Below are 71,216 nucleotides of genomic sequence, written 5' to 3' on the forward strand. Positions count from 1 at the left end.
ATTCATCTAATCTAGGTTGTGGTGATGAAGAATCTTGAAATTTAGTGTATCTTAGGTTGTTGATAAGGACAGCACGTATAGGAATAACTCACACTGACCAGAGGGAAACATTCAGAGTTGATTTCTTCTTATGATACTGCTTTTTCTCTTATCCTTTATAAATTTTGATCCATTTTTAAGATACTTGTTTAGAAAGAGAAGAGTAGAGAGCAGTTGCCAAATTCAAGTCCCAAATTTTATTCAAGTTATTCCTTAGGTATCTTTGGGTAGGTTTTTGTTGTTAATTATTTGCTTGAAATAATGGTTAGCTTATATTTGGTGTTCATATTATTAATAAGTACCATTAAGTATCATGGAATTGTAACCCAAGTATTTTTTTGTTAAGGATTTTTTAATAATTTCAGACTTAACAGAAAAATCACAAGAATAGTACCAGCACTTACATATACTCATATTCCACCACCGCTAACATTTTACCACATTTATACTTTTTATGAAACATTTAAGAGTAAGTTGCAGATAGCTGTTCTTTTACCTCTAATTACTTCAGTGTCTGTTTCCCAATTGTACAAAGTAAAAATCACCAAATCTTGCTTTTTGATAAACTTTTGAAATAAAATGTTTTCCAATTTACAAATAGGAAAATTAACAAAATGAGCTTTTTACTAGTTAAACAATACATAAACAGTATTTCTTCCTGAATAAGTGACTCTGGTTATTTTACAAATAATTGTAATGGTGAAGATAAGCAATTAATGGAGGTTTCTGATTCTATCATTACAGCTATTGTGCAGGGAGATACGCTGGAAGACATTTACAACCAAGTGAAGCAGATCATAGAAGAACAGTCTGGTCCTTACATTTGGGTTCCAGCAAAAGAAAAGTTATGAGGACTGATGTTTCTGTGTTTCTCTTTTCCACAGTCTCATTTTCTGCAACACTTCTTTGCCCTTTCCTTCCCGAATCTGTCTTCATTACTTCTTCCTTGTTGAATCATATCCCACTCATCATGGTCTGCAGTTGCACTTATTTTTGATGTCTTAGTGTCTCCCTCAAGTTGTACTGTCGGTATTATTTCATGTCACTATTGGTTTGTGGCCATTTTTCACAGCTGAAGATGGAATGGCCTGACCAGCTATTAATAGGATTTTAGGAGACGGGGTAATTGTGGTAAAATTCCTTAATGTTTAAGGGAAAGTAACTTTAAGAGATTTTCAGAAAAGCTTTATATACATTCTTTCCAAATTTCAATATAAATGAAAGAAAAGTGGTTTTAATCAATGATGTAGTGAATTTTGAGCAACAATGCACGCTTAACTTGAATAGCATGGTTTGGCCAATATGTTAACTCTCAAGTCCTTTTCTCAATTGACTCTGTTATCAAAGCAAATATTTCATACAGACAAATAACAAAAATATATGTTTCTTAATTTCAAAATTAATATCTGAGTTAACTAATAATTTAACAAGGGATATTCATTTTTCATAAGCGTTCTTCTTAAAGTCTTTTATTATTTGAAGTTTGTTTTTTTTTTCTCCCAGTAGATTTGCTAGGAATAACAGTGTTTAAATGTTTTTAATCTACTTGTGCAACACTATTTATAGTGTCTTACAAAAGTTGTTCATACATAATGATCATCACATTTTCTGAATTAAGGCCACGTTTAGGTGCTTGGGAAGCTCACCTTTTACACATAAGGTTGAGAAGACTTCATGGACATAAATACAAAACAGACATTACAGTGGCGATGTAGTGTTCATTATGGCAGTGGGAAAGAAGCCCAGTACGTAGTCTAAAACTTTAAATGCATTCTTAGAGGCCAGATTTTAATGAATATTTTACCCACAATAACTGACTATTTTGTTATAATAAAATATATATATATAAATATATATAAAACTTTCTTTAAACTCTGTAACTATGGGAATATTTTCTTTACATAGTTGCACACACACACAAACATATATATGTATATTTAAAATATATTTTTTTCTTTTGCCACCTACTCTTTTTGTTTGGTTTTTAAATTAAATATTAATTGATTAGACTTTATCTTCCTTAATCATGTGAAGTGAAAATGAGAGTATGGTGGTGTGGAAAGAAACCTTTAGGGAAATTAGGTTATAAGTAAAAACATGGGCATGTTCTCCTCTTTTCTATAAAAGTTTTCAGATGGTTCCTGGTTGGTTTTTTGTGGGGGGTGTTTTTTCAGGGGGGTGGTTTTTCGTTGTTACTGTTGTTCTTGTCATTGGGTTTGGATTTGGTCTCCACCTCTTTCCAGTTCTTTATTAATAGGCAAAAGCCTCATGTGTATGAGTGTTTTCCCCTCAGACTACACCTTTCATCTCTTGTAGCTGCTCTGCCGTAGAGTTGCACAGATCTTCATGGTGAGCAATTAAGAAATTTTAGTGAAAAGTAGATAACAATTTCAGAAATCAGTTTCTCTGGTCTTTTGTAATACTGTTTGGCTTCCCATGGCTTTTTTTTGGAGTTGTTTATTGAATAGGTGTTTTTGACAGCCTCCTCATTACAGTTTCTTAAACAAATGCATACTGGTTTGTAAAGAATTATTGACGTTATCCATTCCATTTATGAGAAAGAGGAGAACAGCTAATAAACTTTATTGTAAAATCTGTATGTTAAATGTGTCTTATATTCCAAAAGAAAAAGTTATTTTACAAGCTAGCATTCTGGGGGACACTTTGGGGCATCACATAATTTGTGAACAGAATTCAAGAATTGTTAGGTAGTTAGGCAGATCAAGACTGCTGCTGCCACATGATCTCCAGAGCCCAGGAATCACCTTACAGCAAGACCCAGCCGGGGCCACTTCGCAGCATTTACTGGTCAAATATAAAATATCAGGAGGTTATAAAATGATGCCATTTATGTGTTTACATGTATTGCTTTCTGAATCTCCTTGTTAAGTGATTTTTTTTGAGGGGAAGAGGATACTAACTTGTGTGCACCTTTCTAGATTGTATAGAATTATGAATAAAAAGTACCAGTTTCTTAGTACTACTATGCAACAGCCACTTTAGTATAGTATCATTTAATTTTTTAAAAGAAGATACAAGTTACTGGCCCCACTCTAAGGCTTAAGCAGAATCACTTTGCCAAGCTTACTTAGCTAGTAAACGGCAGTGCTGGGTATCCATATCAAAGTTTCTCTGCTGCAGGTTTTTTCCTGATACACTAGGCTGCCTCATTTTTCAGCCCCTACTGTGTAAGGCACTATAACTTAAATTATGTGATGTTATTGTCTCTTTAAAGATAAAGATAGACTTCGATGAAGGTCCTTGCCCAGAGTCACACAGTAAATAAGGACAGACACATAGAATAAGTCATTCCCATCACGGCTGAAAGGACTATTTCTGGCAAACAAGCCTAGCACTGTCATATTGGCAAAGAACCTCTTTATGATTAAAAATGGAACACTATTCATTAGAGGGAAAGTCCACTATTCTAATACACAGGGAATACTACTATTTTGAATGTTTTATGAAATATTCCATATTTACATTATGTTCCTTATGCTGTTCTCAGTTGCTCAGTCATGTCTGACTCTTTGTGACCCCAGCAACTGCAACCCACCAGGCTCCTCTGTCCATGGGATTTCCCAGGAAAGAATACTGGAGCGGGTTGCCATTTCCTATTCCAGGGGATCTTCCCGACCCCAGGATCGAATTCAAGTCTCTTGTGTCTCCTGCACTGGCAGGCAGATTCTTTAACCACTGCACCACTTGGGTAGCCCAGTATGCACCTTAATACCCTTAATTTGGCAAAAATAAAAGTACCTCTTAAATATGACTACACGTCTCTGGTTGCTTTGCTGTTCCATATCTCTGCAGGGCTCTTCAAAAAATGATGGAGCGAGCTTCAGGCAGAAAACACTGGTCAGCACACACCTGCTGAACCACTGCAGTCTTAACCTCCAAATACGGCAATTTGGGGACTTTCCTGGTGTGGAAATTTTGTTTTCCAAAGTACTAAACAGTTACATTCTGAGATTCTGCCTTGAATACTCTTGATTTACAGGTAGTGAAACAGAAGCCAGAGATCCCTGTGTCTTAATCAAAGTTGTGCTGCAGCCAGGGACAGAGCCAGGATTAGAGCCTGTAACTCCTGGCTCCTGGAACAGTTGTTTTTCTCCTATTCCAGGTCCTTTTCTTCCCCTTGCTGTGAGCTTAATTAAGTAGGCTATTCAGTCCCTCAGATTTTGAATTACTGATTAGAAGAAAGTATCCGTGAGCTTGAGATCTTATTGAGGTGGATGAATTTAAAAGATATCAGAACACAAATGTCACTTTTCTGACTCAAGTTTAGATAGTTTAGTCCAATATTGAAGACTCTGTTTATCTCACTCCAGAATTGCACAGTATAGCTCTCATTGGCCTTGGCAGCAGAAGACTATAATGTGAAGAATGTGGGCTATGGAATCAGAGCTTGACTTGAAAGACAGCTTTGCCACTTACTGGTTATATAACATTAGTTGGGCAAGTCATCTCATCCCTCTCTCTGTTTACTTATTGGTAAAATGGAGCTATTTTGATAATCAGTAAGATTACAAATAAAGGGGGCCCTTTAAAATTAATTCCCTTTTCCTTGGAATTAGAAGCCTGGATTTGTTCCAATTCCCTTTGTATAAAGACTAACTTGAGCCTTCATTTTGCTATATTTTAAGTGAAATTTGATTGACTGCTTTGCAGGGTTGTTAATAAGGGTTAAATAAAGCAATGTGTAAAAACCACTAATTACAGCATCTGATATTTGACTCTCAGTGTCTGTTCTTTCCCTTGCTCTGGAGTGTGTTTATGGTGCAGAAGACTGAGAAAGAAGAACATGGTACCCCATTCTACCTCCCTATAAATTCTGACAGACTTTCAGTTACAAAATTATTTTCATTTTAGTCAGTCTCTATGACAGACTTTATTTTCTTGGGCTCCAAAATCACTGCAGATTGGTGACTGCTGCCATGAAATTAAAAAATGCTTGTACCTTGGAAGAAAAGCTATGACCAACCTAGACAGCATATTAAAAAACAGACATTATTTTGCCAAAAAAGGTCCGTCACATCAAAGCTATAGTTTTTCCAGTAGTCACACATGGATGTGAGAGTCAGACCATAAAGAAGGGTGAGCGCCAAAGAATTGATACTTTTGAACTGTGGTGTTGGAGAAGACTCTTGAGAGCCGTTTGGACTGCAAGGAGATCAAACCAGTCCATCCTAAAGGAAATCAATCCTTAATATTCATTGGAAGGACCAATGCTGAAGTTGAAACTCTAATACTTTGGCCACCTGATGTGAAGAGCCGACTCATTAGAAAAGACCCTGATGCTGGGCAAGATTGAAGGCGGGAGGAGTAGGGGACGACAGAGGATGAGATGGTTGGATGGCATCACTGACTTGATGGACATGAGTTTGAGCAAGCTCTGGGAGATGGTGAAGGACAGGGAGGCCTGTTATGCTGCAGTCCATGGGGTCACAAAGAGACTTGACCGAGCAGCTGAACAACAACATAATCATGTTTACTTATCTTCTAAGGATTCCCACCATTTTGTCAGAGATGCTGTGACTGTGACCTTTCGTAACTCAAACATGGAACTGGAAGGCCTCAAGATTTCATAACCCATTCTCAGATGTCTCTGCAGCATTAGACCCTACAGTTATAGCAAAATATCTAAAAAATATTAATTTTTGAGATACATGTCTGGAAAGCCTTAAATTGCCCTGATAAGATACATTTTCTTTCAATTTAACAATAAAACAATCACTACTACTCACTGACTAGTTTCTCATTCACCTCCTACTACTACCAGCTCTTTCTGCATTCCACCCCCAAATACAGTTACCTGAGAACTGGCAAAACAAACCTTGGTCTGCCAAACAGCACTGTGAACAGAATTGGTTGTCCAGTAACTTGGTATTATTGTTCGAGACTTTTAGGAACGAGTACCAAACCTTACCAGGGAGAATTTCACACTAGGGTTTTCCTAGTGGCTTCTTTTACCTAAAGTAGTAGTAAATAGATAATGGGAAGAATTAGGGGGAGGAGACCAGGGGACAGTGAAGGTTGGAATTCTCTCTCACCATCTCTTGTTTACTTTTTATTGAAGTATAATATATAAAAACATATGCCTCATTGAATTATTACAAACCAACATCTCCCATGTAACCAGCTTGAAGCTCAGAAAACAACATGACCAGCACCCCAGGCACTGCCACCCCCTCAGCTCACTCCCAGTCACTACTTCTTACTGCAAAAGAAGCCATTATCCTAACTTTCTTATTGTATTTATCTTTCAGTTACGCACAGTAGAATGGTGTTCAGTTCTGTGAGTGTAGATATGTGCATAGAGTCATGTAACCACTCTGCCAATCAGAAATACAAAACATCCATTATCCCCAAAGTTCTTCATTCTTGCTCCTATGCAGTCAATACTTCCTCCAGACCCCAACTTATGATAACCACCGATCTTTTCTTAGTACCTGTTTAGTTTTACCTTCCTCAGAATGTCATATAAATGGAATCATCATATATGTAGCATTTAGGGTGTGGCTTCATTCACTTAAAATGCATCCAAGGTTCATCCCTGTTGCAGCAGGTACCAAGTTTGCTAATTTTCATTACTGAATCGTGGTCCATTTATGGATGTACTACAGTTCATTTATCCAGTCACTGAAGAGATCTGGGATTGTTTCCAGTTTTCCCCGCTATGCTTCTGTACTTCATTACCACCGTAAGCCTGCAGGAACAAGAAGCAAAGCCAGAAATGGGTCTGATCTGACGGACATGGCAGGCCCTCCCCAGGCCCACCTTTATCTCTCCTGTGAGCGTCATGCATTTTGGCAGTTGCACAGGGGCCTTTCATCCTAAAACAAACTTTAAATGCAGAGTAATAGATCCCAAGAGCCTGTTTACAGAATAAAATTGTGCCTAAAGTAGGAGATGCTAGAATAAGCAATTTAGGATTTGTAGAATTTCAGGTTCCCAGGAATAACACTCAGATGATCCAGTAGCTAGAGGTGCCAGTTCCTGGTGCCAGATTCTCATTGTTAGTTTCCTAAGGAAACTATAGTTTGTTTAGGACAGTAGTAAATAAGGAGAGAGTCATCTGAGCAACAAAAGAAAACAACTATTTGTCAGACGTGAAACTGATAGCCTTTAATTTAGCAAACAGTCTGTGAAGAGATAGCCCTACCTAACCTTTTAAGAAAATCTAGTTTGGTGAACACCCACAGACTGCTTTGTTTTTTCTTTTTAATTATTAACTACCAATTTTCTTTAGATGTAACCTCTCTGAATCTTAAATACTACTACTATTATGTGATGAACAAAAATTAATTTTAGTGCCATGTACTCAAGGAATCTGAACCAGAGCTGGCCCCTTGGTTGATTGGTTTGACTCTCAACCATTTTGCATGTAGATAGAACACTCATCTTGTGGCCTTTTCTATTCTTATCACAACATGGCTTGATTTCTTGTGTGTTTTCGGAAAAAAAAAAAGTCATGCCTTTAAACTGGTTCTAGACTACCTGGTCTTCACTCAAAAGTACTTGAGTAACCACCCCTACTTCTGCTAATAAGCTATTAATGACAAATTTCATTTGGACAGTTTTTAACTACAGTAGAATCATCTTTTTTAACTATACAGAAGTCAGTGCACAAAGCAATTAGCATGTGAAACAAGGTACAGTGAATTTTCTGGTGGAAGTAAAGACTAGAACAAGTGATGTAATCTTTCTTTAGGATGTCTAAAATTAGGTTCATTTACCTCACAGATGGGAGGGCTAAAAACAAGAGGAAGGTCCATATGTTCCACACTATAAATCTCTACCAAAAGGTTTTCTAAATCTTGTGAGAGTCATTTAATCAAAAATATCTACTTCCCTAGTGGTATTTAAGACTAAAGATACCTCCCGATGATAGACCCATTTCTTTCTCTGAAAGTTCAGTGCTTGGTTCAGATTTAGTTTATCTGACATTCCTCACTGCTTCCTTACAAGGAAAAAAGCTATACTAATCTTTTAACTTTTTCTACCTTTGGCTAATCATAGTTGTACTTAATGGAATATTCTGTCCATCACATTCTCTTCCTCAAATATCTAGTCACTAGATACTACTGATTATTCCTAAACATATTTTCCTTCCTGCTCTAATCCAGGATCTTAACCCAGTCTCACCCCCAGGCCTGGATTATTGCAGTGGCCCCTTAAATCCTTGCCCAACTTCTGTTCGCTACCTTGCTAATCCACCAGATGCGTTTTCTTAAAATGCAACTTGGATCGTGCATCTCTTCAATGACATTCATGGGGACTAAATACACACGAATCCATGTACCTGTATAGTTCCTGGAACGTAATTTGTGGTCGATAAATCACCTACCTCCCCAGTCACCCTTAGTCACACACCCTCTGCAAGTGCTTGAGACTGGTGATCATGCAGATTCCTGCTATGCTAATTGCTAAATCCTCCCTACCCAGGTCCCCTCACCAAGGCTCCACCTTTCTTCGAGGACCCCCTGAGTCCCTCCTGCAGAAGCCTTCCCAGTTACAGTCCTCGATGCCCGAAATCCTGCAGTACTTCCTGGGTGGCCACTTAATACTGAGCATGCGCTCTCTGCTGCCTTTACAGATGAGCTGGGTTGTATTCCTCTGTCCCAGCTAAGTGTCTGGGGCAGGTGGTCAGGGCGCACAGCTCCTCTACTTGTCCAGAGCCTGCAGGCCTCTCAACAGCATGGTCATCTTCACTGCTATGGTTTTTAATGGGCTAAAAATAGCTTTGTATAAAGTGCTAGCTGTGTCTTTATTTGCAAATTGATAGGAGTTGGGAACATAGAGAATAGATGAGAGTGGATAAAAAGGTCTGACAAATCTCTAAATTAGCTAAATGTTTTTCGTTTAATTATAGCCCTTTCCTTTTCTGTTCCCGGAATAACAGTCTCCCTTCCTGAACATCCTTTGTGACTTTTCTCTTTTTGTATCAATTTTATCTTCCTGTGCATACGTTTTCATAATAAGTCATCTGAAACATCGTTAAGTAGCTGGGTATGAATTTTTCTGAAAGTCTTAGTGACAGAGCCAAATACAATATTGCTGGATTTTACTTCTTTGCTCTTTAGCTTCCTTTTATACGGGTTTCCATTCAGATTAAATCTTCTATTCAATGAAATAGAGATTTGTTAATAGGTTTTAAAGCTGTATCTCCACAGAGTTAATCCTGGAGCATTTTAATCTTCTAAATTTTCAAGTCTGGACTGCAAGGAGAATTTTCAGGGGGAAACAAACTTGTGGTTTGATAACTGAGCTCCAGGATGAGAGACTTACCCTTGAGTGCAGGTCGGACTCAGGTGGAGTCTCCCACCCCTAATTTTACCCATCTTTTCCCTTCAAGATCACTCTGCTTGTCTTCCTAATCTTATTCCTTCCATCTTCTTCCATCATCCTCTTTTTCTGTATCATTATTCTCCTTCCTGCTTGGGCTACTTGTGCTCTGACTATATGATCAACTCTCTCCTATCCTATGAAACTTTCCCTTGACCCTGAATCTCCTGAAAACAACCTCTCTTCTCTTCCTTTCTTAGCCAAATATCTTGAGACACACTGTCCACTTTTCACTTAAATAATGTTTATTGAATGCCTGCTTATCCCAGGCACGGTGCTGGACATTGGGAATGGCGGCAGACAAGATGACACTCAGGCCCTTGTGGAGTTCAGCCTCCTGGTCAAGCCTCAGCCCTTGCCATGCCACTGAAATGGCTCAGACAAAACTTCTGGGGATCTACTCCCAGTTTCTGTGGCTCTTCTCAGCCTCCTCCCTCCAGCAGCAAAAGAGACCTTAACAATGGTAGTAATATCCTCAAACCTAATAGCTGACACTTAGAAATCATCCTCCCATTCAAGGCCCTGTGATGAGAGAATCTGCCTTTGAAAAGGTTACACATAAGGTATCATGTAGCCCAAATACAGTCAGTTCAGTTGCTCAGTTGTGTCCAACTCTCTGTGACCCTATGGACTGCAGAATGCCAGCCTTCCCTGTCCATTACCAACTCCAGGAGCTTGCTCAAACTCATGTCCATCAAGTCAGTGATGCCATCTAACCATCTCATCCTCTATCATCCCCTTCTCCTCTCGCCTTCAATCTTGCCCAGCATCAGGGTCTTTTCCAATGAGTCGGCTCTTCACATCAGGTGGCCAAAGTATTAGAGATTCAACTTCAGCATCAGTCCTTCCAATGAATATTCAGGACTGATTTCCTTTAGGATTGACTGGTTTGATCTCCTTGCAGTCCAAGGGACTCTCAAGAGTCTTCTCCAACACCACAGTTCAAAACCATCAATTCTTCAGCACTCAGCTTTCTTTATAGTCCAACTCTCACATCCATATGTGACTACTGGAAAAACCATAGCTTTGACTAGATGGACCTTGTTGGCAAAGTAATGCTGCGTTTTAATATGCTGTCTAGGTTGGTCATAGCTTTTCTTCCAAGGGGCTTCTTCTAAAGTCCAATTTCATAGGGTAAATACTTTTAGAGAAGCAAAAGCTTTTATTCACAAAATTTGCTTAACATGCCTACCATTGATCTCAATATACAAATCCAGATGTGTTAAACAGCAATTGCTAGGGAGTGATATAAGAAGTAAGAATGTAATGTCCTTTGATGACACATTTACCTCTGTAAGTGTTTACCATGCCTGATTTCTCTGTGCATACTAGCCCTTTCAACTATCCAGAATAAAGTGGACTTTTTCCTAGTCATAAACATGAAAACTCTTAGAAAAATACAAATTATGGTTTGTTTAAAAATTTTTTTTAAATTTTCCTAAGATTCTGGGTAAAAGAATTGTTCACATTTTGCTGTCTCATTAGCCCCCATCTGCCCATACAGGTAGGTTCTCTACTCCCTGTCAAAGGCCCTCTCTTCTGGGTCCCAAGAGCCTATCTTTGGTGTGTTCCATCCAGCAGCATTGGCTCCTTGCAAGCAAGCTCCTGAATCCTTAGAGAACCAGAGCTGTGTCTTTGGTAGAAAAGGGCCCTCTGTATTTCATGTTATGAAATAAGGTCAGGAAGCCCCAAAGCACTGTTGCTTTGGCCCCAACATCTTACACAAGTGTTAGTAAAACCAGTTCTTGTCATTTTTATCCTCTCTCTCTAACCCCAGTGTGAGTCCAGAGTGGGGACCAGCTATGCCCAGTGCCTCTGCTCCTCCATAAGGCTATTCCTGGGTTACATTACTCTCATCGCATCCCACCCATTCCTCTGATTCACCCAGATATGTCTGCACCCCAGAAATAGCATCCAGGTTCAAGCCCTGGCAGAGTTCCCCATTACACAGCAGCATCAATGCTAAGCAATGTCCATGCTAAGGTCAGGCAAGTGGGCCTGAGGTACAAGGCCCGGGAGCCCATCAACAACTAGTTCCCTGATGCACCCCAGTTGAGGAATGACTCCTAAGAGACAGGAAAAGAACTCATTATGAAAGAGCTCACCCAACCTCTTAGCTTATAGATGTTTGACACCTTACCAATGTCACCTGGAGTTTTACTAAAGGAATAATGTAATGAACACAAATCCTGTCAGTACCTTCTGGTTGCTCCTGGAGTGTGATAAAGTGAGCCTTTTCATCCTCACGGAGTGAGGCTTGCTAAGAACACCTATTCCATCCCCTAGGACAAGCCAGAGCCCCTCTTCCAGGGTCACCTGCCATCTCTCTGTGCAAATTAGAGGTACCCATTCTCCTGATGGATCCAGCTGGGGATGAAAAAGCAGCTCCTACCAAACGTTCTCCCCTCAGATTCTCCAGAGCAGACAGCTATCGGGGGAAACAGGAATGGCATGTCAGGGTCATCATGACCTGCCTTTTACAGGGGAAGCAAGCCCAGAGAGAATGAACTTGCCGAGGTCACACCGTGAGTCAGTGATAACAAGAGATGACAAGGTCTCCTGAAGCCCGGCCCATGTGACTTCCACTGATCATCTCGGGTTGTGATAAGCAACACCTTCATGATCCAATCAGAAAAGCCAAGGCTCCCTTCCCCAGGGAGCAGAGCAAATTTGAGGACTGACAAACTTGGACACAAGGTTCCTTCTCTCTCACAGAGTATTCTTGTCCTCGACCCAAGACAGGGAGAGTCTCATTCCTGGGTACGCATGGGGGTGGGGGAGCGGTGGTGATGACCAAAGATGAGGATATAAATGGAGGTAGATCACTGAGTAACCATTTCTGCAGTCCGTTCCCCACGCCCTCAGTATACACGGAGAACTACAATTCCAGTCTACTGAGAGCAGTGCTTCATAAGCCCTGCTGTGCACCAGAATCTAAAACATAGGCTGTTGATTGTCTACCCCTAGAGTGTTTGATTCAGTGAGTTGGATGTGGGCCTGAGAATCTGCAGAGCTAACAGGTTCCCAAGTGATGCTGCTGCTGTTGATTTGGGGACCACACTTTGAGAATCACTGGCCTAGACAAACAGACAACTCACTCTTTTGTCCCTCACCTTCTTCACCCTCTCCCTCCTCTCATCCCCCTCTTTGTCTTTTCTGCTTCCTCTTCTTCCCCATTTTTACTCTTCTTCCCATCCACCAAAGCATGATGGAATGAGCCAGGCTCTGCCGGAGACCTGGATTCCAGTTCCAGCCCTGACACTGTGTGAATGTGTGACCCAGGGCAAGTCACTTACCCCCTGCAGGTCCAAGAAGAGGCAGTGAGGTCCCCCACTGCCAGTTTCTCCCCAGCCAGGACCGCATCAACCTGAGGTCATCTCTGTAGCCCTACATTCTCTGTACAAACCTGTGTTTGAAGAGACGCTGGTGAATGAATTCTATTGCTTTTGAGCTTCCTTCCTTCCAACTCATGCCCTACGATTCTGACCTCTTTGTCTTTTCAAACCTGAATTTTTCCCTCTCCCATGGAACAAGCTATTGGGGATCTTTCTAGGACAAGAGAGGGATCTTCTGGAATGAGGGGCAGGCTATTAAAGGGAGAGAGCCCTGAAACACCGGTCAGCTGGGGGAATCAGGCCCTAGACAGCAGTTACCTGACTCTCAGGAACAGCTGTGTGTGCTTGTCCAGGCCCAGGAGCACGAGGATCAAGAGACTTGAGAGACTACTCCACCACCCGCTGCGCGCCTGCAGAGGCTCCAGCAGGGGGCACCAGAGGGAAGGGCAGGGCCACCCAGGTCAGCCCAGGTGTCCAGTCGAGGGTGGGCGGGTGCACGCTAGAGGCGTGGACGCCGCCAAAGCCCGCCCCGGCCGCTCTTAAGGAGCTGAAGGCCAGTGCCAGAGAGGAAGGAGTAAGAAAGCCCCGCGGCTGCTGACCCTCTGGGACCCAGAAGTAGACAAAACCCGCGCCCAGCCCGGCCCTAGCTAGCTGCGCCATGCGGGGTTCCAGCGTGGCTCTGTGGCTCTTCCTGACTCTGCGCGCTGGTGAGACCCCGCTGCCCGGCCTTGGGAGACGGAGCTGGGGCGGGGGTCCTGGGTTCTCCAGCCACAACCCCCACCCCCAGCCACAGGAGGGTCTCGCGGGCTGAAAAGTGTGTCCTGAACCTTGTTTCCCAGGAAAGAGGGGAGATTAGGAAAGGCGCGAAGGACGACAGGGGAGGGTACTAGCACTGACTCGAGCAGACCGGGATGTCTGGAGGGCTTCTTGGAGGAAGCGGCGTTGAGCTGGGCATCTAAAAAGCGAAGGTAGCCAAGGAGATGCGCCGGCAGACGCATGGAGGCGAGAGAGGAATGCGGGGAGGAGGTCCGGAGAGTGAATGTTCTTGATGCCTAGGAAGCCCAGGGAGGCTCTAGGAACCAGAGAGGCTCTACTTTTTCCGGAGGGAGGCGGGAGAAGACTCTGAGGGACTGGAGGGGAGGAGGCGAGAGATACTGCCCTGGAGACCGCTCCAGGGTGCCCAGCATGGACAGAGGAGGGGGTGCAGGCAGGGTCTTCTCTTTCGGCAGGCCACTCTCAAGGGAGTCAGAATCCCTGACGCTGAGACTTGAGGTGGGACCTCCAGGGGAGCTGCCCGGCTGCCCACAGGGATCGCGGGCGGAGGCAGGTGAAAGGATGGCTTCAAGACACTGCTCTGACCATCAGTACAGAAAATGGGCCTGGCACTCCTGTCAGGGCCAGCAGTTGCCAGATCTACCAGGGTGCAGCTTTGGAGCACTGGAGAGAGGAGAGCAGTTCTACATCCCTGGGGCGGAGCTGGGGGAGGCCAAGAGGGGCGGAAGGGAGACTGGAGGAATCTACAGTCTTGACCCTTGGAGTAAGGATGGGAAGCACAGACTGCCTTGGGAGGGTCCTTGCCTGGTGGAAATGGACCCAAAGCCTCAGGGCAGGTCTGGCTGGGAGGGTGGTTAGTGAAGGAGGCTCCCTGCTGGGCCCCTAGACTGGAGGCTCTCTGAAACTCTGACCTGGTCAGATCCCAGGACCCAAGAGGGTCCCCACCAGAGGAGGGGCCTAAGTGGAAGTCAACTGAGGACCCTGTATCCTGACTCTCTACAGAGGTTTACTTCTAGCGCAGAAGGTATTGCCCTCATCTGCTTTCTCAGACAATAAAACAGGCTCAGAGAGGTCAAATAAGTTGCCCGAAGTCACCAGCTGGAGAAAGAGGAACTTGAGGCCAACCTGCTGACTCCCTTCCCTCCCTTTGTCAGGAGCCTGGAGCTTTGCCCACAGAGGGTGGGTCTGCAGTAGATGTAACCACCAATGCTCCAAGGGGCGCAAGTCTCCTCAGGGGGCAGCCAGGACCATTTCCTGGTTTCATGTCCCAGTTTATGATGGGGGCCCAGGGACACTGCTGAGGGTGAGGACCCAGTCCAGCACTCTCTTGCTAGAGGACACAAAGACTCAAGAGGGGCAGGAACCAACCAGTGTTCCTCCCATCCGCCAGGCTGTGCTGCAGGCCAGGGAGGGGTGGGGGAGGAAAACCCAGCTGCTTCACTGGGAGACCTTCCCTGGCCAATGCAAAGGGCCCGATGTCTGCCCCCGGGCAAGTGCAGGGAATGCATGGCCCACACCTGGCTTTACAGGTTCCCAGGCGGCAACACCTCTTTGTGCCCTAGTACCCCACAGTGGGAGGGCAGAGCTGTGGCGAGGACTGGCTATTTGTGCTGAAGGGCCCCAGAGTGGGCTGGGGCTGCAGGAGCCCGGCCTCACTGTCCCCTGCACATCCCCAGTGCTTGGCCGGATGGAGGTGCGGTGGTGCACCATCTCAGACCCGGAGCAGCAGAAGTGCAGTGACATGAGCAAGGCCTTCCAGCAAGCAGGCATCCAGCCCTCTGTCCTGTGTGTCCAGGGCACCTCCGCTGACCACTGCGTCCAGCTCATCACGGTGAGTCCTCTCCCTTCCGTTCTGCCCAGACGAGAGGGCTGTGACTCAGGAGGGAGCACACAACAGCCTCATTCACCGGGAAATGTTCCCAAGTTCCCCTGCCAGGGCCAGGCGATAGGATCGCCTGAGTTTCCCTGGTAACAAGGGCCAGCCTGTTTCCTGCCAAGGAGGTGCAGGCCAGGCGCTGGGAGGCCCCGAGAGGGCACTGGTGGGGAAAGGTGTCTGAGAGGCAGAGTTTCCTTACACAGAGCCCTTCTACATGGGGGACATGACCTGCCCCACCCAGGGGAGCCCATACAACAGACCACTCAGTGGCCCACAGCAGTTTCTCCCTCCTCCCTGGAGTTTTCTAGAACAGGGCTTGTGTCTTTTCTGGAGCAGTCCTGGGTGGGTGAGTGGAGAGTGGGAGAGATTTCCTGAGTGGCGGGAGGTCTGCTAACTAGCGCTGACAGTTAAGAGGCAGGACTTTAGTGCAGGACAAGGTGTGGAGGGAAGCACTGGGGCAAGGAACAGGGCACCTGGGTCTTCCTTCCAGTTCAACCCTGGATATGCCCCCAGAGCGAATCCGGTCAGAGTCCATGTGGCCAGGGCCTGGATCCACCGTAAGGGTGGAAAGCAATTATGTTGAACCATCATTCTATCATGACCCCATTTGTGTTTTTTAAAATGAAAAGGAATAAACTGAACTGAAGCGAGCATCTGTAGGATTCAACCTGCATCTTAGAGAGAAAACCCAGGAAACAGGTTAGCGGTAGAGACAAGGGCTGGAGAAACAAGAAAGTGAGGGACACTCACTTGTCACTGATTTTCATTTTGTGCTTATTTTTAGCTATGTGTATCTATTATAGTGCTTAGTCGCTCAGTCGTGTCTGACTCTTTGCGACCCCATATACTGCAGCCTGCCAGGCTTCTCCGTCCATGAGACTCTCCAGGCAAGAATACTGGAGCAGGTTGCCATGCCCTTCTCTAGGGGATCTTCCCAACCCAGGGATCGAACCCAGGTCTTCCCCATTGCAGGCGGCTTCTTTACCATCTGAGCCACCAGTGTCCAATAAAATTAAAGATAATATAATTAGAAAAATAAGGCGAGCCCTTGGTCCTGATGAGGGGAGACCCCTGGGCCCTGGCAGGGAGGGGCCTGAAAGGCTGAGCCAGGATGGGGCTCCTGGGCTAGATGGAAGGACTGTGTGCACCCCCAGGGCTATTCGAGGGCAGGCTGGTGGGCATCCCCGAGCTCCTGGCTGAGCGGCCCTGGGGCCAGGCTGCACTGACCCACGTGTTCCCAGCAGGCCCAGGAGGCTGATGCCATCACTCTGGATGGAGGAGCCATTTACCAGGCGGGGAAGGAGCACAGCCTGAAGCCTGTGGTGGGCGAGGTGTACGATCAAGGTCAGAGGGCAAGTGGGAAGGGTGGCAGGAGAGAGGAGGTTGCTCAGCGGTGTGTCATTGCTGGACTTGGCCCGACTCCGCAGCCCCCGAGCTGGTCAGTGGTCCTGTTCCCAGAGTGTCCCGCCCCTGAGACCTGGGGGTGCCGGAAACACGCAGGGCTGACCTGAGTTTGTTCTTCCTCATGGGGAGCCCAGCAGCCCCCTGTCACCCATCAGCTCTTACTGAGGGGCTTCCCCACACCTGGTGTAAGGCTGGGCATGATGGCCAGGTGAAGAGGGAGTCAGTGAGGCCCAGCTGCCTGCATCCCAGTGGCATTCAGCGGGGAGTGGGGACGGGCCGGACAGGAGTGGTGACCAGGAGCTGCAGAGCCAACAGACCATGAAGGAACCCTGGTTCTGTCCTTGCCGTCATCTTCTGTGACCCCTAATGCCCCCCACACGCCCTCCTCCGGACCATAACATCGGGACGGTGATCCCTGCCCTGTTACGTGGACTCAGTGAGCGGCTCTGTGTGCCCCTGACACGTGGGTGCAGTCAGGAATGTGGGTCCTGCACTCACCCCACACCTGCCTCTGGCTCAGCCGCTGGGTGGCTCCCCTCCCCACCTGTCCAGTGCCTCTAGTCTCTCCAAGCCCAGCTCAGCTCTCCCCACCAAAGAGCTCTCCTGGGCCCTCCCACCGCTGCAAAGGCCTCTCCTCCTTGTTTTTCAGAGCACTCGCTCACTCCACACGGTCCTGTCGCCTCTGTCTGTCTTCTCTGCCCTCAGCACAGCGAGTCCCCTGCGGCGGACCTGGTCCGCATCCTTGTATGGCCCCGGTGCCTGGTACACAGCACAGGGTCTCACTTGGACACTTGATAACTGTCAGAGGATCCAGGACATGGTCCAGCCCTGTAACCCAGCCAGCCTTTCCACTCAATGGCCAGAAACGGCCCTACCTCGTGGGCACCTCCATGCCAGTCATGAGCATAGACTAGTAAACAAGAGAGCCCGTTCCTGCCCTCACAGAGCGGGAGTCACATGGTGAATAAACACCAAACGCTTCAGTTACAGATGTGCTGGGTGCTGTGAACGCAGTAACGGCCACACAGGAGAAGATAAGGGCGATGGGAGGCCTGCTGACATAGAGCAGCAGGAGGGCTTGTCTGGAGCCATGAGCTCTGAGAAAGGCCCCGGGAGGAAAGAGCTCGGTGCGTTCAAGGAGCTAGAAAGGATGGGCACACCGGGGAGTCAGAGGGTGAGACCCGATGGGGCTACTTAGATTGGCAGAGGCCAGGCTCAGGTGTGCAGGAAATTACGCCAGCTTGGTTTTCTCGAACTTAACTTCATTCTGATCCTGGGCATCTCGCCACCCCGGGCAGTCATGTGCCTGTCTGTGCGTGTGTGCTGGGATGCTCCCTGGTCGTCAGAGCCCGTGGAGGAGTCATCCCTGTCTCGTCTGAATAGCCTCTTCCAGGCAACATTGGGTCCCAGGGACTCTTTACAAGGCTTAGACCCTTGCCTGCCCACATGCACCCCATTCATCTGACAGTCATCAGGTGAGCAAGTGAGACCGTGTGCTGGGACGGGGGCTACACAAGGACGCAGACCAGGCCCGTCTTAGGCGACTCGCTGTGGCTGTTTGGGATAGCTCACTTGAGTGATTTGGGACCACATGGCTAGTGCTTCTCTTCCAGTCTTTCTATCCTCCCACCCCTGGCCCAGCACTGAGGAATCAGATTTTCTAATCTGAGGGAAGCCCCCGCCCCGCTCCCTCTGCTCCTCCCAACCACCTTATTCCCAAAACAGGACACCATTCCCTCCATTCCCTTAGGTTCTCCTAAGGGCCTATACTTTTGGAAAACAAAAGGCTTACAGGCTACTTCTGCTTTCGGTCTGGCTGCAGAGCTCCCATGATGTGTGCAAATGTAGTGCCAGGTGGCTTGGGAAGGAAAGGGGGAAATTAATGCATGAATTACCATCTCAGGATAATAGCCTCCACCTGAGGCTGGCGGGGGTGGGGTCTTGTGACGACATGTGCATTGCACCCACTTGCTATCTCAGTACTAGAACACCGCACACGTACGCGTGAGCACAGCCACACGCACCCTTCTCCCTCCGCCCTCCCGGGCAGGGTCCCAGCCTCTCTTGCAGCTTCTCCCTTGCCACCCTCACTACTCTCCTCTCCCCTCCTTCTAGAGATTGGTACCTCCTATTATGCCGTAGCTGTGGTCAAGAGGGGCTCCCAGGTGACCATCAACACCCTGAAAGGCATGAAGTCCTGCCACACGGGCATCAACCGGACGGTGGGCTGGAACATGCCTGTGGGCTACCTGGTAGAGAGCGGCCGCCTCTCGGTGATGGGCTGTGATGTGCTCAGAGGTGAGGGCTTGGCCGCCAGAGGCTTCTCCTGCAAGGGCTCTGCATTTCCCCTCATAGGACACCCTCTCCCCAGGCTCACCTTCACGGCACCCTTTAAGGAGCAGCACAGTCCCCACTCCCCTAGGCCTTCGGGACACCTGGTCAGTGACATCACTCCCTCCTCTCCTATTGGCCAGCCTGGTGTTGCACCACTTACATTCCTGGTTGGTCAGCTCGTCCCAGCTTCCACGGCACAGCCAAGCACAGGGCCCACAAAAGGCCCACAAAGCCCACCCCACAGGAGACGGTGAATCGCCCAGGAGTGCCTCACACCTGCGGTAGACATGGTTGCTATTTCCATAAATGTACCATCAGCTTCACAGGGTCAGAAGCTGTATTTTTTCAGGACTCAGATGAGGCTTGTACCCACGAAGCTCACAAGTGGCTAATCAGAGGCCCACATTGATTCACAGGTGGTGAGAATAGGGTTGTCCTGCAGACAAAATGTGTCCCTGAGAGTTGGGTGAGGGCAGGGGGTCCCGGGGGGCCTGGCCGGGAGCCCAGAGCCCTGGTTCTCATGCTTTGGGCTTCTTTTCCCAGTCAGCCACTGGCCATTGTGCTGTGTCAATCTGAGGCCTCCGACACATCACAGCTACATTATTATCAATCTTCCTTCTTGGGACTATAGCTCATCTTAGAGTTTCGGGCATCCCCAAACCCTGTATCCCTGAGTAGGCTGCCTCCTGCTTTGTCTGCGCCTGGGAGAGCACGTCATCTTTCAAAGCCCAGACTTTTCTGTGGGGACACATGAGTGAAAACCTTGGCTCAGCATGGCCTGCCCTCAGAAAGATTACACAATGAACTTCACTCTTCTCCCCTGCAAAATGGAGAGGTTAAGACTTACTACAGTGCTGTGGTTTGGAGGGCTGCGATCGCTCACACAGTGCCCCTGCAGAATGCACAGGGTGTGCGCTCGCTGCTGGGAGCTGCTGTCACTATGAGCTCAACTTCTCACAGTGGTGCACACACACACGCACACACACACCCACATACTACACACATGCGTGCTACCTCCGCCAGCAACACACATACACAGATACTCTGCCCCACAGAGTGTCATGCATAAGAACCTGGAAGCCATGTCCTCTCAAACAGTGACCAGGGGTGGGAGGTTTACCAGCCACGTGGCCCATTTATTAAATATCTACTGCCCTGTGAGGATGCAGAAAGACTGAGAAAGGAACCCACCTTGGAAGAGCTTGGTTTAGCCGAGCACAATGCAACTGCCCAGTGAAGTACCAGCATTTGCTCACCCTACACGGCACTAGGGTGTAACTAGACACAGGATAAATATTTGCCAAGAGGGTGGACTTGGGGCCCAGCTGGTTGAAGAGGCCCCCAAATCCTGCAGATCCCGACCCTCTTCACCAACCAGGCCTCCTTCTGAACGGATCCAGTTCCCCAGGTCTGCTCAGACTGGAGAGTCCAGCCCTCCTGACTACAGCTTGAGTGGCCCGAGCCCTCCCTGGAGGATGGGGTGGGGGTCTGATGCTGTGCGAATGACCCCCCTCTGTCTCCTCCCACAGCTGTCAGTGACTATTTTGGGGGCAGTTGTGTCCCGGGGGCAGGAGAGACCAGTTACTCAGAGTCCCTCTGTCGCCTCTGCCGAGGCGACTCCACTGGGGAAGGAGTGTGTGACAAGAGCCCCCTGGAGAGATACTACGACTACAGCGGGGCCTTCCGGTGAGAGGGGCTGGGGCGGGGCCACAAGCTGGGGGAACACACCTCGTCATTGAATGGGCCCCTAGGGGGGTGGTGATGTCAGCTGCATCTCATCAAAGCACCCTTTATATAGTTCATGTGCCTGGTTAGTTTAAAAACCTCAAACCAGAATATGCCAGACAGGATTTACTCATAAAATCAACATGTTTGGTATATTTAGAGAAGTAAGGGCTCAGAGAGAAGAAAACGGCAAAAATGGCCCTTTGCTTCTCCCAGGTCCCCATTCTGGTGTCTGAGACCAGCAGGGAGGATGCTGGAGTAGGACAGTGTGGCAGGGACCCCCAAGGCATGAACTCAGGGCTGGCCTCTCTCTGCTCCTATTCAGGCTGGCCCTTTAAATCAGTGCTCCATGGAGACAGGAGTCTCTTAACTGCTTGTAGGGCCCTTCCATCTGTCCACAAAGGAGGAAATATCCCCGGTGGGGGCTGGCATGGAAGCCTTCTGGTTCCCTCTCTCCACTCTGGTTACAGTGTTTCCACCCGGAACTCGAGTGTTTACACCCCAGGGTGTAACGGGAAATGAAGTTTGGGGCACAGAGGAAGAAATGGTTCTTGGTCCTCCAAGTCAGAGACTCACCCACCCTGCCTCTCCTGGAGACATGCCCCAGTCCAGTCCAGGCTTGTTTGCTGACTGTAGGGACCTGGGCAGCCCCTTTGCCCAGTGGCCCTGAACTGCCTCCTTCACTGGGCAGCAACAGATGGAGGATCCATAAAGTCCTGGGCCCTTCCACACAGGGTTGTTTATGTGGCTTGAGAAGGTCTACCCCAATCCCCTGCCTTAGGACAGAGTCATCTTCAAAACATCCTGAGTGTTAAGGCTGACGATCAAGCCGCTGCCCTATGAGCACCCGCTCCTTTCAGGCCCCAAGCTCAGCTGCACAGAATCTACATGGATTATAAAGGATCTCTCTAGGGGAGCTGCTTTCTCATCCCTACTTTAGAGGCAATAGAGGTTAGGAAGGTTCTACAATTTGCCAAAGCCACACAGCCACACAGACTGGGGAACTGGAACCCAGGCTGCATGACTGTGAAACCCATGCCCGCCGAGACCCCACCCAGCACAGCCCAGGCCAGACCTCCCGAGGCGGAGGATGGCAGCTGGACCCCAGCCTGCCTCATTGCTTCCACCTGCGCAGGTGCCTGGCTGAAGGAGCCGGGGACGTGGCCTTTGTGAAGCACAGCACTGTGCTGGAGAACACAGATGGTGAGTGGAGGGGCTGGCCCCCAGCGGCAGGTTTCAGGCCCCATAAGCCTCCCTGACAGAAAAGAAGAACTGGGTCTTACCAGTGGAGCTTAAACTGCTCTGCGCACAAGGGGGCTGGGGAGCCGCTCTGCCCTGCTCCGATACATATCTGGCCGTGGGTTCATTTTCCTTGTGAAGATTGGGTTCTGCTTTTGAAAAAAAAAGTTTGTAAACCTCTGCACTAGCTGTCATCTACTGTCCCCTTCCAGCCTTTGCTCCTTGTCCTGAAGAGCCATCCCTTTACCCCAGATGAGGACTTACCAAAGATGGGTTGGTGTTATGGGTTGACCCATTACACCACTGTCATTTAAGAATTTTTAGATTTTGGAGTAACTGATCTTTAGAAGAATTGCAAGAATAATTCAAAAAACTTCCATTTATTCTTTATCCAGATTCCAGCTCTGAGCATTTGCCACATGGAATTGGTCATTCTTTCTGTATATGTGTGTGTTTCTGAACCATTTTAGAGTATGTTTGCTCGCATCACACCCTTTAATACTTTAGTACATATCTCCTAAGAACAAGGTGTTGTGGACCTCACCACAGTGCAGTTATCAATTCAGGAAATGTAGCATGGACATAATATCTAAGTTATAATCCAGATTCCAGATTCACTAACTGTCGATTCTGTCCTTTGCCACAATTTTTTCAGGCCAGGACCTGATCTAGGATCATGCATGGTATTTAGTTGTTAGGTTGCTTTAGTTTTCCTTAAGTTCAAATAGTTTCTCAGTCTTTCTTTGTTTTTAGTGACGCTGATATTTTTGAAGAGTCAGGTCAGTTATTTTATAGAATGTGCTCTAATTTGGATTTGCCTAAGAATCTTTTATTTTTTTTAATTGAACTATAATTATGTACAGCAAAATGCACCCTTTTTGAAGTACTGTTCTATGAGTTTTGCTAAAAATACACTGTTGTATAACCACCACCACAATCAAGATAGTGACTGTGGGGACTTCCCTGGTGACCCAGTGGATAAGACTACACTCTTAACGCAGGGGGCATAGGTTCGATCCCTAGTCAGGGAACCACATACCACATGCCACAACTGAGAGCTGGCTCAGTCTAAATAAATAAATAAAGTAGCTTAAATAAATAAATAAAATATATGTTAAAAAAAAGATAGTGACTGTGGCAGACCTTTCACCCCAAAGTTCCATCATACCGCTTTCTGCAGTCCCTCCCAGCCCCCTCCCTGATGGCTGTCAATCAACCTTTGGCCTCTACAGTTTTTCCTGTTCCATCATGCCTAATCATTGTCTTCTTTTTAAAAAAATTATTGTTTCCCTTTAAATTAGAAGGGCCATAATGTAGTCTGACATTCGTGGAGGCAAAGAGCATGAACCAGATTCAAGAGAAAAATAATCTGAAAAAAAGGCATACGATTGTCCCCAGAGCATGACAATCCTATAATGAATCAAGCAAACAAGAACTTGGAAGGTGGAGAAAGAATTAGGGATGTTCAGTTCAGTTCAGTCACTCAGTCATGTCTGACTCTTTGCAACCCCATGAACTGCAGCATGCCAGGCCTCCCTGTCCATCACCAACTCCCGGAGTTCACTAAAACCCATGTCCATGGAGTCAGTGTTGCCATCCAACCATCTCATCCTCTGTCGTCCCCTTCTCCTCCTGCCCTCAATCTTTCCCAGCATCAGAGTCTTTTCAAATGAGTCAGCTCTTCGCATCAAGTGGCCAAAGTATTGGAGTTTCAGCTTCAGCATCAGTCCTACCAGTGAACACCCAGGACTGATCTCCTTTAGGATGGACTGGTTGGATCTCCTTGCAGTCCAAGGGACTCTCAAGAGTCTTCTCCAACACCGCAGTTCAAAACCATCAATTCTTCCACGCTCAACTTTCTCTATAGTCCAACTCTCACATCCATACATGACCACTGGCAAAACCATAGCCTTGACTAGACAGACCTTTGTTGGCAAAGTAATGTCTCTGCTTTTGAATATACTATCTAGGTTGGTCATAACTTTCCTTCCAAGGAGTAAGCGTCTTTTAATTTCATGGCTGCAATCACCATCTGCAGTGATTTTGGAACCCAGAAAAATAAAGTCAGCCACTGTTTCCACTGTTTCCCCATCTATTTCCCACAAAGTGATGGAACCGGATGCCATGATCTTTGTTTTCTGAATGTTGAGCTTTAAGCCAACTTTTTCACTCTCCTCTTTCACTTTCATCAAGAGGCTCTTTAGTTCCTCTTCACTTTCTGCCATAAGGGTGGTGTCATCTGCATATCTGAGGTGAATTGATATTTCTCTCGGCAATCTTGATTCCAGCTTGTGCTTCATCCAGCCCAGCGTTTCTCATGATGTACTCTGCATATAAATTAAATAAGCAGGGTGACAATATACAGCCTTGACGTACTCCTTTCCCTATTTGGAACCAGTCTGTTGTTCCAAGTCCACTTCTAACTGTTGCTTCCTGACCTGCATACAGATTTCTCAAGAGGCAGGTCAGGTGGTCTTGTATTCCCATCTCTTTCAGAATTTTCCACAGCTTATTGTGATCTACACAGTCAAAGGCTTTGGCATAGTCAATAAAGCAGAAATAGATGTTTTTCTGGAACTCTCTTGCTTTTTCGATGATCCAGCGGATGTTGGCAATTTGATCTTTGGTTCCTCTGCCTTTTCTAAAACCAGCTTGAACATCTGGAAGTTCATGGTTCACGTATTGCTGGAGCTTGGCATTAGGGATGTATTGGGTTATAATCATTTAAAATTTTGATGATAATCTAAGGAAATCTAAGAAAGTAATTATTTAAACAGTTGTCTTTAAATCTTGCAACAAGACTTATGAGAGCAAAAGAGTGGTATTGACATAAATGTGCAAAGTAGTGAAGTAATATGGCTTTAATTGTCCCTAGTGAAGGAAGACAGGAGTGGCAGATTGAAATACCTAAATGATGCATTTGTCTCAGGGGAAGGCCAAGTGATCCCCCAGAATTCTATTACAAAGGTTTTGTAGCAGTTTAAAAATAGAGGAAAGTTGAGGATTGGAGAGAGAATGACACTGAGTAATTGTTGAGAGTGCTATAAATTATCATGCAGTCATTAAAAGTGACCTTTATGGAGTTTTCCAAACTATTACTTTCTTGGTTTTTTGGTTTGTTTTTAAATAGCTTTGGAGTGAATAGAGTGTTCATAATCACACAAATTATCTTTTTCCCTCCTATTATCTAGCAACGGTTTATCCTCGTCATTTTAAAATTTAAAAGTCATTAAAATATTGTTATGTAGGGCCATCTGTGGTATATTTTATTGCATGAGTTACAATCCTTAAAATTAGTTTTATTAATATTCCTGTTTGGTGTTGATATTCAGTCTTTCAGTCTTATGGAAAGCTTCCAGTAATGTGAAAAAATATTTTTAAATAAGTGAAAAAAATATAGGATGTAAAATTGCTTACCATGTATGGCTTTAACCATATTTAAAATGGTTAGAGGATAGAATGGAAAAAAGAACATGGAGGAAAAATACCAAAATATTAATAGTTAGAGTGGGGGGTGAATCTTTGAGAATTTGCCCTCTTCTATCTGGGCCATGGTTCTGGAAAATTTTGTCAGGGTTTGTTTCCACCATTGCCCTATGCTCGGAACTAAATTTAGTGCCAGATGGCAGTGGTTAACTCCTTATATATTTCTCTCTTATCCTCAGTTTCTCTTACTTTCTTATTCTTTTTGTCTTTAATAAGCAGTTCTGTTTATATGTGTTATTTTATTGTCAGATATCTCAAATCCATTTTATTAGAAATTGGTGACAAATTTAAAATGTAAGTAAATAGACACAGTCTATAGAGACACCTGATTTTATACAGTGCGGCCACCAAGCTCCTCTTCATTCTGAGTTCTGGTTCTCACCGCCTGGTATGATTCTGGGTTCTCAATTCTTGGTGTGGTTCTGGTTCTCACTTCCTGTAAGGGTCGCTTTTCACTGTGTGTCTGTGGTCCATGACACCCTAGGCTCTCCCCAGGCCCCCTCCCAAGGGTCCTTCCCAAGAACCTCCAGGATCCTCACCAAGCCCCACCCAGGACAGGAGTTGGCTCATGACAGGATTCCCATCTTCCCAGGGAAAACCCTGCCCTCCTGGGGCCAGGCACTGCTTTCACAGGACTTTGAGCTGCTATGCCGGGATGGCACCAGGGCTGATGTCACCGAATGGAGGCAATGCCACTTGGCTCGGGTACCAGCTCACGCCGTGGTGGTCCGGGCCGACACAGATGGAGGCCTCATCTTCCGACTGCTCAACGAAGGCCAGGTGAGTTCAGAGCACCCCACACATCTTCTTGGGGTGGCAGGACCTTCTCGTCTTTCACCAGGGTGGGAGCTCAGAGCCAACCCCGGGGCTGCACCAGCCAGAGCAGGGGCAGGACCCAGAGGCAGAACATACAAGCAAATGAAATGACAAAACAAATAAATGTCAAAGTACACCATTAATTAAATGTGGTAAATAATGTTTTACTGATACTGCTGCATAGAAGAGCAGCAAGTTTCTGCCCACAGGCCACACCAGCTTTGGTTAGTTTTGTTCTTCCATGCCCCTGAATTCGGCCCCACTGCTTGTGCTCAGTGCCATTGCACACCTGAGCCTTGAGCCATGTGTTCAGTCAGCTGAGTATGAAAAGGCAGAATGCACTGGGGAGCACAAGGGAAGGAGAGAGCTCATGCGGTCCTCAGAGTGGGTGCCTGGCCTGCAGGCTCAGGAAGAAGGAAGCGGGAGCTGAACTAGGAAGAAAGGATTCTCCCCACAGTACATCATCAGCCCCTACCCCTGCCCCTTGACACACAGCGTCTGTTCAGCCATGAGGGTAGCAGCTTCCACATGTTCAGCTCTGAGGCCTATGGCCAGAAGAACCTGCTATTCAAAGACGCCACCTCCGAGCTGGTGCCCATCGCCACGCAGACCTATGAGGCATGGCTGGGCCGCGAATACCTGCATGCCATGAGGGGTCTCCTCTGTGACCCCAACCGTAAGTCTACCTTTCTCTTCTCCTGCTGGCCCCAGCCTGACTATGGGTGTGGTCAGGCTTGCTGGAGAGGTGACCAGAGGAGGACACACACCCCAGGAGGTGTGTGTGCTTCTTGGCCCCAATGGGAACCTGTTTCTTCCACCTCCCTGCCTCTCATGGTTGGGGAAGAAGCATCTCTGGAGTCAAATGGCAGCACTGTACCCTGGAAACCCTACCTGCTCTGGGGGGTGGGATCCAGAACCCCAGGGTCTGTCTTGGGAAGGGTCTCTTTGCCCCTCCACCCAGTATTTGTCAAGTCCTGTCTTTCTCCCTCCACAGTGCCTCACTCCTCCCACAATGCCCCCGTTTCCCCACAATGCCCCCATCCTCCCACAGTGCCTCACTCCCCCCACAATGCCCCCATCCTCCCACGGTGCCTCACTCCTCCCACAATACCCCCATCCTCCCACAATGCCCCTATCCTCCCACAGTGCCTCACTCCTCCACCTCACCATGTGGCCATGGCCCTGGTTCTGGCACTGTTTCTCATCTGGACCCTTACAGTAGTCTACCATGACTTTATGCCTCTAGCCCCCACCCCCATGTATCCACCACCTACAGCCAGAGAGATGCTGTGCCTCAAGCCTTCTCACAGCCCCATGAAAGGGATTCTGTCCTCTACTTTCTGGGTAAGGAAACAGGATCAGATGGAGAAATAACTTACCTTTATAGCTAACCATGGAAAGAAAGGGCCAGAATTTCTCTTGGGTCTGATTCTAGGCTCTTCCTGCTGAGGGCCAGCTCCTGATGCAGGCTAGTGTGATCACATGCTCACACCCACACAGGACTGCCCCACTACCTGCGCTGGTGCGTGCTGTCCACCCCCGAGATCCAGAAGTGTGGAGACATGGCTGTGGCCTTCAGCCGGCAGAGGCTCAAGCCAGAGATCCAGTGTGTATCAGCCGAGTCCCCCCAGCAGTGCATGGAACAAATCCAGGTGGGAGCTGCATCCAGAGGGCAGAGAGGGCCAGGTGGGCAGGCAGTGGCAGTGTCTGGGATGGTCCTTACTGGCCCTCTCTCTGCCTATCTGGTCTGGAGGATACAGGGCAGCCTGAGTAGAAGAAAGTCTCCTATGACAATTCCACAGAGAACGGGGAGGAGGAAGTTGCCACAGGAAGCAGCCACCACCCCTTGGCGAGGGGTAGGGGGAAGGCAGGGAAAAGGGGGCTGTTTCCCTTGGGGGAGCCCAGGGATTCCTCCCTGCTGAGCAGGTGGGCCAGGAGCAGAAAGACCATGGGACTGGCCCAGCTTGGCACCGATGACCCTGTGGCCTTGGGCAAGTCCTTTTCCCTTTCTGAGTCTCAGTTTCCTCTTGTGCACGTCGAGGGCTGGCATTGGGTCATCATTTATTAAACTGCAATGCAATCAGAAATACATTTTACATCACAGTCTAGCACACAAAAAAAGTTTTCTTTCAGAAATAAACCTGTAAAAATATATATCCCCTATAGAGAGGTATGAAACCAAACAGTGCTTACCTTTACTAAGTACGATGTGTGCTAATAGTTTCTGTGTATTCTATCCTAGTCTTATTTTTTTAAGCTTATCATGGCCCATTAAATTGATTAAGCATTCATTAATATTCCTGCCACCTGACCCTGGTCTTGAGACCCATTCAGCTCTGTCCTGCTTTGCTTCTCTGACTATAGACTGCGGCCAGGAGTGGGAAGCAGTCCTACGGCCCTGCAGTCAGGGCTGAGGTCCTACTGCGGTCACAGGGGTCTCCTCTGCTCCTGGACTGCTTCCTTCCTGTTTTTTAAGATCACCTAGGGTGGGGCCTGATTGAGGATTCTTTTTAAGGTGGTCCCCAAGTGCAGGCCAAGTCACATGCCCTGGGGTGTCAACCCTGCCCCAGCCAGGCAGCACATTGACTTGAAAAGAGGCAAGCGGGCAGGAATGACATGGGGCCAGCATCATGATTCTCACAGTCTCATAAGCCTCACTTCCCACATACCCGGCACTGTGCTAAGCCTTCATGTGGGTGATCTCAGTTAATCCTCAGACGACACTTGTGGGGTGGGTATGATTACTATCAGAGGTGGAGACTGAGGCTAGGGGAGACTGAGGAAGTAACTTGCTCCAGGACACCCAGGTCAAGGGTTGGGGAGCCTCTCTCCCCAGAGGTTGCCTGGAACCTGATATGGCACTGAGGGAGGGGAGGCCAGCTGGAATCGAGGAAGGGAGATTCAGGGGTTGGGACTCTTCTGAGTCGTGGACAGGCTGTCCTGTGGAGGAGTGGCTGGTTGCAGGGGCCCCAGACCAGGCAGAGCTGCACGGAGATGTAGCTCTCTCCAGGCACAATTCCTCTCTTCATCTGAGCTCACAGAGGGCCACGGGAGGAAAGGGCTGGCATTGGGGAGGGTCCTGAGAACCCCAGCAAAAGGCTCAGAGATCCTCAGTTCTAACTTCTAAGGCTCTCAGAGATGATGTCCAGTGTAGCTCTAATATCCATTTCCTGCCTGATCACAGTGACCCAGGCAAGCAGGGGTCAGCTGGCCCAGCCCCGGGGCTGTGGCTTAGGGTCTGGGTTCCTCCTCAGCATCAAGATGTGTAGAAGGTCTAAATGGGAGGGAAGGGGTCCCCCAGAGAGGCCCCCATAGGCTCAGAATATCAACATCACTGCCTTTATTCTGTCGTCATAACTTCATGCCTCAGCCCTGGACCGTGGGGGGCACCTTCCTGGGGTGCTGGTGTCCCCTCTCTCCCTGGGCCACCTCCTTCCTTGGGGTATGGCTTGATTATCAGTTAATCTCTTTGCAGGGTCTGAGGAGCCACCAGTCCAGAGGCTTCAGAATGGAAAAGTGGGGATGGGGCACAGGTGACCAGAGGGCTCTAGAGGCTTCTGAGGGGGGACGGGCCTGGGCTACTCCTGAGGCAGGGCTCTATCCCTCCGCCCTGGAGCCTCCTCCCGTAGACCCTGAGACTGTCTTCTTTGCAGACCTGGCTCGTTCACCCATTCACGCACACATTTGAGAAGCGTGTAATGCACTCCTGCTGTGTGCCAGTCCTTGGCCAGGTTCTGGGGGTGTAGTGCAATGCCCAGGTCCCTGAGGCTGGTGAGCCATGGGGAGACCCACATGGAGCACGAGAGCAGACGCTGTGCTAGGTTCTGCTCAGAACAGGGTCTGGCAACAGGAGACCCTCAGAAAACACGCGCTGCAAGACTGAAAGACACCCGTGAACAGGAGCGCTGATGCTGGATGGTTTCAGGCCTCTGTCCTCCAGCATCCTTACAAGGACAGGAAGGGGCAGATGGGGCAGGATAGGGTTCCCAGGGGAAGGGAGCCTGAGCCCAGAGTTCCTGAGAGACCCAGCTTTGGCACCTCTGTCAGATCCCGACACCCAGAGCTGTCTGGGGACCCGCCTCAGCTTGACCACTCTTTCTGTCCCCTCTGCAGGCTGGGCAGATTGACGCTGTGACCCTGAAGGGCGAGGACATTTACATGGCAGGGAAGACGTATGGCCTGCTTCCAGCAGCCGGCGAGCACTATGCCTGTGAGTGCAGGTGCCAGCCCACTGGCCTCGGCAGGGAGGTGGTTGATTTTTTTGTTTTGTTTTTTATAATAACTTCTCTAAAAGAGTCTCTCCCAGTTGCTGTCTGTCATGGGCAAACCACTCTGGCCCCAGGCAAACAGTGCACCCACCCAGTCACTGGAAGTCTGGCAGGCTTTAGCGAACTTTCTGTGAAGGGTCAGAGAGTAAACACTGCAGGCTCTGCAGGCCACATACAGACTCTGCTGCATGTTCTTTTTTTAAACAATGCTTTAAAAATATAAAAATTATTTTTAGCTTGCATCCCAGGCTGTACAAAAACAGGCTGAGTAATTTGCCAGGGTCTGAACTAGAAAGCCTCCTCGGCCTCTTCCATCCAGACCATGTAGCTCACGGCAGGTGGCCCTGGGACCCACCTTCCTGTCCGCTCATGAACACCTTTTCAACAGCCGGGCCCAGGTGCTCTGTCCCTAGGTTTACTGACCTCAGGTCCATTCTACTTGGACGTGCAAACTGTCTCATCTGAGGGAAAGTGCGTCTGCAAGCTCAGCTATGCCTCCACCTTTCTCCCAGAAGGTGAGAAAAATACCACCTGAGTGTAACAAAAGGAAGAAATTCTTCTGGAATTTCAGCAGTTGGAGCTGCTGAAAAGTGGAGCCGCACAGGCTGCTCCTCAGCAATGAGGGGACACGCAGAGGGCTCGCTGCCAGATACGCTCTCTGAACACCCACCTGGCTCTTGGCCTGGGCGCTCTTGAGCCCGGGCAGCCAGGATCTGATAGCAGCGCGGGGGATGGTGTGGGGCCAGAGCCACTGCTCTGAGGTCAAAGCAACTGGAGGGAACAGATTGCAGGCTCTGGCCTGGCTCTTGCTCAGCCGAGGCCAGTAAGCACAGATGAAGGGCCTCACTGGTGTCCCTTCCCCCAGCGGAGGACAGGAGTAACTCCTACTTCGTGGTGGCCGTGGTGAAGCGGAACAGCTCCTATGCCTTCACCCTGGATGAGCTGCGGGGCAAGCGCTCCTGCCACCCGGGCTTTGGCAGCCCCGCGGGCTGGGACATCCCTGTGGGTGCTCTCGTGCAGAGGGGCTTCATCCGGCCCAGGGACTGCGACGTCCTCACAGGTACTGCCCCCGCAGACACACACACATGCAAGCTCTTCTTGGGGGTTCACAGGGGTCAGGGCCAGTTCTGAGGGTTGAGGTCCTCTCCCAGCAGGACCCCAGAGAAGGCAGCCCCAGAGAGATTTCCTCTTCCTCCTTGATGTGCCCCTTGCTCTCAGGAAGGTTAGGGAATATTCTTGGCCACACCCAGGACAATGGTGTCTGGTTCTGTGGAGGGTACCAGGGCCCCTACCCACTTACTCAGAGTGGAATGTTTCCAGGGGGGCGGGGAACAGGCCAAGTGCATTGGCTCTAGGCCTGGCTCACACCGTCCTGGCTCACAGGCTGTCTAGTCCAGTCACTGGGCATCTGGGGGGCCTTGTTGGGAAGTGGCCAGCCATCTGTGTAAGTGCTGAAGAAGACACGTTTACCCAGCACCTACCATATGCCATAGGCGGGGCCCTCCCTGGGTGTTAAATCATGCACATTCATGGTGCGAGGAAGGCAGGAGGAAGCTGGCTGCACACACACCTCTGTCCCGGCTGGCACGTTGGAGGAAAATAACACATCTTTTTTCTAACCACCCACACAAGCACATGTAAGGTGTTAGGACTGGCTGCTCCCACTCCCAGACAGCTGGGCAGTTGCTCTGACTGGAACAGAAGAGTTTATGAGGTAGTGAGTTCCCTGTCCCCGAGGGAGTTCAAGGGAAAGTGGGTTCTTCTACCAGAGGTTGTCAGTAAAGGTTCTCACATCTAGACAGTCTCTGCATTCCCCCAGCCCCGTGATCTTCACAGGAGGGGACGTGCCGCTCTGAGCTGGATGGGCGGGAGCAAATGGGTGGCCTTGAGCCATAGCACCAGGCAAGGGGGGCAGATCTGTGGGGGAGCAGTCGCCCTCTCTGCCATGGCCCTCAACACAGCCCTCTCCCTCTGCCCCAGCGGTGAGTGAGTTCTTCAGTGCCAGCTGTGTGCCTGTGAACAACCCCCAAAACTACCCCTCCTCACTGTGTGCACTCTGCGTGGGGGATGAGCAAGGCCGCAACAAGTGTGTGGGCAACAGCCAGGAGAGGTACTACGGCTACAGCGGCGCCTTCAGGTACCCGGTGGGCTGGGGCCGGGCGGCAGGGGAGGGGGTCCTGGGCCAGGGGCCAGGATGGGACCTCCTGCCAATACCTGTCTTGACTTCTTGTGTGGCAGGTGCCTGGTTGAGAATGCAGGGGACGTTGCCTTCGTCAAGCACACGACGGTCTTTGACAACACAAACGGTACGTCAGCCCCGGGACATGGCAGAGCCAGACTGGTAGGGCTCTTCCCCATCTCCAGCAGAATCTAGCCCCTGACGCTGCTGGGATTGCAGGCCAAGTGGCAGCAGGGAAAGACTGAGTCTAGAAGGCTCTGCCCCTGGGGAGCCCAGGAGCCCAAGGGCCAAACAGTAAGAACAGGCCTCGGGCTACATATCCAAGTGCACAGGCCACCTGACAGTCTGTTTCTCTGAAAGCCAAATTCCCATTCTACCAAAATGGTAGCCACTCAGCCAGTTTGGAGAAACCCCTTCCAGGGTGTTTACATGGCACCAAGGTGTGTGGGTCGGGTGGCAGGGACCGCTCGCCCCGGTGTCCTCAGTTCACATTGGCATACCATGTTTGTTCCTGAGCACATCAGTGCCACATGCAGGGAAGTCACTCTGCAGCGCCAAGGTGTGTGAGGAAAGGCACGCCCCCCATTCACATCATGAGGTGGTATTTTTCTCTGGAGTCACCCTCCTGAGCTCCACTGGGGAGAAGAGGCCAGAAACTCTGCTCCGGGGCCCCAGGCCCCCACCTGAAGTTCTACTGGGTTGCAGGCTTGTACCTGACTCCCCTGCCCCATTCTGTTCTCCCTCCTTGGGGAAAAAGAGAGAAGTGGATTTTGCATTTTGAAGACTGGAAACTATTTCCCTTCAACATTTTTTGTTTGCATTTTCTGTATACTCTGCCTACACCCCAGGCTTTGCAACCCCAAACACTGGAAGCTAAGTCTTCTCCACACTCTCCTAACACATCTCTTCCCAGGAACTCAGGGCAGAAAGGCAGAAGGCCTGAAGGGGAGGTGGAGATTGGTAAAGGGAAATCAAGACATGCAGGGAAAAAACATCAATCAGTATTTCAAAACTCAGATCCCACCATACCTATGAAAGTCACTAAGGCTAAAAACCAGTTGCCTCAACAGAGCTGGAAGGGTTCCAGGCCCTGTTTTCATAACCCCCTCACCTGCCAACTACCCACTAACAGCACTGGGGGTCATCCCCCAGAAGGAGGGAGCAGTGAGCCCTGCCTGGGCCCAGCCTGTGCCCTCTGTGTCCTGGGCTGGGGGTTCAGGGAGGAGATGGGGCCCTTGCGAGGTTCACTTGCAGAGAGGCACCCACTTCCCAAAGCCACTCATATTTGTTTATCTCTACTAAAGAACCCACCTGGAGTCCCTCCTGGAGATAGAAAGGCAGAGTATACTAAGTGAATATACGAAGGCACAAAATAATATGATTCCTAAAAGTAGTGTTTGTCAGGAAGCCTTTGGACCAGCCACTTGCATCAGAATTACTGAGTTACTGGCTTAAAATGCAGATTCCTGGATCCCATTCTAGCCTACCTGATGAGGTTCTTTGCAAGAAGGGACATTTGAAATTGCCCCTTATAGATCAACAACACATGATGTTTTATTCCGTCTGGCTTGAGAATTTCAGCTGTTAGGGGAGAGTCCATCGTACCCTCAGGCCTGAGACCTGTGACACCAAGATGGAGTTCTAATCACTCTTTGCCTAAGAGTGATTAAGAGCCTGTTCCTCCACCTGTAAAATGGGAGCAATTATATAGTTCATTGCTACATAGTACATGCTTCTTATTCCCTACAAATAACATTATAAGCCCAGCTGGGTTCTCTCATTCTGGTAATAGAGCAGAGCAGTTGAAGAGTGGAGATGGTTGGGGAGCTGGCCAGATATCACCACCTCTCCCCAGTCAAGGACTTGGGGTCCCTGAGGAGAGCAGTCTCTCTCTATCCTCTCTCCTCCTCTGTGTCATCCCTTCAGGCCACAGTTCTGAGCCCTGGGCTGCTGAGCTCATGTCGGAGGACTACGAGCTGCTGTGTCCCAATGGGGCCCGGGCCGAGGTGACCCAGTTTGCAGCCTGCAACCTGGCACAGATACCATCCCATGCTGTCATGGTCCGTCCGGACACCAACATCTTCACTGTGTATGGACTGCTGGACAAGGCCCAGGTGAGCGAGGGCAGGAGCTGCCCCACTGGGTGGTTTGCGGGGTGGGGATGGTGACAGAGGTGAGCCAAGCCCCTCAGTCACCTCAGTCTACCTGGAGCAGACTTCAGGAGAAACTGAGGAAATTCTAGGGAATTTCTCAGAAATTCTGTGAACGTCACTTAGTCAAGGCCATCCCTCCAACCACTGTCCCCTCTGTCTCCTGCATCATTAATTTTCCCTTCTCAGCCAGACCATTCCCACCAACATACAAACCTGCTATTATTTCTACCTTCCTGTAAAAACAAGTGAACCTTCCCGTGGTCTCACATCCCCTTATAACCATAACCCCACTCCCTTTTATAACAGAATTCCTTCAAAGAGCCATCTCTAGTCTGGAGTCATCAATTCCTCCTTTCCTGGTCTCTCTTAAGGATGGAGACTATTCCAGACAGGCCCCACCAGGTGCTGAGACTGCCTTGGCCGAGGTCTCACTGGCCCTTGCTGCTAAATCCTGTGGCTGTTTCTCAGTCCACGTCTCCCTGGCCTCGCAGCAACACTGGCTGCAGCTCCCTCTTCCTGAAGTTCTCTGCCCTCCTGGATGCAGTTTCCCCCTTGGTGCCCCAGGGTCCATGCCCCATGCCTGCCTGGCTCTCCCGCCACCTCTCCAGCCTCTCCTCCATCCCCTTTGCTGGTTCTTCCTCATTTCCCTAGCTGGTAACCACTGGAATGCCCCGAGCTTCATCCTAAGCCCTCTTCTCTGTCGGCACCTATACCCTTATTGATCTCATCCAGCCCCATCATTAACTACCATCCGTATACTGATGACTGCTAAGTGTACATCCTCAACCCTGCTTCAGTCTCACCCTTTAATCTCAAACATGCATCTTTGGCAGCTGCCTATTTGACATTTCCATTTCTAACAGCCTTTTTGACCTGAACAAGTCAAAGTCGGACTCCTCTTTTTCCCTCCATCTTCCCCACTTCAATGAATAAGCAGCCTCAGACTTCCCATTTCCTCAGGAGTCAGGTCAGACTCCTGTCTTCCTCTCATGCCCTACTTCCAGTCAATCAACAAATCCTATTGGCCACACTTTCAAAACACATCTGAAATTTGAACCCAGGCTGTCTGACAAGACTGCCCCAGGTTCCAAACCTTCCCCTCTACACACTCCCAACCTGATATAGACTGAAATTGACCTCATTTCCCTCTGTCCATAAGCACCACAGACTTGCAAAGCCAGCTGACCCTCCAGGCCAGTTCCTAACTTTGGAAATGATGTTTAATCTCATCTTTCCTATGGAATCCTTCCGTCTCAGGAGTTCTTAACTCTGGGTCTGTGGCCTTCCCCAAGGGTCCCGAAAGCCTCTGAAGTGACGTGTGGGAAGAGCCCTGTATGGATGTGCACTTTTCTGGGGAGAAGGTGGAGAGCTTTCATCAGATCCTCACGAGGATCCATGAGTCCCCCCAAAAGATCAATAGCCACGTTACTCTTTCTTTCCCCCTGACCAGTATTTGAAGGCTGAAGTGGGCATTTGTCCATGTCTTCTGATCTGGTACGTATTCCTCATTTCTCACATCCCTTCTGGCCTTTTTACTGACTGTCTCAGGGCAGGAGCCACAGCACACTCACCCTGAGAACCCTCAACAGGGAAGAGAACAGCTCCTCAAGAAAATCTTGGGTGTGAGAAGGGTGGGTTAGTAAAGGATATTCAACTTACCTAGTACTTTCTTAGTACTGGTATCAGAATGAATGGCTCTTTTATGAAATCATTTTGGTTGGGGATAAAGCATACCCATAAAAAAGCGTGCGGAAGCCTGGTAGAAAAGGATGAGGAATGTTGAGCAGACTTAGCAGACCCCTCAGTAATCTCATCCACATCCTCTCTCATTTCTGAGTCTTTCTTCCTGTGAAGGCTCAGGCTTCAATATCCAAGAGCTGGTTTGGTGTGATGTTTCTGGATGGCTGTCTTACTGTGGTGGCTCTGGTCATCTCTTACTCCACGTCGGCTTTGGTGGCAGAGGTCAATGAGTCGATGTTTTTAAAGCAGAGTCTTGGCACCTGACTTTCCTTGCTCCTTGGTGCATAAAGCAATTAATGGCAAGTGGTACCCAGGTGACCATTTGTGAGCCCAGATGCAAAGCTGATCTGCTGTGTGCTTCCAGGACCTCTTTGGAGATGACCACAATAAGAATGGGTTCAAAATGTTCGACTCCTCCAGCTATCATGGCCAAGACCTGCTTTTCAAGGATGCTGCTGTCCGGGTGGTACCTGTGGGAGAAAAGACGACCTATCGTAGCTGGCTGGGCCCCGACTATGTGGTGGCTCTGGAAGGGATGCTGTCTCAGCAGTGCTCAGGCACAGGTAGGGCAGGCCGGCAGGCTCACACCCCACAGAAGATTGGGCACAATCCCTGGGCATCCTCCCAAGCCTTTCTCCCCAAACCTTGAGTGAACCGAAGGGCACTCTGCATCTTTGCAAATGATCAAGATGAAGTGCCCTGAGAGGGTCTGAACAGTTATAGCAGAAACACTGGCTGTAGAATCCAGACAGACCTGGATAATGAATATAAATGTTAAAAATAATCATCCAAAGAGGATTCAGGCAACTGCATAAATATACATGTAGTGTAATTTTGAAAGAAATGAATATGTAAAGAAACCAAGGGAAAGAAAAATTGTAATAGGGTAGGAAGAGGGAGCCTGGAGTGAATTTAGTACACAAAAATACGCTCCATCTAGTCCTGCACAGGAGTGGCAGTGGGCCACAAACACAGCTCCTGGCACTTCAAGGCCCTTACTGTCTGTGTTTAATCCCTCAGCGACCGCGGCCTCCAGGGTCTCCCTACTGCTGCTGCTGCTCCCGCTGGCCCTCACGGCCAGCCTCCTCCAGCCCTGCCTCTGAAGCCTCTCCGGGCCAGCCTTGCCCTCCTTTGGAATGGAAAGCTATTCAGAAGTCTCTCTAAATAAGGCTGTTCTCCTCAGTAAATTCGGTTAACACTGCTCAGAGAAAAAAATGTGTGATGGGAAAGGAAGCGTGAAAAACCATAGAGCTCCTCAGGGCTGCGATTCCGACACTGAAGTTTCTGTGATTGCTTCAAAGTGGAATAAAGATGAATGTTAAAACAAAGTGCCCCCAGCTGGACTGAGCGGGTCCCTCCTGCTGGAACCCAGCCTCTGCCTCCCAGGCACCACCTGGCCCTCCGCTACCTGAGGTGGCGCGCTGGCCCGCCTCCAGTCACGGCCCACCCACAGGCTGGCACGGCCGCTTCCCTGCAGGTCTGCAGGCTCCCACCACACGGATCCTCACCAGCCTCAGGTTTGGAAAAGACCGGTTGCCAAGGAAACGGGCTGAACCCGAGCTTCCCACATGGCCCTCTCTGCTGGAACTCGCCCTGCTGAGCCGCCCAGGGGGGCCTGGTGAGATGACAGGCCTGCCGGCCCCTCCCTGCCAGTTCCCACCTCCTCCTCTGAGGAATGGACACCGCACCCAGCAACTCCCATCAGCCCCCGCTCCGTCTGTCCCTGGACTCCCTGTTCCAGGCTCCCTCATGAGGATACTGTGTGTCTGTCCACTGAGGCAGTACCTGATGAGGCTGGAGCCAGGCCCTCCAAGGAGGCAAAGCTTTTGGGCACTCACAGCCCTTTGTCCTTGCCTTCTGCGGCTTGGCATGGCCAGGACCACCGGACCCCTAATTGTGCTGGGCTGGGGAGGCCAGGGCTGGACCCTAGGGATGAAGTCCTCAAGGGTCCTGGGGCAACGGAAATGATTCTCAGAATTTTTACTAGGTAGGGGGCTTGATGCAGGGTTGGACGTCTAAAATCTTGCCTAAATACCTGTCTGTGGTAAGAAGGGCAGGCCTCAGAACAAGGCGTGATCTGTGTGCCCTGCCCTTTGGTGGTTCAGCTGCACCAGGCTCTATCCTGAGGCTCAGCCCCGTCAGCAGGAATCCCCACTCCTGAGTTTCCTCCTCTTAGGCTCCATCACAGTTTACCGCCTCCTGCCCTGCTGTGATGTCCACCGCTCTGGAGCTGCTCCTGTACCTCTGGCAGGAGTGGTTTCCTCCAAATTAAAGGGTTCAGCCTCGGGGCTTCCCAGTGATCTCCAGGCACTCAAGTGTGTTGGGGGGTGCCTCTGAAGAGCTGGGGATGGGGAGTGCCATTCTGTTTGTCAGAGGAGCCTCAGGCCAGCGAGGGGCTGAGGGGAGTCCCGGCTCCTCAGGTGTGAACATGGGGTCTCTTCCTCCCCTCTGTCCTCTGACTGGGCCCGAGGGCCACTCATTTCAGAGGAAGGCTCCCCCCTCCCCATCCCCTTCAAATCAGTGGAAAGTGCTGAGAGAGGGTCTCCATTATCATCATGGTTGTTTGGAAAGCAGGGAAAAGTTCCCCGAACTGCCAGCTCTTACTCTGAAATCTGTTCCCTTAAAAAAAGTGAAAAGAAGAAAAGGAGAGCAAGCCACCTTCGTCAGCAGGCTGGGAGCCGCGTGGGCCTGGAGCTATTTGCATCTCCGTCTGCGGGGGCCTCGGGGATGCTGATGACAGGCTGGGCTCCCAGTGCCTCGCCCCCACCTGTGGGCGGTGGGCTGGATCCCTTCCATCCTCAGCAGAGAAGGAGGCCACTGGCAGTGTCCTGGCCCCCACCCCACTGTGAGAGGCCAGAAGAAGCTGGCCTCAGCTACCAAGCTTGTACCCTCTTATCTGAAGGAACAAAATAATTCTTCTCTGACTTGATTGTTTGATTTCTTTTTCTTTTTTTCAAAGGGAGATTTGTGCAGTGAGGAGTGTATTATCATGTGGCCATCCTGGGCCAGTGTGCTGCCCAGGGTATGCCACTGTACTGTAAGCCCCTCAAGGGTGTGACCTGCCTGAGTGCTGGGTGACTTCTGACTGTCAGGTGACAGCAAGGAGCCACCGCTGTGTCAGCGCTCATGAAAGACATTGGTTTGTTCTTTTAAATAAAGCCAAACAACCCTGCACTGGCTGAGGCTTGGATTCTGATAGAAAACTGCTGATGATGGTTCACTTTTTTCTTCTTAGGTGGTCAGAGGTCTGCAAGCCCCAGCTCACCCCTCTGCCTCCCAGAATGACAGATTCCACTCAGAACCTCAGTCAGGAACCAGTCCGAGCCTCCATCTAGCGAGGCCCACAACTCCCTTCTCCAGTACGGACTGGTTCTCTGGCCTCAGCCATCCCAGCACATCCCAGCTGCCTCTGTCCTCTCGGCCTCTTAGGCGTCTGTTCCTCTGGGGACCAGGTGCAGAGCAGTGCAGTCTTCTCCACCACCCCCTGCCTTTTGTCTCCAAAATAAATCACCCACACCATTCCTTTGGCAAGCTGGCTGCTAACTCACTGGAAGAAGGGAAGGAGGGGTCAGTCCTCACAGTGGGCACCCTCTGGCCTGTACTGAAGTGTGGCAGGTGGGCTGGTCTTGGCTGGTGCCCCACACTCACTTGGGAAATGGAGGTTCTTGGTGCTCCCCTCTCCCAGGGCTCCTGCCCTTCATTCTTCCCCAAGCCTGCCTCTTCCCTCCCTCCCTTCCTCCAGCCCTCCTCACAGCCACCTCACAGAGCTGGGACCCTGCTCCCCACGGCACCCAATCACCATGAAGACAGGAAGTCTGGGGTCCTGGCAGCAGAAGTTAATAACGTCTCTGTACCACATGGCTCGGGTTGCGCCAATCAGCTCTCTTGATACTGTCCCTGCCTCCCCTAATCCACTGGGGGAGTTAATTAAACCCAAGTCACAGCTCCTCATCTAAACCACAAACAATAATAATACCCACCTGATGAGGTTGTTGTGAAGATAGGATACTTGTATGTAAAACACTCAGCACTGTGCTTGGCACATAACAGGTGCAGGAGACATTAACTGTTGCTACTGCTGTTACTCTGGGATCTGGATTTGGGGGCTTAAGTTTCAGATTCTTGGGGGAGAAATCTGGACCCAAAGTGGGTCAGGTGACTCCTGCTGGACCAATCACCTCTGGCCACAGAGGCCCCAGAGAAAGACGAGATTAAAGAATCGTGAGCCAGGCAGCCACTCACCCCAGCTGGTTTAGGTGACATTTGCCATTTGTTGAGCAAATATTTATTAATACCCACTATTAGTACCCCTAGACCTGGGCAAGACAGACCTTGGGCCTGGGCTTTATGACTTAGAACAAACCTCTGCAAACCTGTACACGAATCCCTGGGGGATCTTATTAGACTGTCAGTTCTGACTCAGTAGGTCTTCAGCAAGGCTGCAGCTCTAACCAGCATGCAAGAGGTGTCCATATTGCCAGTCCTGGGACTGCATTTTGAGAAGTGAGCCCTTCCCTGACCACTGCCCCCAACAGCTGGAGGAGTCATGGGGAAAGGGGACATGTTCACCTGAAGCCCAGACCCCATTTTTTAGACGTGCTCCTGAAATTCTTATCCCAGCTTCCAGCGTCTGGACAGCCTCTTCTCCAGGTCCTGCCTCCAAGGGGCAGTCAAAAGATGGCCCTTTGCAGGGAGGTATGGCTGGAGCTCGATGAACAGGCCCTCAAAGAACGGGATGGAACCTGGGTAAGAAGAGCTATGGAGTAGAGCCCATTCCCTCTGAACCTCGGATTTCAGTCAGCCAAGTCTATATAAAGGTTTATTTGTCAAAGTAGGAGGACAGGACATGTTTAAGTTTGTTAGCTTGATTTGTAAGTTTCACATTTGTAGCCATGTGGCAGAAACGGTCTGGGTGCTGCAGACGGTTGGGTTGCACCAGCCTGCTGTGTGCACAGCTGTCCAGCTCTGACCTCTTTTCGGGGCTCCAGAAGACACACATTCAGTTAAAGCCCACCCCTACCCTTGGGCTCATTTGGTGAGGTCACTGGGCTAGTGTGTGGAAGAAGGGACAGTGAGAAAATGACCCCCCAACAAGGATGGACGATCCTCCTGGCTTCTCAGCACACCGAGGAGGAAACATCACCCTCACCTCCAGACTCTTCCCCAGGGTTTCTTTACAGGTTTGCAATGAGGATGGATTCCTCAGGACCACGACCTACAAAGATTCACACGATAGGTATACATGCTATACTTTTTTTTTAAGATGTTTCAATTTGGGGAGAAAAATAAACCTAGGACTGAAGAAATTTGAATTATAGTTCCACTTTTTGTATTCACCTCAGGGAAATGCTTTCTCCTGTCTCAACCTCAGTCCCCAACTCTACAAAACGGAGATTTGGATGGCCCCTCTGTCGTTCCGAACCCGAACAATTATTCTTAGACTCAACAGTCTCCGTCTTCCCAGGATTATTGCCTGGTTGGTGCTGAGCACAAAGGGGCCAGGTGGGCTCTTTTTATTTCTGCCTCCCCAGCTGCCTTAGGGTTGGCACAAACAGCCTAGAAGCTGTTTCACAACCTGAAAGTCGTTACATGTTAGTGATTCTCAACCTGGACCATTTACCAGAAACCACCTGGAGTGCTGGCCCCACTCTAAGCATCTCTGACTCCGTGGGGCAGGGGTGGGGCCCAAGAATTAGCATTTCTGATGCTGCTCCTCAGGCCACCTCGATTTGGAGAGGACTGTGAAAGACGGTGAGTTCACATGCCCTGAGAGCGTGACAAGCGCTGCCCCGGTGGAGTGCGGGCCTGGTGAGAAAGACGTGTAGTTAGGAGGCCCTCATGGAGGGATCTGCGCCAGCCTGAAAGGAGGGGCGGCCTGTGACCACGCTCCCTGCTCCATGGCGGAGGGGAGGGAGGTGCAGGATGGTGCTGAAGTGCCCAGCCAAGGGGTCCCAGCAAGGTAGCCGAGGGTGAGGGCAGCATCCTGACTTTGGCCTCCCACGCAACATGGCTCTTTGCTCCCGCTGCCCCTGGGCTCCCCACCGAGCATTTCTGAGTAGGGCTTTCAGGAGAGGGAAAGCTCTCAAAGACGAGCATGAGGAGCACATGTGGTCAGGATAACCCTCTTCCACTTTTCTAGTTTCTGACGTGCCCAAAACCCCCAACTCTATTTTACATTGTCTGACGTGGCCCCCCTTTGGGACACTGGGGGATGAAGAGAAGGGCCTGGCAACTTGCCGGCGGAGAACTAGTCGCCAAAATCCCAATCCAGGCAGATTCATGGCAGACTCTGCCTGTGGCATCCACCATCCCCTCCCACATCTTCCTCCCTGGCACACCTTGGTTTGCTGCAGAATGTCAGCAAGTTCAGCTGAAACTCTCCACTCTGAACGGCCAGGCGACACAGGCCCGGCTGATGAAACAAGTCGAAGTTACAGAGTAGGGATTTCAGGAAGGGGCTTTCACAGGAGCCACTCGGGCTATCGTAGCCCTGCACTTTCTCTTCTTGGGCCCAGAAAGCAGACCCAAGAGTCTTGCTGTGCGAGGCACCAAGCACTGGACGAGCACGTGGTGAGCAGAGCGAAAAGAGGGAGGCGCTGGGGTTGAGTGAGCAGCAGCGCCCAGGCCAGACTGTTCTAATTTGATTTTCTAATCCATTGTTTGAGCTGAATGTACGCATGAGGTATACAGTGCCAACAGTGGGAAGGGCGCAAGTTGGGTTTTGGGGACTTGTCCTGGTATTTTAATAGGCTGTGTGATTCACGGAAAGTCATTGGGTCCTTGTGTCTTCATCTGTGGGAATAAACTTCATCTGTGGGTCTCCAGGGTCTCTGTATGACCTTCTGTGGCTCAAATCAAGAATCAGAGTTGGTGTCACCTGAGAGTTCCAGGGCTGGGCTTCAAGGGGGATTTCAGCGGTAAGGCAGGAAGTGACCTTAGGAATAGGTGGCAGCGTGAGGAATACAATGTTTAGCTGAAGCACAGAATTAGAGGTGTCAGCAATAATTCAGTCCAGTTGTCATAAGTCTTTGAGTCTCCTCAGAGAGTGCTTAACGTTTGTCCCTGCAAGGAGCTCCGGAGTAGCTGTGCAGACCTGTGCCCTGTCCCGGGTGGGACATCGCTGCATCGGGGAGGATGGGGCATGGTGCCGCGGCAGGAGAGAAGTCTGAGACCCTTCTGATTGGTGTCAGCCAGGACACAAGTTGTCCTCTGCGACATATGGGTTGGTAGAGCCACCCCCCCAAAGTACAAGGTCTAAGAATGGGGGCATGTGTGCTGCATGCTCAGTCATGTCTAACTCTTTGCGACCCCATGGACTGTAGCCTGCCAGTGCTTCTGTCCATGGAATTTTCCAGGCAAGAATACTGGAAGGGTTGCCATTCCAGGGGATCTTCCCACCCAGGGATTGAAAGTTGCCCTGACTTCATTTTCTTTTAACTTTCCATTTAGTTAGTTTTGGCTGCACCGGGTCCTCGTGGTCGTGTGGGCTTTTCTCTAGCTGTGATGACAGGGGTCACTGTCCTGCTGCAGCACAGGCTTCTCCCTGCAGTGGCTTCTCCTGCTGCGGAGCGCGGGCTCCGGGGCATGTGGGCTACTCTAGTTGTGGCATGAGGGCTCAGCTGTCCTGCTGCTGCTGCTGCTAAGTCACTTCAGTCGTGTCCAACTCGCAGCACGTGGAATCTACCCGGGCCAGAGATCTAACCCATGTCCACTGCTTTTGCAGGTGGATTCTTAACCACTGGACCACCAGGGAAGGCCACTTTGTTTTTAAAAAATAAGCCTTACCTGGCTAAGGTATAGACTAAAGTCTGCTAATGAAGTAACTACCATCTAAAACCCTCCAACCCCCACACCTTGCTTCCCTCAAGTGCGTGAGAATTGTCAGTTAGCCCTCCTGCCTGTGGGCTCTCCCCTACCAACTGTGAAATCTTCCCTTCCTTGGTTCTGCTTACCCAGCCCTACGACAGACCTACCTTACTAGATAAAAGCACAGGTTGATAAATGAATCAATGGGGTACCAAGCCCAGGCTTCCATCATGGCCCACTGGCAGCCTTTGGCCCAAGGTCTTTAGGCCCTACCTGGCCCTTTAGTGTCTTAGAGGGCAAAGTCAAGCCCCTGGCTGAGTTGCAGGCCACCCTCAAGCCCCACCAACCTCTGTAGGGCTGATTCATGTGGCCTGGTTGTGTCTTTGGATTTGGATTTGGAAATTCACAGGTTGGGGTCAAGGCACACCCTGCCTCTCACCCAGAGCTGCCCAAGAAAAAAAAAAAAAAAAAAGCTGCATCCCTGAGCGTGTGTCTGCTGAGCCGCCATGAGGATGTGGAGGAGCCCCTCCCTGGAAAACAAAACTCTGAGACCAGAATGAGGCGGCAGAGTAGCCACCACTGCTGTGGGAATTTTCTCTAAGATCAGCGTGCTAGAATGTGCCCGGAGACAGCAGGTGGACAAATGGCCAAGGTAGAGGTGTGGTAATGTTCATCAGAGAGTCTGTGTGACAGCAAGATCTTGCAAACAACCTAGATGCCTAGGGTTTTAGGTTGGATAAATGCAAAATAATGCATATTTTCACTTGCAGTGAAATACAATGGATGGTCTGCAGCCAGCAAATGAAGGACAGGGCTATATTTACCCATGTGGAAAGATTTCCATGACATATTGTTGAGTAAAAAGAGTTGGTTATGAAACAGTTGATGATCCCATTATCATAAAATATCACACACACACGCACACACACATGGAGCTGTCTGGAAATCTGTTCACCAAACTGTTAACAGTAACTGTCTCTAGTTGGTAGAATTTAAGGGTAATTTTTACTTTACTTTTTTTTTCTTTAAATTTGAATTTTGAAATTTAAAGCATTCTGTATAACTAATTTTCATCTGGGAATGAATAAATAAACAAGCAAAACCTAAAACCTTCCACTGTCCTGATCACAGTCCTGATGTTTCACATCCTCTCATCTCTTGCCAAACAATTCTGAGTCGGCCCCAGTGAGGAGCAGAGCAGGCCAGCAGGAGGACTGGGCTTGGAGCTACTCTGTGCTACAGGGAAGTGGCTCTACCACGAGCCATGGAGCCTTCAAGAAGACAGTGAACCCTTCAGAGCCTCCATTTCTTCCCTGAGTGTCTGCCTCATGGGCTGGTGGGGAGGCAATACAGTGAGACAAGTGCTCATGTATCTTCTAGAGGGGATGGAGTAGGTCCCGCCTGCCCAGGCCAGTGCAGGAGCACAAACTCAAGGCCCCATGCACCAGACCCCACGACATGAGTCTGACCTCTCCTACTTCTGTAACTGTGTGATCCTGAACCCACACCTTCCTGCCAGGCTGTGGGCAGATGTGGGAGGAAGAAAGAGAAATCTATGAAGCCAAGCTCTTCCTGAGAGAAGTGGACAAAAATCCAATCTCACTGAGGTCAGAGTTAGAACCCATGGGCCTGGGGGAGGGCTAGGGGCCTGAGCCCAAGATCAGACCGGCCACTTCAGGGAAGGTGGGGACACCCCAAATCCCCTCCAGACCCCTCCACACACCACCACCTCGCATATTCACACTCTTGCCTCTAAGGCACTCTCATTGCTCCCCTCAGCCCCCACCCACTTCCATCACTAGTTCACTTGTGAAGAATCCGAAAGCTGGAAGAAATCTCAGTAAATCAGCTTGTCCAATCGCTGTCTCGCGTGCCCTCATCTTTGAGGAAAACAAGGCCTACAAGGGCAGCACTTTCTGCTGATGGGAATGTGGCTCCAGGCTCACACTCAGAGCCTGGTTCTCAGCTCACAGGATGCAGTGCACAGAAATCAGCACAAAGGACGCAGTGCACAGAAACCAGCACAAACCTATGCGTTGCCTTCCAGAAGAATCCCAACCCAGGTCACCCCCTGGGAAAGTTTTAACAATGTGCTACAGCTATATGCCTGAGGTCCTCATTGCCTGCTAGACCACGATCCAGCACCAAGATCCCATTTTGAAGTCTATTCCTAGCCTGTCTCCTGGCATCACTATTCACTGTCGCAGGTTGGATTGAGACGGGTGTGTGTGCAGATTTATTGAGGAGAGCTCTCAGGAACAGTAACTACAAGGGGGTGAGGATTCATGAAACGGGAGGAGAGGAGTTGAAATGCAATGCTGTAGCAAGGGAGATCCCAGCTGATCCCACAAGGAGCTCCAGTGTCCTTTCAGGATTATCCTGCTGTGCAGCAAGAGGGTCAGGCCTTTATATGCCTTCCTCAACCCTCAGGGGAGGCAGGTTTGAGAAGTGGGGGGAGGGAACATGTGACCTTGAGCAAGGTGACTTTCTTCCGCTGAGGGCAAGTCCTGGAGAGAAGCGCAACTGGGACCCATCAATCACCAACACTGCCAGCAGCTCAGGACTGAGAGCCTCAGTCTTAAAGGGGCTTGGGGCAGCGGACCACAACCTCCACCACAGAGTGGGGAAGAAACTTGCCTGAGATCACACAGCCAGTAAATGATGGAGTTGAGTTCAAATCCAGATGGTCAAAGCTCACATATATATTTTTTTATTGAAGTATAGTTTATTTAAATGTTGTGTTCGTGTCTGCTGTGTATGACTCAGTTTTTTATGGGTATTCTTTTCCATTACATTTTATCACAGGCTATTGAATATGGTTCCTTGTGCTATACAGTAAGATCTTGTTGTTTACCCATCCTATATATACTAGTGTTTGCATCTGCTAATCCCCAGTTCCCAATTCTTCCCTAACCCAACTACCTCCCTTCTGGTAACTGCAAGTCTGTTTTCTGTCTGTGAGTCTATTTCATAGATATGTTGATTTGTGCCATATTTTAGATTCCACATATAAGGGATAGCATATGGCATTTGTCTATTTCTGACTAACTTCATTTAGTATGATAATCTCTAGATCTATCCATGTTGCTCCAGATGGCATTATTTCATTCTTCTTGGTGGCTGAGTAATATTCCATTGTATTTATATACCACATGTTCTTTATCCATACATTTGTTGGTGGACATTTAGATTGTGTCCATGTCTTGGCTATTGTAAGCGGTGCTGCTATGAACATCACATCAGGGTGCACGTATCTTTTTGAATTACAGTTTCATCTGGGTATATGCCCAGGAGTGAGATAGCTGGATCATATCACAACTCTAGGTTTTCAAAGAACCTCCATACTGTTTTCCAAAATGGCTGCACCAATTTACATTTCCAGCAACAGTGTAGGAGAGGTCCCTTTTTCTCCACACCCTCTCCAACATTTATTATTTGTAGACTTTTTAATATTGGCCATTCTGACTGCCAAAGCTATGGTTTTTCCAGTAGTCATGTATGGATGTGAGAGTTGGACCATAAAGAAGGTTAAGTGCCAAAGAATTGGTGCTTTCCATCTGTGGTGCTGGAGAAGACTCTTGAAAGTCCCTTGGACATCAAGGAGATCAAACCAGTCAACCCTAAAGGAAATCAATCCTGGATATTCATTGGAAGAACTGATGCTAAAGCTGAATCTCCAGTGCTTTGGCCACCTGATGTGAAGAGCTGACTCATTGAAAAAAAACCCTGATGCTGGGAAAAAATGAGGGCAAAAGGAGAAGGGGGTGCCAGATAATGAGATGGTTGGATGGCATCACTGATTCAATGGACATGAGTTTAAGCAAACTCAGGGAGATAGTGATGGACATAGAAGCTTGGCATGCTCTAGTTCATGGGGTCGCAAAGAGTCGGACACAACTTAGCAACGGAGAAGCAACAGTAGTTCTGACTGGTGTGAGGTAGTACCTCACTGTAGTTTTCATTTGCATTTCTCTAAAGTGATGTTGAGCATCTTTTCATGTGCCGGTTGGTCATCTGTATTTCTTCTTTGGAAAAATGTCTATTTAGATCTTTTGCCCATTTTTCTATTGGGTTATTTGTCTTTTGTGTTAATTAGTTGTATGCACTATTTGTATATTTTGGAAACTAAGCCCTTGTCAGTTACATCATTTGCAAGTATTTTCTCCCAGTCTGTAGTTGGTCTTTCCGTTTCATCTTCCTTTGCTGTACAGATTGTGTTTGCTGCTGCTGCTGCTGCTGCTAAGTCACTTCAGTCGTGTTCGACTCTGTGGGGCCCCATAGATGGCAGCCCACCAGGCTCCTCTGTCCCTGGGATTCTCCAGGCAAGAACACTGGAGTGGGTTGCCATTTCCTTCTCCAATGCATGAAAGGGAAAAGTGAAAGTGAAGTCACTCAGTTGTGTCCAACTCTTAGCGACCCCACGGACTGCCGCCCACCAGGCTCCTCCGTCCATGGGATTTTCCAGGCAAGAGTACTAGAGTGGGGTTTGTAAGTTTGACTAGGTCCCATTTGTTTCTTTTTGTTTTTATCTCTGTTGACTTGGGCGACTGACTTAAGAAAACACTGGTACTTTTTAATGTCAGAGAATGTTTTACCTTTGTTCCCTTCTAGGAGTTTCATGGTGTCAGGTTTAAGTCTTTAAGCCACTTTGAGTATTTTTGTGTCTGGTGTGAAGATGTGTTCAAACTTCATTGACTTACATGTGGCTCTCTCAACTTTCCTAACACCACTTGCTGAAGAGACTATCTATCTTTTCCCCATTGTATATTCTTGCCTCTTTTGTCAAACATTAATTGCCCATAGGTGTGTGGGTTTATTCCTGGGCTCTCTATTGTATTCCAATGACCTATATGTCTGGTTTTGTACCAATACCAAGCTGTTCTGATTCCTGCAGCTTTGTAGTATTGTCTGAAGTCTACAACCCTGCCACTTTGCTTTGGCAATTCTGGGTCTTTTATGGTTCCATATAAATTTTAGGATTATTTGTTCTAGTTCTGTGAAAAATGTCATAAATAATTTGACAGGGATAACATTAAACCTGTAGATTGCTTTGGGTAGTATGGCCATTTCAACAATATTAATTCTTCCAGTCCAAGAGCATGCAAAGCCCAGATCTTAATCTCAATACTCATGTGAATGTCTAATGATCAAAGAGTGTGCTTACTGTGCTGGGCATTGTACCAGGCACTTTCTGCAAGTTATATAGCTTACCTCTCAAAACAATCCTCAAAAGCAGGTATATGGTATTATAGCCACATTTTACGGATGAAGCACTTGAAGCTTGGTGATGATAAGTAACTGGCCCAAGGTCACTCAGCTAATAAGTCAGGATTTGAGCCCAGAGCCACTACATGATGAGGCCACACTGATAAACTGAACCCTTGTTCAGTAGTTTGTGGATAATGTGCATCTTCTGAATGTTTTCCAGAGGAAGAGGAGAACATGGTGAACTTGACCTCTGCAAGCTGCCTACTGGTCTGCAGGCTGACAGACAGCTGAGGAGGCGGAGCCCACCTGGGGTCTGCACTGCTCTGTAGGCTCCCTACTCTAAGCCTGGTTGGAGGAGTCCCCGTCTCACCTCTGCTCACAGCTCAAGTTCAAGCAGGGCTGCTGGCACTGGGCACCACACAGGCAACCAGAGTTTGGCTCCATGATCCCCACAGAGTCCTTCCCAGAGGACTCTGGGAAGCTCAGTTCACAGAGCTGTAAATGAGGGTCTTCCTCATTGTTATTCCTGCATTGCTCCAGTACTGAGAGGACAGCTGGAGAGAAACGATTGTAACACATATTGTAAACCACAAGTGTTAGCTGTGTCCTGCAGCATCATCAGCCCCAGCAAAAGATTCTTTGACAGCCAGAAACCCCACATTCCTTGGACATGTGTGTTTCCTCCTTGGGGGTGAGGTGTGGCCCTCTCTTCCCATGAGAGGCTGTCCTGGGAACCCAGATCCCTGTGCCCCAAGGCGTGGCAGCTGTACAGGGAAGGCTGACAGGGAGGAACAGGCCAGAAGTCTGCTTGCCATGTTCTCCCAGGCTCTTCTCTCCCCTCCTCAGTTAACAGTTTGTGTTTGGAAAAGATCTATCCCCAGACCTAGTTATTCAAGGGTAGAGACCAAGCCTGCCTTCTGTCCACTGCAGTCCCAGGGCCAAGCTCAATCTGGAACATAGCTACAGCCTAATAAGGTGTTAGCTGAAAGAATGAATGAATGGGCAAGAAAGATATGATGCTAGTTTTCCATTCTGGAAGTGGACCTTTCCAGGAGTCGTCTCTGGCAATTCCCAGACTATGGAGCTGACAAAGAAAGGATTACTGCTGCCATCAGGGCTGGCCAGTGTCTATTCCTAGGCATGAGGCTGGCCCCTTTCCCAGGATGTGTATATAGTTTGCTGAGTGGCTTAAACAACAAAAATGTATTGTCTTAGTTTTGGAGGCTAGATGTCCAAGGTCAAGATGTCAGTAGATTGATTCCTTGTCTTGTAGATCACCCCAATCTTGGCCTGTATCTTCACATGTATGCCTGTGTCTCTATATCCTAATCTCTCCTTTTTACAAGAATATCAGTCATATTGGCGGAGAAGGCAATGGCACCCCACTCCAGTACTCTTGCCTGGAAAATCCCATGGACTGAGGAGGCTGGTAGGCTGCAGTCCATGGGGCCGCTAAGAGTCGGGCATGACTGAGCGACTTCACTTTCGCTTTTCACTTTCATGCATTGGAGAAGGAAATGGCAACCCACTCCAGTGCTCTTGCCTGGAGAGTCCCAGAGATAGAGGAGCCTAGTGGGCTGCCGTCTATGGGGTCGCACAGAGTCAGACACGACTGAAACGACTTAGCAGCAGCAGCAGCAGTCATATTGGAAGACCCATCTTCACGACCTCATCTTAACTAATTCCATCTACAACAACCCTATGTTCAAATAAGGTCATGCCAGAGGGACAAGCAGGCTGAAGGGCCACCTGCCCCAGCTGCTAAGCTCAGGGGATGGTTTGAATAAATTATTTCTCTCAGTAAGAGATAGCCTTTCGGTGTCAGTGAGTGTGCATGCACCCACATGTCCATGATGGATATGTGTGCCTGTGTGTAAGCATGTACACCCATTTCCAGGCCTTTCCCCAGGAGAGGATGACAGGAAATATCCTCATCCAGAGGCATTCTGAAGTAGTGGGGATTAGGACTTCAGCATGTGAATTTGGGAGGAGATCATCCTACGAGGGACAGTTTGCTCTTATTGTGCTGGTCAGGGTTGGGCAGAGAATGCCCCACGCTCTCTCTGCCCCACCCGCACCAGTGCCGAACAATCGAGGTGGACAACGTTTGGGTGAGATGCTCCCCCAGATCAGGCCATCTGGGCAGCACTCCCCGAGCCCCAAGATGTGCTCTGACTCTCTGCCTACCTTCCCTCACGAAGGGGCAGAGGCGCGGGTCCAGACAGTGTGACACGCAGATAGACGGGGCGTGGCTCAGAGCTTGGGCGCCGCTGGGAGGAAGGGGGCTCTCCCAAGGCCCGTTGCTCCGGAGTGTGCTCATACCGCATGCCGCATGCCGGCTCCCCCGCTCCTTCCTTTCTCCCCTCCACTCTCTTTCCCCCTCTCAGTTCCATCTGCCCTAGGGTTCCTGGACTGCCTTTACTCATCATGGACTGCAGCTGAAGTGGCTGTGTGGCATCTTTCAGGGATGCTGCATTTTGTCCATTCAGTCCCCAACATTCATCGTGACCTCATCTCTCCCTCCTGACATCCCTTCTGGGGAGCTATTAGTGTCAGTCCCATTCTACAGGAGAGGCAAGTGAGGCCGTGAGAATGGAGGAACTCGCTGGGATTTGAACCCAGGCACAGCCAGCCCCAGGGCATGGTGGTGGCAAGCTGGCGGGCCTACTGCAGCCTCCAGAACACTCCAGCCAAAGTCCAGGTGCAATTGCCCTTATCTCCAGCACTCAGATCTCCATAATCATCTCAGAGCCCTGGTCAGGCGGGCCCCCGACCCAGGGAAGGAAGCCTGGGTCAGCACTTGTGGGTGCATGGGATCCTCACTGATAACAGAAGTGCTGGCCCTGCTCAGGTTAGAGATGTGAGCTTATCTTTGAAAGGACAGAATTTCACAGCAAAGCTTGTCAGCCACTGGCTGCTCAGCTGAGCCTCAGGGCAGGGAGTCCCTCCTTTTGAGGGGCTACCGAGGGCTGAGAGTTTCTGCCTGCAGATCTGTGCCGTCAGTGTTACCGGATGAAGGGTCTCTGGTCCCACAGCAGAGAGTAGGTGTGACCAGGAAGGAGGGACATGCGGGCTGACAGGGGTCACCGGGCCCAGCTACTAAGCTTGGGGGATGGTTTGATTAATGTATTTCTTTCCGTAAGAGGCGGCCCCCTGCATCAGTGCCTGTGCACACACCCACCAATACATGATACATGCGTGTACCCACGTGTAAGCTTGCACACCACTTCCAGACTTTTCCTCTTGTGAAAGGACTGAGCTCTGATTCCTACCAGGAAAGGATGACAGGAAATGTCCTCACGCAGAGGTGTCTCAGGACTCCAACTTTTGAAGCCCTTCCTCTTTTCTTCCCATTTCCATCTCCACCAAAGGCTACAGAACTTGTAAAGGGTTAGGCCTCGTCCCTCCCCCAACCTTAGGTCGGGTCCTAAGAAGGACCCACTGGGGGTGGGGTGGAGGTTGCTTTAGCTGACATGCATCTGCTTTGCAGAGTCTCCTCTTGGGCAATTTCACATGTTTTATTGTGAAAAAATACACATAACATAAAAATTTACCATTTTAACCATTTTTAAGTGTACAGTTCTGTGGCAATAAGTACCTGCATGCGGTTCTGCAACCATCATCACCATCCACCTCCAGAACTTCCTTTTCCCCAGCTGAAACTCTATATGTGAAACACTAACTCCCCCACCCCATTCCTCCACAGCCCCTGCCCCCAGCCCCTGGCAACAATCCTTCTACTTTCTGTCTCTGTGAGTCTGACTTCTCTGAGTATCTCATATAAGAGGAATCATCTGTCCTTTTGTGCCTGACTTATTTCATAATTCACATAGCATGATATCTTCAAGGTTCATCCACGTCGTGTGTGTCAGAATTTCATTCGTTTTTAAGGTTAAATAAATATTCCATTAGCCTCTCTACCACATTTTGTTTATATATTCATCTGTCTATGGACATGGGCGGCTTCCACGTTTTTAATGCTGCTGTGTATATGAGTGTGCAAGTAGATTTCGAGACCCTGCTTTCGATTCTTTTGTATATATACCCAGAAATGGAATTGCTTGATCACATGGTAAATTCATCTTTAATTTTTTAAGGAAATGCCATGCTGTTTTCAACAGAGGTGGCACTATTTTACATTCCTTTCTGCTGTTGCTGCTGCTAAGTCGCTTCAGTCGTGTCCGACTCTGTACGACCCCATAGACGGCAGCCCATCAGGCTCCCCAGTGTCTGGGATTCTCCAGGCAAGAACACTGGAGTGGGTTGCCATTTCCTTCTCCAATGCATGAAAGTGAAAAGTGAAAGTGAAGTCGCTCGTCGTGTCCGACCCTTAGCGACCCCATGGACCGCAGCCCACCAGACTCCTCCATCCATGGGATTTTCCAGGCAAGAGTACTGGAGTGGGGTGCCATCTAACAATGCACAAAGGTTCCAATTTCTCCATATCCTTTTCAACACTTGCTTTATTTTCCTTTTTTGTAATAGCCATCCTAATGGGTGTGAGGAGGTATCTAACTGTGCCTTTGGCTTGCGTTTCCCTAATGGCTGGCGACCTTGAGCGTCTTTTATGTGCTTATTGGCCATTACATTAGGTTGGTGCAAAAGTAATTATGGTCTCGGACTCTGAATTTTAAATCATTTTAACTAGACTCAAACACATATTTATTAAACAAAATAGAAACCATTACAATCAATGCATTTTTGTCAATGAGAAATAAGTTTGTTTATTCCTGTAGCATAAAAATCCATGCTTAGGGATTCGGCAAACTCTTGGAAAGCATTTTCTGCCTCCTGCTGGTTGTGAAAGCATTATTCCTTGCAAGAAGTTGTCGAGAGGCTTGAAGAAGCGGTAGCTGGTTGGCAAAAGGTCAGGTGAATATGGAGGATGAAGCAAAACTTCATAGCCCAGTTCGCTCCGCTTTTGAAGTGCTGGCTGTGCGCCGTGCAGGCTGGCATCATGGTGGAGAAGAATTGGGCCCTTTCTGGTGACCAGTACCACCTGGAGGTGTCGCCGTCTTCAGTGCGTCTCACTGATTTGCTGGGCATACTCTTCAGATAGAATGGTTTTACTGGGATTCAGAAAACCAGCAGCAGATCACCAGTGACTGTGACCCTCTTTTTGGCACGAGTTGGCTTTGGGAAGTGCTTTGGAACTTCTTCTTGGTCCAGCCACTGAGCTGGTCATCACTGGTTGTCATATAAACTCCACTTTTCATTGCACATCACAATTCAATTGAGAAATAACTTGTTGTTGCATAGATTATGAGAAGATGACACTTTAAAATGTAGATTTTTTTTTTTAATTTGCAGTTAGCTCATGAGGCATCCACTTATTGAGCTTTTTCACCTTTCCAGTTTGTTTCAAATGCCAAATGACTATAGAATGGTAGAGGTTGAGTTCTTGGGCAGTAGTAAGTTCTTGTGTAGTTGTAAGAGGATCAGATCCTCTCAGTTGGTCGTCGTCAACCTCCGATGGTCAGTCACTGTTTCCCCCACCTTCAAGGCTCTAGTCTCCCTTGAAAAACTTCTGGAATCACCACTGCACTGTACATTTGTGCAGTTTCTGGGCCAAATGCATTGTTGATGTTGTGAGCTGTCTCTGCTGCTTTATGACCCATTTTGAACTCAAATGAGAATATTGCTCAAATTTGCTTTTTGTCTAATATCATTTTCATAGTCTAAGATATATATAAAATAAACAGAAAGTAATAATTGTAAATTAAGAAACGTTCATTAAAATTAAATATAACCACATTTATTTACAAATGTATTCCAATATCAAATGGCAAAGTTCAACAATGCAAAATCAAAATTACATTTGCACCAACCTAACACATTATTGTATATCTTCTTTGGAGAAATATCATTCGAGTCCTTAGACAACTTAAGATTTTTTTTAAAACTCCTATTCTGGATGTTCTGAAGGTCACTGGGATATTTTTTCTGAGGTTGCTTGAGCCCATCCTGGGGCTCCCCACCCAGATATTCCTATGGGAATAGGAGGTGAGGGGGGAGAGGGAGCCACAAAGAGAAATCTCAGCCAGCTTGAACCCTTGCCTGGAGAACTTTGCTCCCATGACTTCAAACCTTGAGAAATCCAAAAGCTTGGGTTGAGCTAGAGCCAGTTTCTAAGTGGCTCAGCTCAGAATGTGTGCATCCCCCAAGACAGAAATGCCAGTTTTGAGAGAGCTTTGCCTGGGCTGGGAGGGCAGCTGACCCAGTGCCTGGTGCAGGGAATGGGCAGTGCCCACCTCCAAAGTTGCCTTTAGGCTCCCAGTCACTTGAGATTTTCTGGAAAGAATTTGCTATCCGCAGGCCCCATGACTGCTAGGGTCACTTAGCACATCCTCAGACTTTTCTGCTGATAGGAAAGATTACAATCAGGTTTGTGTCCAGAAGGTGGTGAGTTTATCATCTGCCTCAGCTCAGGATTTATCATCATTACCAACCCACAAGACCCATCTCCTGTTTTATTAATTTATTATCCCCCTTTTATCCTTGGACCCAATTCCTGTTCCCATCCCTCCCTGACCCCATCATGGGCATCCATTCTACTGTGTCTGGATGTGTCTTCTTGCATTTATGTAAAGCATATGTGTCTTCATGGGTATGTGTCTTGAATACATTGTCCTGTGCTATGAAATGTCAATCTCCTTCTCACCTTATCTTTCACTTAATGCGATGTTTTACAAACCAGTCCAGATCCCATGATGTATTTCTAATTCACAGAGGCTCTCACCATTGGGAAATGGCCAGCCAGGTGCCTCCATCTCTGGATACACCTTCACTCTTGAGATTTTTAACTGAGTGATTCAAATCATCTGTATCTTTGGGTTTTTTGTTTGTTTTTCTTTTTTTCCCCTAAGTTATCTCTTTCTGAGGCAAAAGTTTCAGTTAAAAGCTTCAGCTGAAATTGCTAAACTGTTTTTTCCTGCAGTTCTATATGTGGCTGCTTTATATATTTTAAGACTTCTGTTGGATGCATTGGTTTGTGGCCATTTTACCACATGTTATATCATTCTTTGACAATATGATGCTTTTTCTTTTGAATTATATTTTGTTATTAATCTTGTTCTTCTGCCATTCTTTGGTTCATATTCACCTGATATACCTTTTTCTGTTTCTTTTTTAATTTTCTCTATCATTTTAATAAACTCCCTAGTGGCTCAGATGGTAAAGAATCTGCCTGCAATGAGGGAGGCCTGAGTTCAGTCCCTGGGTTGTGAAGGTCCCCTGGAGAAGGAAATGACAACCCACTCCAGTATTTTTGCCTAGAAAATCTCATGGATAGAGGAGCCTGGAGGGCTGCAATCCATAGGGTCACAAAGAGTAAGACATGACTAAGCAACTACTGCTGATTGATTATAGTCAAGATATCAACACTAGGAGTTTCTGTCAAGATATATACTGCCTTTATATAATTATCATTAGTGACAGTTTATTTACACTTATTATTAATACTATTTATTGTATGAGGACTTATTTCTACCTTATTTTATATATTCTATTTACTGTATATTGTTGCTTTTTCCTTCTGCCTTCAAAAGACAGTATTTTCTATAACCATGTAAAATACACATCTGTGAATGATGAATAAATAAGTGGGAGGAGAAAGACAAATCTTCCTTACAGAAGAATTTCAAATGATAAACAGAAGGAATGAGTGAAATAGAAAATCACCGTTTGAATAACTACATAGTGATTCCTGCAAGTAGGACCTACAAGTAAATGCTAAGATCAGGGAGAAAAGCCCTAAGAAGCAGCAGCGTATTTACATGGACTCTAAGTATTTCCTCTGAAATATTGTTGATGACTACACTAGCTTTGACCATTTCCTTTGATACTTTTCCCTCAGGGAAAAGGAGTTTAATTCCATTTTCCTTGAGATAGGCTGGACTGAGTGACTGGCTTCTCACCAATAGAATCTGAAAAGGGGAAAATAGCAGCTTTACAGTGGAGAAGCCTGACAGACACCACCTTGACCACATGAACAAGACCAATATGATCAATAATAAATCACATTGATATCAGTCCCACATGATTTTATGAGGAGAGCACTTCGCCTCTCTAGTATTCTCGGCCCAAATTCATAACCCCACACTATCATGAGAGAATATCAGACAAATCCAAGTTGAGAGATATTCTATAAATTTCCTGACCACCATTCGTCAAAAGTTAAGGTCATGAAAAAGGAGAGACAGATACAATGGTAGACTGCAAGAATTGAAGGAGTAATGGTAACTAAGTGCATCACAGTATCCTGATGGGATCCTTGAACAGAAAGGGCATTAGCGGAATGTTAACTTCTTAATTTTGGTAAATATGTCATGGTTATATAAGATGTTAACATGAAGGGAAGCTGTGCTACATGGACTCTCTTTATAATTCTTCTGCAATCTAAAATTCTTAAATTGAAGTTTAAAAGATACAGCTGTATATAAAAGCTTAAAGAAATAAGGCAATCACAGAGATGAAAATGAAGCAATAAGAGAATACCAGGAATAAACAGATTTAATATTTTGAAACAAAAAATATAATTCTTAAAATATCAACTAGGCAGAGATAAAAGAGAGAATTGGGAGTTAATAAACTACTACAGATACAGTGCTGAGAGATAAAGTAGAGGGAAAACATAAAGGAAGCACTAATTAAGAGACATGAAGGTTAGACTAAAAAGCTCTAATATAAGCATGTGTATATAATTAGATCCTTAAAAATGGAGAGCAAAGAGAATGAAAGAAAGTATTTAAAGGGATAATGTCTTTTATTAAAGTTTGCAAAAATGTGCACTTTTTTAGTTGAATAAGCTGAATATAAAGATAAATCCATATCTAAACACAGCTCAGTAAAACTGAAGAGATAAAAGACAAATGTAAGATCTTCAAGACAGCCAGAGAGAAAGGCGAGGTCGCTCTAAAGATTCCATGAATTAAAGGACAGTGGACTCCTCAACAGCAACATAGCAGTCAGAAGACAGTGAATACAATCTTGCCAATGTTGATAGAAAATAACTATCAACCTAGAATTAAACCCATAAAACTGTCTTCTGAGATTGAGGGGGTGATAAAAATTGAGACTTTACCATCAACAAACCTGCACTACACTATAGAGGGGGAAATGATCTCACAAGAGCGGTCTAAGATTTAAAATAAAAGAGGGAATGCCAAGCAGGTAAATGGAAATAACATGATATAAACCAAACAACCATTGTCTTTAAAAATAATAGTAGTTTTATGGATATTATCAAACTCAGAGGTTGTGCCAATTTACATAGCCACCAGCAACGTACGAAAATACCCATTCATGCATCTCTCTGATAACCTATTACCACACTTTATGACTGTTACGAAACAAATAGGTAAAGATGGTATCTCCATTCAGTTGCTCAGTCGTGTCCAACTCTTTGCGACCCCATGAATTGCAGCATGCCAGGCCTCCCTGTCCATCACCAACTCCCAGAGTTCACCCAGACTCATATCCATCGAGTCGGTGATGCCATCCAGCCATCCCATCCTCTGTTGTTCCCTTCCCCTCCTGCCCTCAATCCCTCCCAGCATCAGGGTCTTTTCCAATGAGTCAGCTCTTCTCATGAGGTGGCCAAAGTACTGGAGTTTCAGCTTCAGCATCAGTCCTTCTAGTGAACACCCAGGGCTGATCTCCTTTAGGATGGATTGGTTGGATCTCCTTGCAGTCCAAGGGACTCTCAAGAGTCTTCTTCAACACCACAGTTTAATAGCATCAGTTCTTTGGCGCTCAGCTTTCTTCACAGCCATGAAATTAAAAGATGCTTACTCCTTGGAAGGAAAGTTATGACCAACCTAGATAGCATATTAAAAAGCAGAGACATTACTTTTGCCAACAAAGGTCCATCTAGTCAAGGCTATGGTTTTTCCAGTGGTCATGTATGAATGTGAAAGTTGGACTGTGAAGAAAGATGGTATCTCAGCAAGTTTTAATTTGCATTTCTTTTAGTATGAATCTGTTGATGTGGCATAGTTATTCTTTCCTAATTTTTTGACTTTGCCTGTGATTATGGTATCTTTTGCCACAGAGAACTTTAAAAATTTTATGTAGTACAATTTTCTCCTTGTCTCTTAAGGCTCCTTGCATGTTGTGCCATTCTTAAAAGTGCTTTCTCATCTGCAAAGTTATTTACCTCTTCCATTGCTTCCTCATTATTCACGCTTTCTTTTTTCTAATATTTATCTTCGTTTTTTTAATATTTGTTTAGTGAGTCAGAATCTTTCATTGCATGTAGCATCTTTCATTGTGGTGTGCAGGTTCAGTTCCCCACAGTGTGTGGGATCTTAGTTCCCCCACCAGGGATTGACCCCATGTCCCCTGCATTGCAAAGTGGATTCTTCATTTAGTTTCATTTTCTTTTTTTAACATTTACATATTTGGCCCATCTTAGAATTATCAGACACAACTGAGAGACTTCTTTCACTTTTCACTTTCATGCATTGGAGAAGGAAATGGCAACCCACTCCACTGCTCTTACCAGGAGAATCTCAGGGATGGCGGAGCCTGGTGGGCTGCCATCTCTGGGGTCGCACAGGGTCGGACACGACTGAAGCGACTTAGCAGCAGCAGCAGAATTATCTTACTGTGAAGTATGTGGTATTATAAACTTTTTTTTCCCAGACAACCTAGCAGTTTTATATTGAATAGTTTTCCTCCACTAATTTGGAGTTTGACTTTATCATATCATAAATTCCTTTGTATTTGAATCTATTCCTGTACTTTGTGTTTGTTCCATTGATCTCTCTCTCTTCTGTGCCTGTACCACACCACTTTAATTATAATAGTTGTGATAAGATAAGACACTTTAATTGCTGATAAGTCTGGCTCCCTCTCATTTGTCCTGGATATTCCTACTTGTTTGCTTTTAAAAAATTCTTGGATTTTTTTTTTTTGAGGTAGCATTGATTTACAATATTTAACCTGTTGGTATTTTTATTGAAGTTTTATTAAATTTATAAACCTAGAGTAAATGGACTTTCTAAACATGTAGTTTTTCTGTTTGTTTAAATCTTTAGTATTCCTAGGTAGAATTTTAATGTTTTATTGATAAATATATTGCATAAATCTCATTATGTTTATTCCTAATTGTTTCATTTTTTGTTTTGCTATTACAAATAGATTTTCTTTTTAAAAATTTTATTGAAGTATGGTTGATTTACCATGCTGTGTTAATTTCTGCTGTTCAGCAAAGTGATTCAGTTGTATATATGTATATTCCTTTTTATATCTTCTTCCATTATGGTTTATCACAGGATATTGAATATAGGTCCCTGTGCTATACAGTAGGACCTTGTTAGTTTGTCCATTCTCTATATAATGCATCTGCTAACCCCAAACTCCCAATGCATCCCCCCACTTGGCAACTACTAGTCTGTTCCTTTTGTCTATTTGTTCTGTAGATAGGTTCATTGGTGTCATGATTCAGATTCGACTTATAAGTGACAGCACATTGTCTTCCTCTTTTTGACTTACTGCACTTAGTAGGATAATCTCTAGGTTCATCCATGTTGCCACAAATGGCATTATTTCATTCTTTTTTATGGCCGAGTAATATTCATGTATATATGTACAACATCTTCCTTGTCCATCCTTCTGCTGGCTGCCTCCATGTCTTTGCTTTGTGAACACAGAGGTGTGCGTATCTTTTTGAATTACACCCTTGTTCAAATGTATGCCCAGGAGTGGAATTGCTTGATCATTCAGCAACTCTATTTTTAGTTTTTTGAGGAGACTCTATAATGATTTCCATAGTTGCTACACCAACTTACATTCCCACCAATGGGGAGGAGGGTTCCCTTTTCACCACACCCTCTCCAGAATATATTATTTGTAGATTTTTTAATGATGGCCATTTTGACTGGTGTGAGGTGATACTTCCTTTTAGCTTGATTTTCATTTCCCTAATAATTAGCAATGTTGAACATCTTTTCATGTGCCTGTATGCCATCTGTTTGTCATCTTTGGAGAAATGTCTGTTTAGTTTCAATCAGGTTGTTTGGGTTTTTTATTGTACATATATCAAAAACAGCTGTTTGTATATTTTGGAAATTAAGCTTTTGTCAGTCACATCATTAGCAAATATTTTCTCCCATTCTGTAGACTGCCCGTTTTATTTTGTTTATGGTTTCCTTTGTTGTGAAAAAGCTTGATTGGGTCCCATTTATTTTTGCTTTCATTTCTATTGCCTTGGGAGACTGACCTAAGAAAACATTGGTACAGTTATATCAGGGAATATTTTGCCTATGTTCCCTTCTAGGAGTTTTAAGATGTCATAAAACTTATGTTTAAGTCTTTAGGTCATTTTGAGTTTGTGTCTGATGTGAGGGTGTGTTCTAACTTCATTGATTTACATGTTGCTGTCCAACTTTGCCAACACCAGCTGCTGAAGAGACTGTCTTTTCCCCATTGTATATTCTTGCCTCCTTTATTGAAGATTAGTTGACCCTGGGTATTGAAGTTATATCTGGGGTCTCTATTCTATTCCATTGATTGATATGTCCATGGATTCCATTAATCCATGTGCCAGTACCATGCTGTTTTGATTATTGTTGCTTTGTAGTATTGTCTGAAGTTTAGGAGGGTTATGTTTCCTGCTTTGTTCTTTTCCCTAAGGGCCGCTTTGACAACTATGGGTCTTTTATGGTTTCATATAAATTTTAGGGTTATTTGTTTTAGTTCTATGAAAAATGTCATGGGAAAATTGATAGGGATAACAATAGATTTGTAGCTTGCTTTGGGTAACATAGCCTTTTAACAATACTGATTCATCCAATCCAAGAGCATGGGCTATCTTTCTATTTCTTTGAATCATCTTCAGTTTCCATTACTAATGTTTTATGCATGTGTGCTCAGTCACTTCAGTCGTGTCTGACTCTTTATGACCCCGTGGACTGTAACCCACCAGGTTCCTCAGTTCATGGGATTCTCCAGGCAAGAATACTAAAGTTGGTTGCCATGCCTTCCTCCAGGGGATCTTCCAAACCAGGGATCAAACCCACATCTCCTATGGCTCCTGCGTTGCAAGTGGATTCTTGACCTGCTGGGCCACTGGGGAAGCCCCTATAAATGTTTTATAGTCCTCAGCATAATAGTCTTTCACCTCCTGGTGAGGTTTATTCCTAAATGTTTTATGTTTTTGCTGCAATTTTAACAGAGATTGTTTGTTTCAAGTTCCTTTCTGATATTTTACTGTTAATGTAGAGAAATACAACCAATTTCTGTATGTTAACCTTGAATTCCCCTACTTTGTTGAATTTATCAGTTCTATCAGGTTGGTACAAATTAACTGTAGATTTTAAATCACTATAATTAGGTTCCAACATATCTTTATCAATTAAAAGAGGAACCATTACAATCAACACACTTTTACCAATGGGAAGTAAGTTTGTTTATTCCTGTAATGTAAAAATCTGTGCTTCATGATTCAACAAACTGTTGGAAAGCATTTTCTGCCTCCTGTTGGTTTTGGGAGCATTTTCCCTGCAAAAAGTTGTCGAGATGCTTGAAGACATGGTAGTCAGTTGGTGAGAGGTCAGGAGAATATGGCAGAGGAAGCAAAACTTCATAGCCCAATTTGTTCAACCTTTGAAGTGCTGGTTGTGGGAGATGCAGTGGGGCATTGTTATGGAGAATAACTGGACCCTTTTTGTTGACCCTTTTTGATGCTGGCTGCAGGTGTTTCAGTTTTGGGTTCATCTCATCGATTTGCTGAGCATTCTTCTCAGATGTAACGCTTTTGCCAGGATTCAGAAAGCTGTATTGGATCAGACTAGCAACAGACCACCAGTGACAATCACCCTTTTTTTTGGTGCAAGTTTGGTTTGGGGAAGTGCTTTGAAGTTTCTTCTCAGTCCAACCACTGAGCTAGTCATTACTGGTTGTCATATGAAATCCACGTTTTGTCACACATCACAATCTAATCGAGAAATGCTTTGTTGCTGTTGTGTAGAATAAGAGAAGACATTTCAAAGTGACTATTTCTTTTTTATTTGTGGTCAGCTCATGAGGCACTCCCTTATCAAGTTTTTCACCTTTCCAATTTGCTTCAAATGCTGAATGATCATAGAATGGTTGACGTTCAGTTCTTTGCAACTTCTCATTTAGTTGTAAGAGGATTAGCTTCAGTGGTTGCTGTCAACTGGTTGTTGTCAGCTTCCTATGGCTGGCCTCTATGCTCCTCATCTTCAAGGCTCTCCTCCCCTTTGCAAAACTTCTGGAACCACCACTGCACTGTATATCTGTTAGCAGTCCGAATGCAGGACAAATGCGTAGTTGATGTTGTGAGTTTTCTCCACTGCTTTACAACTCATTTTGAACTCGAATTAAGAAATCACTCAAATTTGCTTTTTGTCTAACATCATTTCTATACTCTAAAATAAATATAAGATAAACATCAAATAATAAGTCTTTAGAAAAAGCATAAAGCAAAAAATGTGCATTAAAATGGTATCTAACATAACCACATTTATTAGGAATCTATTCCAGTATCAAACGGCAGAGTTTAAAGATGCAAAACTGCAATTTCTTTTACACCAACCTAATAGTTTTTGTGTGGCGTGCTTACATTTTCATATATAGTATCATGTCATCTGCACATAATGACAATTTTTACTCTTCCTTTTCAATTTGGATCTTTTATTCCTTTTTTGTGTCCAATTTTTGTGGCTAGGACTTCCAATACTGTGTTGAATAGAAATGGTAACAGTGAGTATCCTTGTCTTTTTCCTGGTTTTAGCAGTAAGGCTTTCAGTTTTTCACCACTGAGTATTATACAGGGCTGTGGGTTTGTAATAAATAACTTTTATTAGGTTGAGATATGTTCTTTCTACACCCATTTTGGTAAGAGTTTATCATGAATGGATGTTGAATTTTATCAAATTCCTTTTCCATATCTGTTGAAATGATGGTGTGGTTTTTGTCTTTGTTGATCTGGTGTATCACATTGACTGATTTGCATTCGTTGAACCATCTTTATGACCCTGGGATAGATCCAACTTGGCCATGGTATATTAACCCAGCTGGTAAAAAATCCACCTGCAACGCAGGAGATCCCAGTTTGATTCCTGGGTCTGGAAGATTCCCCTGAAGAAGGGATAGGCTACCCACTCCAGTATTCTTGGGCTTCCCTGGTAGCTCAGACAATAAAGAACCCGCCTGCAATGAGGGAAACCTAGGTTCAACCCCTGGGTTGGGAAGGTCCCCTGGAAGAGGGCATGGCAACCCACTCCAGTGTTCTTGCCTGGAGAATCCCCTATGGACAGAGGAGCCTGGCAGGCTATAGTGCATGGGGTCAGACACACCTGAGTGACTAAGCACAGCACAGCGTGATCTTTTTTATGTGCTGTTTTACGGTTTGTGAATGTTTTGTTGAGGATCTCTGCATCTGTATTTATCAGAGATATTGCCCTGTAAGTTTCTTTTTTGGCCATGTCTCTGTTGGATTTTGGTATCCGGGTGATGGTGGCTTCATAGAATGTCTTTGGGAGTGTTCCCTCCTCTTCAATCTTTTGAAAGAGTTCAAGAAGGATTGGTATACATTCTTCTTTGTATGTTTGGTGGAATTCTCCTATGAACCCATCTGGTCTTGAACTTTTGGTTGTAGGGAGCTTTCTAATTACAGATTCTTAAATAGATTTGTTACTTCCATTAGTTTTCCTAACTAGTTGTTTTTTGTAAATGTGAAAGCTAGTTTCTGAATATTAATTTTAAAACAGACATCTTACTGAATCATTTTGCTGTTTATAATATTTTCTCTTTAATTAGCATTTTTGAGGCAGTTTCAGGTTCACAGCAAAATTGAATGGAAAAATATGTACCCCTGCCCTTTCCCCAACCCATACACAATTTCCCTCATCATCAATATCCTACATCAGGGTGGTACATTTATTATAACTGATGAACCAACACTGACATATTACCAACCAAAATCCATAGTTTATATTAGAGTTCATTCTTTCTATTGCACATTCTATGCAATGTGCAAAATCTATGGGTTTTAACAAATGCATAATGACATGTATCTATCATCATAGTATCATATAGAAGACTTTCCCTACCCTAAAAATTCTATACTCCATTCATTCATTCCTTCTACTCCATAGGGCCCCTGGCAAACACTAATCCTTTGCCTTTTCTAGAATATTATACAGTTGGAATCAGTGTACAGTTGGCTACAGTATGTAGCCTTTTTAGATTGACTTCTTTCACTTAGCAATATGTACTTAAGCTTCCTCCATGTCTTTTCATGGTTTGATGGCTCATTTATTTTAGCACTGAATAATAGTTCATTGACTGCCTGTACCACAGTTTATTTATTCATTCATCTACTGAAGGACATCTTAGTTGCTACTGACTTTTGGTAATCATGAATCAAGCTGTTATAAACATCTGTGTGCAGCTTTTCACGTGGACATAGGTTTTCAACTCATTTATGTAAATACCAAGGAGTACAACTGCTAGATTGTATGATAAGAATATATTTAGTTTTGTAAGAAACCAACAAACTGTCTTTCAAAATAGCTGTACCCTTTTGCATTCCCATGAGCAATGAATGAGCGTTCCTATGGCACCACATTCTCACCAATGCTTGATGTTTAATATGTTTTGAATCAAATCTTTTGGATTTTCCAGTTATAAAATTATGCCATCTGGGAATAATAATTTTTTCACCTTGTTTCTGAGTTCTATACCTCTATGTTCTACTCTTGTCAACTCGCATTGACTGCTATACACAGAAAAATGGAGGCAGCTGTAAAATAATAGCTCTAATAGCTTTCAGTTTATTTCAGTCACTCAGTCATGTCCGACTCTTTGCAACCCCATGGACTGCAGAATGCCAGGCTTCCCTGTCCATCACCAACTCCCAGAGCTTGCTCAAACTCTTGTCCATCAAGTCGGTGATGCCATCCAACCATCTCATCCTCTGTTATCCTCTTCTCCTCTTGCCTTCACCCTTTCCCAGAATCAAGGTCTTTTCCAGTGAGTCAGTACTTCGCATCAGGTGGCCGAAGTATTGGAGTTTCAGCTTCAGCATTCCTTCCAATAAATATTCAGGACTTATTTCTTTTAGGATTGGCTGGTTTGATCTCCTTGCAGTCCAAGGGACTCTCAATAATCTTCTCCAACATCACATCAAAAGCATCAGTTCTTCAGTGCTCAGCCTTCTTTATGGTCCAACTCTCATCCATATATGACTACTGGAAAAACCATACCTTTGACTAGATGGACCTTTTTCAACAAAATAATGTCTCTGCTTTTTAATATGCTATATAGGTTTGTCATAGCTTTCCTTCTAAGGAGCAAGCATCTAATTTCATGGCTGCAATCACCATCTGCAGTGATTTTGGAGCCCCTAAAAATAAAGTCTCTCACTGTTTTCATTGTTTCCCCATCTATTTGCCATGAAGTGATGGGACTGGATGTCATGATCTTCCTTTTCTGAATGTTGAGTTTTAAGCCAGCTTACTTACTCTCCTCTTTCACCTTCATCAAGAGGCTCTTCTGTTCCTCTTCACTTTCTGCCATAACGGTGGTGTCATCTGCATATCTGAGGTTACTGATATTTCTTCTGGCAGTCTTGATTCCAGCTTGTGCTTCAGCCAGCCCAGCATTTCACATGATGTACTCTGCATATAAGTTAAATAAGCAGGGTGACAATATACCACCTTGGCATACTGCTTTCCCAATTTGGAACCAGTCCATTGTTCCAGTCTGGTTCTAACTGTTATTTCTTGATCTGTATACAGATTTCTCAGGAGGCAGGTAAGGTGGTCTGGTATTCCCATCTCTTTAAGAATTTTCCAGTTTGTTGTAATCCAGAGTCAAAGGCTTGATGGTAGTCAATAAAGCAGAGGTAGATGTTCTTCAGGAACTCTCTTGCTTTTTCGATGATCCAGTGGATGTTGGCAATTTGATCTCTGGATCCTCTGCCTTTTCTAAATCTAGCTTGAACATCTGGAAGTTCTCAGTTCATGTACTGTTGAAGCATCACTTGGAGAATTTTGAGCATTACTTTGCTAGCATGTGAGTTGAGTGCAATTGTGCGGTACATTTTTTGGGAATGTGTGATCATTCTTTGGCATTGCCTTTCTTTGGGATTGGAATGAAAACTGACAATTTCCAGTCCTGTGGCCACTGCTGAGTTTTCCAAATTTGCTGCCATATTGAGTGCAGCACTTTCACAGGATCATCTTTCAGGATTTGAGATAGCTCAACTGGAATTCCATCACCTCCGCTCACTTTGTTCATAGTGATGCTTCCTAAGGCCCACTTGACTTCCCATTCCAGGATGTCTGACTATAGGTGAGTGATCACACCATCGTGATTATCTGGATTGTGAAGATCTTTTTTGTATAGTTCTTCTGTGTATTTGTGCCACCTCTTCTTAATATCTTCTGCTTCTGTTAGGTCCATACCATTTCTGTCCTTTATCGAGCCCATCTTTGCATGAAGTGTTCCCTTGGTATGTCTAATTTTCTTGAAGTGATCTCTAGTCTTTCCCATTCTATTGTTTTCCCCTATTTCTTTGCACTGATATCTGAGGAAGTCTTTCTTATCTTTCCTTGCTATCTTTTTGAACTCTGCATTCAAATGGATATATCTTTCCTTTTCTCTTTACCTTCTGCTTCTCTTCTTTTCTCAGCTATTTGAAGGCCCTTCTCAGACAACCATTTTGTCTTTTTGCATTTCTTTTTCTTGGGGATGGTTTTGATCACCACCTCCTATACAGTGTCATGAACCTCCATCCACAGTTCTCCAGACACTATCTATCAGATCTAATTCCTTGAATCTATTTCCCACTTCCACTGTATAATCACAAGGGATTGGATTTAGGTCATACTTGAATGGTCTAGTGGTTTTTCCTACTTTCTTCAATTACAATAGCTATAAAAATAGACAAATCTCTCTTCTTCCTGACTTTGAGTTGGGGAGTTTCTCCCCATTAAATTCAATGCTGCCTTTGATATTAAGATAAATATATTTTATCATGTTAAGGAAGAATACACCTACTCCTATTTTATTGAGTGTTTAGCAAGATTAATTTGTTGAATTTTTCAGCCTTTAGAGAGGTAATCATATGATTCTGTTTTGATCTATTAACATAGTAAATTGTATCGATAGATCTCCTAATGTTAAATGGTTCTCATACTTTTGGGAGGTGGCCTTTTTAAATTATTTATTTCTTTGCTGCATCAGGTCTTGGTTGAGGCATGCACAATCCTTGCTGCATCACGTGGGATCTTTCATTGTGGCTCAGGGACTCTCTTGTTGTGGTGCCTGGGCTTAGTTGCTCCACCGCATGTGGAATTTTAGTTCCACAACCAGGGATTGAACCTGCATCCCTGTCATTGCACCACCGGACCACCAGGGAAGTCCCCAAAATACCTTTAAAAAAATTTTTTTTGAATTCCTCACACTCCAAAAATTTTATTATCTGAACACTTGTCTCTGAAAAAAAAAAAAAAAGTCAAATGTGCAAATATGAAGAAGCCACTCATCAAGTGCTCCTGTTCCTTTAATAGATCCAAGTCATCTATGTGTGAAAAAAACCAGGCCCCTGTGGTTGGAGAGGCAGGGGAAATGGCCCAGAGAAAACCCCTTCCCACCAATACAAATATGAAGCTTTGTTTAACTGTAGGTCAGACAAGGGGTGGGGGGCTCTGTGCCTGAGGACCATCCCTGGGCCCAGGGAGCTCTGGGGCCCAGAGCCCCATCCAACCTTCAGGTGAGTCACTCTCATCTCTTGGGGTCACCAGTCAGTTCTGTTAATGATCTGAGATCTGTTTCTCAACTTCTTTCACAATGCTGGGGGCCAAGGCCAGCACCCCTCGTGAGGGACTGAGGGAACAGGAGGCGAGGAACAGAGATCAGGGTCACCTGGGTATGGTATGTCCTTCGAGTTTCTTAGGAAATGGCTTTCTAGGCTCAGTAAGGAAATTTGAACTCATGGAAAATGGGAGACCTTTGCCTCTACAAATCAAATTCCAGTGATCAGCAGCCTATGGCTTCCTGGCTCCATCCTTAACTCCGATGTTGTCCTTCCCAGTTTGGATGGGCCCTCTCCCCCTACGTCTCTGGTGTCAACACTGGGAGGCCCACTGGATATACGTAGCAGCCTGGGCTGTCAGGGTTATACAGACCCCAGGCTTCATAAACGCTTCGGCTGGTGAGTCCCTGGACTGTGGCAGGGTTTGCTGAGACAAAGCCAAAGGAAACAGTCCAAGGCAGGCGACACCTCAAGATTTGGGTAGAACCATACAAAACTGTCAACAATCCGCTTTTTTTTGACCTTCAAAAAACAGTACTGTTATGTCCGAAATAGTCACAGAACCAAATCTATGGTGCCACCCAGTGGCCAGAGCAAGAAAATGGTGCTTGTTTCATTAACCATGACGGTGGTGATACAAAATAACATTTCTGGAGCTTTCATTACATCCTGGGGATTAGAGTTCTAAACAAGAAATTATTTAATGCCATTGTGGTTTATGGTAACAATTACTAATTTTTATATGCTACAGACATATCTTCTGAGGTAGGCAGGCAGGTATTACTACCCCCATTTTATAGGTGAGAAACACGAGGCTTAGGGGATTTAAGCAAGTAATGTAGGATCACACCGCTGAGGGAGGCAGACCTAGGTCATACTCCTCACGTCCAGTGGTTTCCCTTCCTGCTTTAGGGAAATGAGGCTTCCACGCTGGAGATCAGAACTCTTGGAGGTCCCAGCAGAGGCTGAACCAGGTGAACACACTCGATGTCTGAGCACTTACTGTCATACAGGAGCAGAAATGTTAGAATCATTAAGGTAGGCCATTAAATAATAGGGTTTTTTTTTTAACAAATTATATTAAAAACTTATTAAAATTAAAAAACTGTATACTTTTTAAAAAGTTGATCAAGCAATTGTTGGATTAGTGAAGTTCACGCTGGAAAATTCTGTCCAAAAATTATTCAGGATTTGTGTAACTTGGATTAAATGTCTTAATTCAAATCTTCCTTTGGGGATAAAAGTGTCCTTTGAATCAAATGGCAAGGTCCAAATACCATGATAGTAATGTCACAGCTGCTTCCTCCCATCCTTGGCCTGGGGGGCTGAGAGGAAAAGCTGCTTTGTTAGGCAGTAAGGAAATGGTAAAGCAGGCAGGACACCCCACCACCACCAAGGCTCCTGAGCTGGCTGGGAACAGTGAGTTGGGAGGGCATTGTGATCGCCAGGCCGTGGGACATTGGTCAGAGCCTTCCTGGCAGAAGAGGGCCAGGGCTATTTCAGGTGACTTACTTCCAAGACATTAGAGCTTTGTGGCTTTCTAGAAGTGACAGTGTCATTTTACCGCTGGAGGGGCTGGAGCACAGACAAAGGAATCAGCCTGCTCAGGATCACACATCTATCTAGTTGTTGGCAGAGCCAGATCATTACCCAGGTGCTGACTCCACAGCCCAGCTCCTTCCAGCCCCTGGATCAGA

General features: G+C 46.8%; 2 protein-coding genes across 11 annotated transcripts in view; both read left to right on the forward strand.

Annotated features, from left to right (window-relative positions):
• The window catches only part of DLG1 (discs large MAGUK scaffold protein 1), a 256,793-nt gene extending 254,155 nt beyond the window's left edge, over nucleotides 1-2,638 (forward strand). For all 9 annotated transcript variants that reach the window (XM_040249498.1, XM_040249489.1, XM_040249481.1 and 6 more), the window contains one exon: nucleotides 784-2,638. In XM_040249498.1, coding sequence (XP_040105432.1) covers nucleotides 784-890 — 107 coding nt within the window. In that variant the 3' untranslated portion in view covers nucleotides 891-2,638. The remainder of the gene's footprint in view (nucleotides 1-783) is intronic.
• Nucleotides 2,639-13,238: 10,600 nt separating this feature from the next.
• Nucleotides 13,239-38,195, forward strand: MELTF (melanotransferrin). Of its 2 annotated transcripts, XM_040249668.1 has the most exons (16): nucleotides 13,239-13,429; nucleotides 15,173-15,327; nucleotides 16,617-16,716; nucleotides 18,892-19,074; nucleotides 20,640-20,796; nucleotides 21,971-22,038; nucleotides 26,153-26,340; nucleotides 26,872-27,052; nucleotides 27,877-28,028; nucleotides 30,490-30,586; nucleotides 31,510-31,704; nucleotides 32,625-32,781; nucleotides 32,883-32,950; nucleotides 34,750-34,937; nucleotides 37,081-37,279; nucleotides 37,737-38,195. In XM_040249668.1, exons 1-16 carry the CDS (start codon nucleotides 13,381-13,383, stop codon nucleotides 37,817-37,819), a joined length of 2,220 nt encoding a protein of 739 aa, XP_040105602.1. In that variant the 5' UTR covers nucleotides 13,239-13,380; the 3' UTR covers nucleotides 37,820-38,195. The 2 variants fall into 2 exon arrangements, with proteins under 2 accessions (XP_040105602.1, XP_040105611.1); XM_040249677.1 differs by lacking the exons at nucleotides 26,872-27,052; nucleotides 27,877-28,028.
• The last annotated feature ends 33,021 nt before the right edge of the window (nucleotides 38,196-71,216 follow it).

This window comes from Oryx dammah, unplaced genomic scaffold (genome assembly GCF_014754425.2).
Source record: "Oryx dammah isolate SB20612 unplaced genomic scaffold, SCBI_Odam_1.1 HiC_scaffold_2, whole genome shotgun sequence".
NCBI lineage: Eukaryota > Metazoa > Chordata > Mammalia > Artiodactyla > Bovidae > Oryx > Oryx dammah.

What these genes read in the sequence shown, in the direction of transcription:
- MELTF (XM_040249668.1), top strand. Translation starts at nt 13,381, where the DNA reads ATGCGGGGTTCCAGCGTGGCTCTGTGGCTCTTCCTGACTCTGCGCGCT. An exon ending in GGACTGCGACGTCCTCACAG is followed by an intron (nt 31,705 to 32,624) that starts GTACTGCCCCCG and finishes CCTCTGCCCCAG; the next exon opens with CGGTGAGTGAGTTCTTCAGT. An exon ending in GGCTACAGCGGCGCCTTCAG is followed by an intron (nt 32,782 to 32,882) that starts GTACCCGGTGGG and finishes CTTGTGTGGCAG; the next exon opens with GTGCCTGGTTGAGAATGCAG.